Source organism: Meles meles, chromosome 16 (assembly GCF_922984935.1).
Source record: "Meles meles chromosome 16, mMelMel3.1 paternal haplotype, whole genome shotgun sequence".
Lineage (NCBI taxonomy): Eukaryota > Metazoa > Chordata > Mammalia > Carnivora > Mustelidae > Meles > Meles meles.
This window is the reverse complement of record NC_060081.1, coordinates 31,998,173-32,069,198: the sequence shown is the minus strand read 5'-3', so window position 1 is coordinate 32,069,198 and position 71,026 is coordinate 31,998,173. Positions and strand designations below refer to the sequence as shown.

The window sequence follows — 71,026 nt, the reverse complement described above, 5'->3', positions numbered from 1 at the left end:
AGAGGGGCAGGAAGAGAAAAGAAATGGATATTTGGGATGAAGGAGGCTCTTACCTTCCTGACATGAGACTCAAGCCATTTTTTTTCAAAACAGAAAAAGTCACCATCCATCAAGACCACTGATGTATGAGTGAAGAAACCGAACTCGAAAACAGATGCACTAACAACCTGGGGATGGGGATAGGGTCAGGGAGAGCCTCAGTTGGTGATCTGCCCAAGACTGAAGGATCCCATAATCTCTTAGAGGGTAATGACACTCCCACAATCTCAGGCCTGGTACCCATCCTCTTTCCACTGTGAGCAGGGCCAGAAGGTAGGTCTCTTAGGGGCTGTGCCCCTGGACCTGGGGAATGGCTATCAGATGGGATATGTCCTTCCATCCCCCAGGTCAAGGGGAGAGACACCTGTTCAACTGTATCCCACTAAGTCCCAGATGGGGCCCCCATCGCACCTGCATCAGGTCTCTCGGCATCCCCAGCTGCCCCCACATCTTGCCTCTGGGTCTCAGAGAGGGGTGTTTCTTGGGGTTCTCCACCTCCCCCAGCAACTCAAAGGAATTGTCTGGGTCTGGGGCAGATGCTGCACTGCACTACTCCAATGTCTTCCACGGAGCCTCAGGTGCTCCCCCTCTCACCTGGTAGCCCCCCTCCCCCAGCTGCTGCTGGTGACCTCACCCCTTGGACATTTTTCCAATAAACGTTCTTGGACAAACTGGAGATGACTGTATGGGACACTGTATAGTATGCTGAAGACACTTCCCCACTGTCTCTCCCCTGACCACAAGGGCCTCTCACACCACCACCAACTCCACAGGAACACTCTCATTGTTTTAAGGCATTTGTTTTGATTCTATAACCTGGAATGGGTGGGGAGAGGACAGAAATGGGTATAGAAAACTAGAGCCCTAATTCCTTTTGTTTTGTTCAGTGAGAAGGGCGGAGAAGGAAAAGAAGGGGCGGGGGGATATAAATTCTCCTGCATCCGTGGAAACGAAGGTTATACCACACGAGAGGGGCCAGTAACCTTTTCAAGTTCACTGCCCACATTGACACCCAAGCTTTTCACCATTTATTCCTCTGACTCCTCCATCAACCTCAGTTAATTTCCAGAAAAGGACTGAGTGGTGTTTGGGACAAATCAAAGAGCAGCTCCACTAATGGAACCTTCAGTCCACGTGCTCCTACCCTGTGCCTCCTGTACTTAGAGTCTTCCCCGCCCTCACTCTTCCTTTTGTTTCTGTCTGCCTCTGTCTCTGCTGATTCGGTCAAAGTCAATAATAACTGTAAAGTGTAAGTGAGTTTATATTCACTCTCTGCCACTATATATCCAGAGGAGGATTATGGAAATAAAACTGAGGGGTTGGAACTCCCCTGTCAAAAGACTTATACTTTGGGCTCTGGGGCTACTTCCTTCCTGTGAAAGTAGAGGCTTTCCTCTACTCTTTCCTAAATTCCAAGGGTGGGGAATGGTGCCAATGAGAGAAATACCTGTTGATGTTTGCAAGCACTATGGGGGAAAGGCTGCAGAACCCAGAATCTGGACATCATATGCCATACTCTCTAGAGAATCAGAGGTCTTCTCAACTTCGGATCTTTCCAGAGGAGGTGTATGAACTCTCCTTTCTGCATCTCAGTCTCTCTGGCATGTTACAAGAATTTAGGCCAGTAATTCTGAAAGGGACCCCAATCCAAATAGATCAAGAAGTCATTATCCTTTCTACTTAACCTAGCTCCAACCCCAGGTATCACAGACTTAACTTCATCCTATCAGATAAGCCAAGTTCTCATTTGCCCTCTGCCTTGAACCACAAAAGCATCCAGATCTGGGCAGCAGTCTTTGATCCACTGCTTCCCAGTTCTGAAGTAGTACCTCTCACTGGCCACTGGCACGGAAACACTCACATCTCTGGACTCTGGACACCTCATCTCTTGGGATGGAGGTGGCACGGGGTATAGAAGCATGGCATAGATATAGGGAGCTAGAAGTTCAGAATATAAAGGCTGTTTAAATGCATCAGCTCTGGGTTGAATCCCAGTTGCATCATTTACTGTTAGTTTGTTAAGTGACCCCTCTAATCCTGAGTCTCCTGGGATGTGAAATGGAACTAATAATGCCATCCCCTTCAAAAGGTGTCTTTGAGATTAAATGAGATAATGCATCTACAACCTTTCGCCCAGTACCTGGCAGAGGCATACTGAGTATTCAGTTAGCTATCATGATTAGCCTTGTGATACCCCGTGCAAATCATATAGCCTATTTCGGTTAAAACCGGCCCGCTGCAAAACGTGTGAAAGCAACCGCCCTGCCTTCCTCCAGGGTTGTAAGGATTAAAAGAAGTATTCGGCCACACTTTACTCACAATCACGGTGTGAGAAAGACCGCCATTACCTAGGTAGGACCTGGAGTATGTGGAGGGCTTGTGGGCGTGGCTTGAGCTTGAGTTTGCAAGCAAGGACAGGATTGGTTGAAGAGAGGACTCGAGTCCTCTCGGGGTCCCGCCCTAGACCTCACTGCGCCTGCGCACCTTCTGTTTGCTTCAAGGCGAAGCTAGGTGGGGACCTGGTGAAGAGTGTTCGGCTCTCTTAGCATCTGCGTCAGCGGCAGTCTCTGAGACTGCGTGGCGGGTTGTCCAGGTAACGACGGGAGTTGTCGCTGACTGGTGGCATCAGAGAGACAGGTGTTCTTCAGGCAGTTGAAGCATCTGAGGACCCTGCTGAGCCCTCAGGTGAGGAGTTGCATGCCTCCTCCTTCCCTCGCCAGCCTTAACGTTCCCAGAGAAGTGGGGCAACTGAAATCTCACCATGCTGAGCGCCTACTGTATGCGGAATCTCTGCTCGGTAGGCAGTGTGCGGTAGTCAAGACGGACCACTAACTTCGGTAGCTTTCATTCCTTTTCATTTGACCTCAGTTGTGTACGAGGCCCCGTGCTGGGCGCACGTGTAAACAACGAACCTAAGTCTGCGCCCGGATAAACAAGCGCTTTAGGTAAAAGCCCCAAAGACGGAGTGCGGAAGACCTCACGTGCGCTCTGTTGATGAAGATCTCAGATTCAGAAAAGGATGGGCACCGGGAGAGGAACCATGCTAAAGAAAGGCTGGGTTTTGGAGCTAGGAGACCAGCATTCAAGTCCTAGTGCCAGCTCCACTTTAAATAAATGGTCCAATCGCGCTGACTTCAAGCCCTCGGCACACAGTCTCTGAGGCCCACCCAACTACTCCATTTGGAAAATGGGAGTAACAATAATAGCAGCCTGAGGGGCTTTGGAGGAAGAGTTAAGGAAAGTCATGTGCCCATAGCCTTATCAAACTAAAAAACCCTGTAGAAACTGATAGACGAGAGAGAACATTCAAAATTCAAAGGATAGACTCATACAAAGCTAATGATAGTATCTGCCATCAGTGAATGTTTCCTATGTAGCAAGACAGCATAATTTAAGGAGTTAGGATTGTGGTTTGTGGAGTCAGACATACGTGGATTTAAATCTTGGTTCCATCCCGTTAGAAACTGTGTATGTCAATTTGAGCAAATTACTTAACTTTTCTGAACCTCAGTTTCCCCATCTGTAAAATAGGCATAATCATATCTGTCTCAGCATTATGAAGTAAAAGGACAATGCATATTGAGCATGGATCAAAATGTCTAGTCTATGGTAAGATCTTGTTAAAGGTTGGTTGTTATTATTCTACTCCCTGCCCCCATTTAATCCTCACCACAGTGCTGTGAGGCATGAGGAAGGCTTCACAGCGAATGTGGTATTAGGAGAATAGAGGGAAATTAGAACAAAAGAGAGAAGTGCTCATTGCTCAGGACACTGCCCCCGAAATTGTAATTTAAAAATTCCTTTACCCTAATGGAATAATTGGAAGTGAAAATCCCCTTCAATCTTTCAAAATAAGATGTCATGTTGCAGGGTAGGGCAAACGCCCAGGATTGGCAAAATGATGAGGGAAGATGATGAGCAAGGAAAATGAGGAACCTCAGCCTTTCGAACCTAATTCAATCAAGCGGTGGGGGAGGGTAAAGGTGGTGGTGTGGCTGTTTTCTGACTCTGAGGATTTTGATGGAGGGAAGAAAAAAATAGGCCTTTTAAACCTGGGACTTTGGAGGTAGGTGGGTTAGGAGTGAAAAGTAACAAAGTTTCAAACCAGAGCTCTGGAGCCCAAGTAATTAATCACACTATTGGAGCAGAAGCTGAATGTTTTATTTCAAGGAGGGAAGTCCTTAGTTCAGAACCGTTGAGGACCAGGTGGTGGACAGATGTGGAAGAGAATAATTGACTGGGAGATGATCACTTCAAAACTGGACTTCTGAGCAGTGCATAGTTTGGGGGGGGGGATTAAAAAAAAAAACTAAGCTGGTGGCTTTTCATCCTAAATCTCAACTCTGATTGTTTAACTCCCCATTCCAGAACTTTCCCTGTCTTTTTCCTACCAAATAAGCCCAAACTCCTTGGCCAAATTCCAAAGTTTTTTTTTTGTGCTGGCCTCACTGTTTTTCCTGTCTTCCTTCTTCTGTTCTATTTGTAAGATAGTTTAAGCTAAATTAAATTACTGTCTCTTAATGAGATTTGCCTTTGCTCCTATCATTCCTTCTACTTCAGATAACTTCCCCCATTTAACTACATCCAATTCTTCAAACCTTAAAGTTGGGTCATTTAAACATAAAACGATTTCAGACTTCTCCAAACTATCATGGCTTTGTACATGCCTTTCTAATGGGATTTTTTCTGTTTTGCACCATGTTATTAGCCTGGGGGCAGGGACTGTATTTTGCTCTTTGTCTTCCTCTGAGCCCCTGGCTACATGCCTTTCTCAGTAAGGTACTCAAAAAATATTGAATGAGGAGTGCCTGGGTGGCTAAATCATTAAGTGTCTTCAGCAAGGTCATAATCCAGGGTCGTGGGATTGAGCCCCACATTGGGCTCCCTGCTCACTGGGAAGCCTGCTTCTCCCTCTCCCACTCCCCCTGCTTGTGTTCCCTCTCTCGCTGTGTCTCTGTCAAATAAATAAAACCTTTAAAAAATAATATTGAATGAAAAAAAAATGTGTATATTGAATGAATGGCCAAAGACCAGAACCTATTAAAAAAGAAAAACTTATCAGACCAAATGAATTTATTTCAGTTAAGCTATGAAGGAGCAAGACCATTGCAGGGGCACATTGGTACAGTTGATACTGTGTGTCACCTCAAAGTGTATTTGCATTATGGGTTTCTAAAGCTCCTTGTTCTCCTGGGCCAGGGGTTTTATAGCCTTGGAGACCAAGATGCATCTTTTGTTTTAAGAACTATGATTTGGAGAATTGACCAAAGTCACACTAGAGCTAAAGGAACTAGAAATGCTTTTGTCACTCTGGATGAACACCTGGGCTTATTTTTGCCCCCTCTGCCTCTGCAAGATGGAGCTGCAAAGGTGACCTGCATGGCTTGCTCCCAGAACAATGCCAAGTTTGCCGTCTGCACAGTGGACCGAGTGGTGTTGCTATACGATGAACATGGGGAGTGGAGAGAGAAATTCTCCACCAAACCAGCTGAAATGAAGGTGAAGAGAGTACTCTGTGTGTCCTTAACCTGTTCATGGGGTCTTATGAATCTGGAAAACTTCCTAACTTCCCCAGCCATCTGCATAGGAAATGGCCTGCCCCATCTTTTCTCAGGATAAATCCCTCACGCTCCATACAGTCACACAAACACCTTTTCTTCTCTTTTCTCTACCATGGGTACTCATGACTTTTTTTTTCCTTTTCCTTTTTTAACTCTTAATATGGCAGGAAGAGCTATATGGTGAAGGGCATGGCTTTTTCTCCTGATTCCACTAAAATTGCCATAGGACAGACCGACAACATCATCTATGTGTACAAAATTGGAGAAGATTGGTGAGGATAGAGACTGGGAGGTGGGGGTGACCTGGAAAAGAAGGGGAAGGCAGGAAGAAATGTCTCATTGGGGAAAGGGGAGTAGAGAAGATGATGGTCCAGGCTGGGACGTGGAGAGCAAAGGCCTTCCCGAGTCTGTTGCTGCTTCCCTATCTGTGCCTGCCTCATGTGTTGTGAGATCCCATCCCTGGTGGGATCAGCCTAAGGACAGCATGAGGACCTGTGATGGGAGCCCTTGGTGACACAGCATCTTTGTTATTGTTCTAACACTGCTCGGGTTTCATTGTATGCCTCCTTTCAAGGCTCCTATGGAACGGTAGGAAACATTAGGGGGAGCAGGGAACGTACCTGGTCTTTCCTCCCTTCCCCCAGCATCACGTGTGGCACTTTATTTATGAAAGTGTTTTTAATGTGTTTTCCCTCCTTTTATGTGGCAGGGGTGACAAGAAAGTCATCTGTAAGAAATTCATCCAGACGGTAAAGTTCAGACCTGTCTCTGGGAGATTTGGATGAACAAACATATATCAATATATCTACTTGTAAATGTAACCAGAAGTTGCATTTTTAAAACTTGTCAGTCTGACTTTTCCAACTGAGAGGATGGAGGATGGCGCTGCGTGGCTGCCCATCCTCCTTGCTTTCCTCCTTGAGCCCTGCTGTGTCCTCTTCTCTGCTGTAGGCGACTGGGGTGGTGGCACGTGTGGGGGGTTCAGTTTGTTATAAATGCGCTGGGCTACATGGACAGGGTTATCCTTTTCATGATTTCCTCCTTACAGAGTGCTGGCACTTGTCTGCAGTGGCCGGCAGAGCACATCATTGTTTTTGGACTGGCTGAAGGGAAGGTAAAGAAGGAAGAGAAACACAAGAGAGGTTGTGGGTGGGGATAATGGTTCTGGAGAGAGAAATACGGTTAAATGTTTCCTTAGGGTCAAGTTATATATTGGGGGGAAAACAGAAGGACCAGTTTTTTGTTATTTCTTTTTCTTTCCTTAGGATCTGGGTGGGATTGAAAGGAACCTAACCAGACTTGTATCCATTTTCCCATTTTCAGGTTCGTTTAGCAAACACTAAAACTAATAAATCATCTACCATCTATGGGACAGATTCTTACGTGGTATCACTGACAACAGAATGAGTACGGAAGAGCAGTATCCCAAGCTTGGAGACATAGGAAGAAGCGATGGGGATGTCGGGACTGGGAGACTATAATATGGAAGATGGGGAGGAGTGGTAGCAGGGAGCCCAGGTAGGGTAATGTTTGACACAGAAGCGGGATTTCTTGGTGAGACAGAGTAATCTCTTTCTTCCTCTTCCTCTTCCTTTTAATTCACTCACTTTTTTAGTTCCTCTGGGAAAGGAATTCCCTGGTCATGCAGATGGCACCATTGTTAGGTATTTCTTCGATGATGAAGGCCTGGAGAGTCACAGGTATGACTAAAGGATGCTGTGAGATGGGGGTAAAGAAACCCAAGATCCCTCCTAGGGGAGGTTGAACATTAAGATTGAGGTGGTTGGTGGGGGGCACATTTAGATGCAGCCACAGAGAGAATTTTTATTCAGGAGGCCACAGCTTAATATTTGTGGGCAAAGAGGAATCGAGTGGAAAGGATTCTGAGAGTAAGGGAAAGTGAAAATTATTCTTATCTATGTAAAAAGTGTATTTATATGTATAAACTCATAGGAAAAGTCATTCTCAAGAGAGAAAAGGGAAAGGGTGGGGGATAAAATGAATGTTTATGTTTTACTTTATGTAATTCTCTATTGTCCAACTAACTTACCTTATGACTTACTTGTAGAGGGGTGCCTGGCTGGCTCAGTTGGTGGATCATGTGACTCTTGATCTCAGGGTTGTGAGTTTGAGTGCCACATTAGGTGTAGAGATTACTTAAATAACTAAAACTTTAAAAAAATAGTAATCCCTTTCTGCCTGGGTGACTTTCTCCAAACCAGGAAAAATCCGGCCTTAGCCTAAAGCAGTCTCCCCTGAAACTAGAGAATCTCTTCTTCCCTTTGGACCCCAACCTAAAAATATGACATTAAAGGCAGGAAAGAGAAATTCCTACTTTATTGGAAGCCAAAAGAGATTTAAAAAAAGAATTACTCAGGTAATAATGAAATTTATTTCTTCTGTAAAGAAAGAGCTGTATGCTCCGTGTGGACCTAGCCAGTGTTAGTTAATGTGTAGGATATGTCCCTTTGGGGGCCTTATAGGTATTTACTAAAGAACTCAACATACAAGCCTTTTGAGGTTTCCTCTTGAGGACAATGTCAGACATGTGTGTGCATGTCATACATATGTGTGTAAGAGTATAAAACACAAAGACGGTTTGTGAAGTTCTCCAGATTAGGATGTGTTGGGGTGGGAAAATGTTGGGAGGAAGATTGATACAGGGTATAAATTTTTCCTAGAAAGGAAAAATCCCTGGCTGAGGCTGTCAGAGTCAGAGTGATTGGAACCCTTTACTTCTGTCTTAGGGGAAGTTGGTGAACCACCCCTGCCCACCCTTGGCTTGGGCAACCAATAGCATCGTGGCTGCAGGCTGTGATCAGAGAATTGTAGCCTATGGAAAGGAAGGCCATGTGCTACAAACTTTTGATTACAGCCGTGACTCTCAGGAGCGGGAGTTCACCACCGCTGCTGCAAGCCCTGGGGGCCAGTCTGTTGTGTTGGGAAGTTATGACAGATGGGTCCCTTTCCATGTGCATCTACTGCCTACTTTCCCTGTGTACACCTTGCTCTAGCCCAGTTATTTTCAACCAGAGTGGGAGAATGGTTCTAAATCCATGTAGGTTGAAAGAGATCCTCAGGTTTTAATTCACTCACTTCCCTTTTCCTGCTCCCACCATCGGTTGGGACTCTGGCAGTTCCACAATACACCAGGATTTTGTGTGTCTGTGCCTCTGCATGGGACTCCATAGTGGAATTCATCTCCACTGTCTTTGTATTACCATTGCCTCTGTTCAGACCACTGGCTCGGTGTTTGTCCCATGATATTACACTTTGGTGTTTATAGTTATCTGGCTAAACGGAAACGCCCTTGAGAAGAGGGCCTATTCATTGTTTTTAAATATCCAGTGGCCAAATTAGAATCCAGTACATAATATATGCTTAAAGGTTTTGTGAAGGAAGGAAGGAAGGACGGGATGGATGGATGATGGAAGGGTAAATAAAATAAAATAAATAAAGGGCCCCAGTCCCTTCACATCAGCTTTACTAGCCCTGTCCTTTTATCCCCTTCGATGTCATGTGGGTCTCTTCCTTCCTTTTTCTCTGTTTCTTTTTCCTTATTTCTTTTTTTTTTTTTCTCATTTTATTTATTTTTTCAGCGTAACAGTATTCATTCTTTTTGCACAACACCCAGTGCTCCATGCAAAACGTGCCCTCCCCATTACCCACCACCTGTTCCCCCAACCTCCCACCCCTGACCCTTCAAAACCCTCAGGTTGCCCCAACCTCCCACCCCTGACCCTTCAAAACCCTCAGGTTGTTTTTCAGAGTCCATAGTCTCTTATGGTTCGCTTCCCCTCCCCAATGTCCATAGCCCGCTCCCCCTCCCCCAATCCCACCTCCCCGCAGCAACCCCCAGTTTGTTTTGTGAGATTAAGAGTCATTTATGGCTTTCGGTGAGTCAAGATGGCGGAGAAGTAGCAGCCTGAGACTACATCAGGTAGCAGGAGATCAGCTCGATAGCTTATCTAAACATAGCAAACACCTACAAATCCAACGGGAGAGCGAAGAGAAGAAGAACAGCAACTCTAGAAACAGAAAATCAACCACTTTCTGAAAGGTAGGACTGGCGGAGAAGTGAATCTAAAACGACGGGAAGATAGACCGCAGGGGGAGGGGCCGGCTCCCGGCAAGCGGCGGAGGAACGGAGCACAAAATCAGGACTTTTAAAAGTCTGTTCCACTGAGGGACATTGCTCCAGGGGCTAAACCGGGGTGAAGCCCACGCGGGGCCAGCGTGGCCCCAGGCCCCGCAAGGTCACAGAAGGATCGGGGGTGTCGGAGTGTCGGAGAGCTCGCAGGTATTAGAACGGAGAAACCGGCTGCAAAGACATAGCCGAGGACTGAACTCTCAGCTCGGGGTTACCTTGAACTGGTCGCGGGCTGGGTGAGCTCGGAGCGCGGCTAGAGGCTGGGGATACGGGAGTGATTGGGTGCTGTCCTCTGGGGGCGCACTGAGGAGTGGGGCCCCAGGCTCTCGGCTCCTCCGGGCCGGAGACTGGGAGGCCGCCATTTTCATTCCCGTCCTCCGGAACTCTACGGAAAGCGTTCAGGGAACAGAAGCTCCCAAAAGCGAACCCGAGCCGATTACTTAGTCCGGCCGCCGGTAAGGGCGGTGCAATCCCGCCTCGGGCAAAGACACTTGAGAGTCACTACAACAGGCCCCTCCCCCAGAAGATCAACAAAATATCCAGCCAGGACGAAGTTCATCTATCAAGGAGAAAGCAGATTCAATTCCTAAGACAGCAGAGCAATTCCAGAGGAGGAGAAAGCAAAGCACGGAACTCATGGCTTTCTCCCCATGATTCTTTAGTCTTGCGGCTACTTCAATTTTTTTTTCTTTTTTCAATTTTTTATTTTTTTTTCTTTTTTCAATTTTTTTTTTCTTTTTTCTTTTTTCTTCTTCTGCTAAATTTTTTTAAAAACTTTTACCCTTTTCTTTTTTAACGTTTTTTGACTAGTTCATCTAAATATATATATTTTTTCTTTCTTTTTTATATTTTTTTATTTGTTTTATTTTTTTTAATTTTTTTCTTTTTTTTTTTTTCTTTTTTTTTCAGAACCTGTTTTTTAACCCCTTCCCCCCCCCACAATTTGGGGTCTCTTCTGATTTGGTTACAGCGCATTTTTCCGGGGTCTTTGCCACCCTATTAGTAGTTTATTTGCTCCTTCATATCCTCTTATCTGGACAAAATGACAAGGCGGAAAAAATCACCACAAACAAAAGAACAAGAGACAGTACCGAAGGCTAGGGACCTAATCAACACAGACATTGGTACTATGTCAGATCAAGAGTTCAGAATGACGATTCTGAACATTCTAGCCGGGCTCAAAAAAGGCATGGAAGATATTAGAGAAACCCTCTCTGGAGATATTAAAGCCCTTTCTGGAGAAATTAAAGAACTAAAGTCTAACCAAGTTGAAATCAAAAAAGCTATTAATGAGGTGCAATCAAAAATGGAGGCTCTCACTGCTAGGATCAATGAGGCAGAAGAAAGAATTAGTGATATAGAAGACCAAATGACAGAGAATAAGGAAGCCGAGCAAAAGAGGGACAAACAGCTACTGGACCATGAGGGGAGAATTCGAGAGATAAGTGACACCATAAGACGAAACAACATTAGAATAATTGGGATTCCAGAAGAAGAAGAAACAGAGAGGGGAGCAGAGGGTCTATTGGAGAGAATCATTGGAGAGAATTTCCCTAATATGGCAAAGGGAACAAGCATTAAAATCCAGGAGATGCAGAGAACCCCCCTCAAAGTCAACAAGAATAGGTCCACACCCCGTCACCTAATAGTAAAATTTACAAGTCTTAGTGACAAAGAGAAAATCCTGAAAGCAGCCCGAGAAAAGAAATCAGTAACATACAATGGTAAAAATATTAGATTGGCGGCAGACTTATCCACAGAGACCTGGCAGGCCAGAAAGAGCTGGCATGATATATTCAGAGCACTCAACGAGAAAAACATGCAGCCAAGAATACTCTATCCAGCTAGGCTATCATTGAAAATAGAAGGAGAGATAAAAAGCTTCCAGGACAAACAAAAACTGAAAGAATTTGCAAACACCAAACCAGCTCTACAGGAAATATTGAAAGGGGTCCTCTAAGCAAAGAGAGAGCCTAAAAGTAGTAGATCAGAAAGGTACAGAGACAATATACAGTAACAGTCACCTTACAGGCTACTAATGGCACTAAATTCATATCTCTCAATAGTTACCCTGAATGTTAATGGGCTAAATGCCCCAATCAAAAGACACAGGGTATCAGAATGGATAAAAAAACAAAACCCATCAGTATGTTGCCTACAAGAAACTCATTTTAGACGCGAAGACACCTCCAGATTGAAAGTGAGGGGGTGGAAAACAATTTACCATGCTAATGGGCATCAGAAGAAAGCTGGAGTGGCAATCCTTATATCAGATCAATTAGATTTTAAGCCAAAGACTATAATAAGAGATGAGGAAGGACACTATATCCTACTCAAAGGGTCTGTCCAACAAGAAGATCTAACCATTTTAAATATCTATGCCCCTAACGTGGGAGCAGCCAACTATATCAACCAATTAATAACAAAATCAAAGAAACACATCAATAATAATACAATAATAGTAGGGGACTTGAACACTCCCCTCACTGAAATGGACAGATCATCCAAGCAAAAGATCAACAAGGAAATAAAGGCCTTAAATGACACACTGGACCAGATGGACATCACAGATATATTCAGAACATTTCATCCCAAAGCAACAGAATACACATTCTTCTCTAGTGCACATGGAACCTTCTCCAGAATAGATCACATCCTGGGTCACAAATCAGGTCTCAACCGGTATCAAAAGATTAGGATTATTCCCTGCATATTTTCAGACCACAATGCTCTGAAGCTAGAACTCAATCACAAGAGGAAAGCTGGAAAGAACCCAAATACATGGAGACTAAACAGCATCCTTCTAAAGAATGAATGGGTCAACCAGGAAATTAAAGAAGAATTGAAAAAATTCATGGAAACAAATGATAATGAAAACACAACAGTTCAAAATCTGTGGGACACAGCAAAGGCAGTCCTGAGAGGAAAATATATAGCGGTACAAGCCTTTCTCAAGAAACAAGAAAGGTCTCAAGTACACAACCTAACCCTACACGTAAAGGAGCTGGAGAAAGAACAAGAAAGAAACCCTAAACCCAGCAGGAGAAGAGAAATCATAAAGATCAGAGCAGAAATCAATGAAATAGAAACCAAAAAAACAATAGAAAAATCAATGAAACTAGGAGCTGGTTCTTTGAAAGAATCAATAGGATTGATAAACCCCTGGCCAGACTCATCAAAAAGAAAAGAGAAAGGACCCAAATCAATAAAATCATGAATGAAAGAGGAGAGATCACAACTAACACCAAAGAAATACAGACAATTATAAGAACATACTATGAGCAACTCTACGCCAACAAATTGGCCAATCTGGAAGAAATGGATGCATTCCTAGAGACATATAAACTACCACAACTGAACCAGGAAGAAATAGAAAACCTGAACAGGCCCATAACCAGTAAGGAGATTGAAACAGTCATCAAAAATCTCCAAACAAACAAAAGCCCAGGGCCAGACGGCTTCCCAGGGGAATTCTACCAAACATTTAAAGAAGAACTCATTCCTATGCTCCTGAAACTGTTCCAAAAAATAGAAAGGGAAGGAAAACTTCCAAACTCATTCTATGAGGCCAGCATCACCTTGATCCCAAAACTAGACAAGGATCCCACCAAAAAAGAGAACTACAGACCAATATCCTTGATGAACACAGACGCAAAAATTCTCGCCAAAATACTAGCCAATAGGATTCAACAGTACATTAAAAGGATTATTCACCACGATCAAGTGGGATTTATTCCAGGGCTGCAGGGTTGGTTCAACATCCGCAAATCAATCAATGTGATAGAACACATTAATAAGAGAAAGAACAAGAACCATATGATACTCTCAATAGATGCTGAAAAAGCATTTGACAAAGTACAGCATCCCTTCCTGATCAAAACTCTTCAAAGTGTAGGGATAGAGGGCACATACCTCAATATTATCAAAGCCATCTATGAAAAACCCACCGCAAATATCATTCTCAATGGAGAAAAACTGAAAGCTTTTCCACTAAGGTCAGGAACACGGCAGGGATGTCCATTATCACCACTGCTATTCAACATAGTATTAGAAGTCCTAGCCTCAGCAATCAGACAACAAAAAGAAATTAAAGGCATCCAAATTGGTAAAGAAGAAGTCAAACTATCACTCTTCGCAGATGATGTGATACTATATGTGGAAAACCCAAAAGACTCCACTCCAAAACTGCTAGAACTTGTACAGGAATTCAGTAAAGTGTCAGGATATAAAATCAATGCACAGAAATCAGTTGCATTTCTGTACACCAACAACAAGACAGAAGAAAGAGAAATTAAGGAGTCAATCCCATTCACAATTGTACCCAAAACTATAAGATACCTAGGAATAAACCTAAGCAAAGAGACTAAGAATCTATACACAGAAAATTATAAAGTACTCATGAAAGAAATTGAGGAAGACACAAAAAAATGGAAAAATGTTCCATGCTCCTGGATTGGAAGAATAAATATTGTGAAAATGTCTATGCTACCTAAAGCAATCTACACATTTAATGCAATCCCTATCAAAATACCATCCACTTTTTCAAAGAAATGGAACAAATAATCCTAAAATTTATATGGAACCAGAAAAGACCTCGAATAGCCAAAGGAATATTGAAGAACAAAGCCAAAGTTGGTGGCATCCCAATTCCGGACTTCAAGCTCTATTACAAAGCTGTCATCATCAAGACAGCATGGTACTGGCACAAAAACAGACACATAGACCAGTGGAACAGAATAGAGAGCCCAGAAATCGACCCTCAACTCTATGGTCAACTAATCTTCGACAAAGCAGGAAAGAATGTCCAATGGAAAAAAGACAGCCTCTTCAATAAATGGTGCTGGGAAAATTGGACAGCCACATGCAGAAAAATGAAATTGGACCACTTCCTTACACCACACACGAAAATAGACTCCAAATGGATGAAGGACCTCAATGTGAGAAAGGAATCCATCAAAATCCTTGAGGAGAACGCAGGCAGCAACCTCTTCGACCTCAGCCGCAGCAACATCTTCCTAGGAACAACGACAAAGGCAAGGGAAGCAAGGGCGAAAATGAACTATTGGGATTTCATCAAGATCAAAAGCTTTTGCACAGCAAAGGAAACAGTTAACAAAACCAAAAGACAGCTGACAGAATGGGAGAAGATATTTGCAAACGACATATCAGATAAAGGGCTAGTATCCAAAATCTATAAGGAACTTAGCAAACTCAACACCCAAAGAACAAACAATCCAATCAAGAAATGGGCAGAGGACATGAACAGACATTTCTGCAAAGAAGACATCCAGATGGCCAACAGACACATGAAAAAGTGCTCCACGTCACTCGGCATCAGGGAAATACAAATCAAAACCACAATGAGATATCACCTCACACCAGTCAGAATGGCTAAAATGAACAAGTCAGGAAATGACAGATGCTGGAGAGGATGTGGAGAAAGGGGAACCCTCCTCCACTGTTGGTGGGAATGCAAGCTGGTCCAACCACTCTGGAAAACAGCATGGAGGTTCCTCAAAATGTTGAAAATAGAACTACCCTATGACCCAGCAATTGCACTACTGGGTATTTACCCTAAAGATACAAACATAGTGATCCGAAGGGGCACGTGTACCCGAATGTTTATAGCAGCAATGTCTACAATAGCCAGACTATGGAAAGAACCTAGATGTCCATCAACAGATGAATGGATCAAGAAGATGTGGTATATATACACAATGGAATACTATGCAGCCATCAAAAGAAATGAAATCTTGCCATTTGTGACGACGTGGATGGAACTAGAGCGTATCATGCTTAGTGAAATAAGTCAATCGGAGAAAGACAACTATCATATGATCTCCCTGATATGAGGACATGGAGAAGCAACATGGGGGGGTAGGGGGATAGGAGAAGAATAAATGAAACAAGATGGGATTGGGAGGGAGACAAACCATAAATGACTCTTAATCTCACAAAACAAACTGGGGGTTGCTGGGGGGAGGTGGGATTGGGGGAGGGGGAGCGGGCTATGGACATTGGGGAGGGGAGGCGAACCATAAGAGACTATGGACTCTGAAAAACAACCTGAGGGTTTTGAAGGGTCAGGGGTGGGAGGATGGGGGAACAGGTGGTGGGTGATGGGGAGGGCACGTTTTGCATGGAGCACTGGGTGTTGTGCAAAAAGAATGAATACTGTTACGCTGAAAAAATAAATAAAAAGGGAAAAAAAAATTTAAAAAAAAAAAAAAGGGTCATTTATGGTTTGTCTCCCTCCCAATCCCATCTTGTTTCATTTATTCTTCTCCTATCTCCTACCCCCCCCATGTTGCTTCTCCATGTCCTCATATCAGGGAGATCATATGATAGTTGTCTTTCTCCGATTGACTTATTTCACTAAGCATGATACGCTCGAGTTCCATCCACGTCATCGCAAATGGCAAGATTTCATTTCTTTTGATGGCTGCATAGTATTCCATTGTGTATATATACCACATCTTCTTTATCCATTCATCTGTTGATGGACATCTAGGTTCTTTCCATAGTCTGGCTATTGTAGACATTGCTGCTATAAACATTCAGGTACACGTGCCCCTTCCGATCACTATGTTTGTATCTTTAGGGTAAATACCCAGTAGTGCAATTGCTGGGTCATAGGGTAGTTCTATTTTCAACATTTTGAGGAACCTCCATGCTGTTTTCCAGAGTGGTTGCACCAGCTTGCATTCCCACCAACAGTGGAGGAGGGTTCCCCTTTCTCCACATCCTCGCCAGCATCTGTCATTTCCTGACTTGTTCATTTTAGCCATTCTGACTGGTGTGAGGTGATATCTCATTGTGGTTTTGATTTGTATTTCCCTGATGCCGAGTGACGTGGAGCACTTTTTCATGTGTCTGTTGGCCATCTGGATGTCTTCTTTGCAGAAATGTCTGTTCATGTCCTCTGCCCATTTCTTGATTGGATTGTTTGTTCTTTGGGTGTTGAGTTTGCTAAGTTCCTTATAGATTTTGGATACTAGCCCTTTATCTGATATGTCGTTTGCAAATATCTTCTCCCATTCTGTCAGCTGTCTTTTGGTTTTGTTAACTGTTTCCTTTGCTGTGCAAAAGCTTTTGATCTTGATGAAATCCCAATAGTTCATTTTTGCCCTTGCTTCCCTTGCCTTTGCCGTTGTTCCTAGGAAGATGTTGCTGCGGCTGAGGTCGAAGAGGTTGCTGCCTGCATTCTCCTCAAGGATTTTGATGGATTCCTTTCTCACATTGAGGTCCTTCATCCATTTGGAGTCTATTTTTGTGTGTGGTGTAAGGAAGTGGTCCAATTTCATTTTTCTGCATGTGGCTGTCCAATTTTCCCAGCACCATTTATTGAAGAGGCTGTTCTTTTCCATTGGACATTCTTTCCTGCTTTGTCGAAGATTAGTTGACCATAGAGTTGAGGGTCGATTTCTGGGCTCTCTATTCTGTTCCACTGGTCTATGTGTCTGTTTTTGTGCCAGTACCATGCTGTCTTGATGATGACAGCTTTGTAATAGAGCTTGAAGTCCGGAATTGGGATGCCACCAACTTTGGCTTTGTTCTTCAATATTCCTTTGGCTATTCGAGGTCTTTTCTGGTTCCATATAAATTTTAGGATTATTTGTTCCATTTCTTTGAAAAAGTGGATGGTATTTTGATAGGGATTGCATTAAATGTGTAGATTGCTTTAGGTAGCATAGACATTTTCACAATATTTATTCTTCCAATCCAGGAGCATGGAACATTTTTCCATTTTTTTGTGTCTTCCTCAATTTCTTTCATGAGTACTTTATAATTTTCTGTGTATAGATTCTTAGTCTCTTTGGTTAGGTTTATTCCTAGGTATCTTATAGTTTTGGGTACAATTGTAAATGGGATTGACTCCTTAATTTCTCTTTCTTCAGTCTTGTTGTTGGTGTACAGAAATGCAACTGATTTCTGTGCATTGATTTTATATCCTGACACTTTACTGAATTCCTGTACAAGTTCTAGCAGTTTTGGAGTGGAGTCTTTTGGGTTTTCCACATATAGTATCACATCATCTGCGAAGAGTGATAGTTTGACTTCTTCTTTACCAATTTGGATGCCTTTAATTTCTTTTTGTTGTCTGATTGCTGAGGCTAGGACTTCTAGTACTATGTTGAGTAGCAGTGGTGATAATGGACATCCCTGCCGTGTTCCTGACCTTAGTGGAAAAGCTTTCAGTTTTTCTCCATTGAGAATGATATTTGCGGTGGGTTTTTCATAGATGGCTTTGATAATATTGAGGTATGTGCCCTCTATCCCCACACTTTGAAGAGTTTTGATCAGGAAGGGATGCTGTACTTTGTCAAATGCTTTTTCAGCATCTATTGAGAGTATCATATGATTCTTGTTCTTTCTTTTATTAATGTGTTCTATCACATTGATTGATTTGCGGATGTTGAACCAACCCTGCAGCCCTGGAATAAATCCCACTTGATCGTGGTGAATAATCCTTTTAATGTACTGTTGAATCCTATTGGCTAGTATTTTGGCGAGAATTTTTGCGTCTGTGTTCATCAAGGATATTGGTCTGTAGTTCTCTTTTTTGGTGGGATCCTTGTCTGGTTTTGGGATCAAGGTGATGCTGGCCTCATAAAATGAGTTTGGAAGTTTTCCTTCCCTTTCTATTTTTTGGAACAGTTTCAGGAGAATAGGAATGAGTTCTTCTTTAAATGTTTGGTAGAATTCCCCTGGGAAGCCGTCTGGCCCTGGGCTTTTGTTTGTTTGGAGATTTTTGATGACTGTTTCAATCTCCTTACTGGTTATGGGCCTGTTCAGGTTTTCTATTTCTTCCTGGTTCAGTTGTGGTAGTTTATATGTCTCTAGGAATGCATCCATTTCTTCCAGATTGGCCAATTTGTTGGCGTAGAGTTGCTCATAGTATGTTCTTATAATTGTCTGTATTTCTTTGGTGTTAGTTGTGATCTCTCCTCTTTCATTCATGATTTTATTGATTTGGGTCCTTTCTCTTTTCTTTTTGATGAGTCTGGCCAGGGGTTTATCAATCCTATTGATTCTTTCAAAGAACCAGCTCCTAGTTTCATTGATTTTTTCTATTGTTTTTTTGGTTTCTATTTCATTGATTTCTGCTCTGATCTTTATGATTTCTCTTCTCCTGCTGGGTTTAGGGTTTCTTTCTTGTTCTTTCTCCAGCTCCTTTACGTGTAGGGTTAGGTTGTGTACTTGAGACCTTTCTTGTTTCTTGAGAAAGGCTTGTACCGCTATATATTTTCCTCTCAGGACTGCCTTTGCTGTGTCCCACAGATTTTGAACTGTTGTGTTTTCATTATCATTTGTTTCCATGAATTTTTTCAATTCTTCTTTAATTTTCTGGTTAACCCATTCATTCTTTAGAAGGATGCTGTTTAGTCTCCATGTATTAGGGTTCTTTCCAGCTTTCCTCTTGTGATTGAGTTCTAGCTTCAGAGCATTGTGGTCTGAAAATATGCAGGGAATGATCTTAATCTTTTGATACCGGTTGAGACCTGATTTGTGACCCAGGATGTGATCTATTCTGGAGAAGGTTCCATGTGCACTAGAGAAGAATGTGTATTCTGTTGCTTTGGGATGAAATGTTCTGAATATATCTGTGATGTCCATCTGGTCCAGTGTGTCATTTAAGGCCTTTATTTCCTTGTTGATCTTTTGCTTGGATGATCTGTCCATTTCAGTGAGGGGAGTGTTCAAGTCCCCTACTATTATTGTATTATTATTGATGTGTTTCTTTGATTTTGTTATTAATTGGTTGATATAGTTGGCTGCTCCCACGTTAGGGGCATAGATATTTAAAATGGTTAGATCTTCTTGTTGGACAGACCCTTTGAGTAGGATATAGTGTCCTTCCTCATCTCTTATTATAGTCTTTGGCTTAAAATCTAATTGATCTGATATAAGGATTGCCACTCCAGCTTTCTTCTGATGCCCATTAGCATGGTAAATTGTTTTCCACCCCCTCACTTTCAATCTGGAGGTGTCTTCGCGTCTAAAATGAGTTTCTTGTAGGCAACATACTGATGGGTTTTGTTTTTTTATCCATTCTGATACCCTGTGTCTTTTGATTGGGGCATTTAGCCCATTAACATTCAGGGTAACTATTGAGAGATATGAATTTAGTGCCATTAGTAGCCTGTAAGGTGACTGTTACTGTATATTGTCTCTGTACCTTTCTGATCTACTACTTTTAGGCTCTCTCTTTGCTTAGAGGACCCCTTTCAATATTTCCTGTAGAGCTGGTTTGGTGTTTGCAAATTCTTTCAGTTTTTGTTTGTCCTGGAAGCTTTTTATCTCTCCTTCTATTTTCAATGATAGCCTAGCTGGATAGAGTATTCTTGGCTGCATGTTTTTCTCATTGAGTGCTCTGAATATATCATGCCAGCTCTTTCTGGCCTGCCAGGTCTCTGTGGATAAGTCTGCCGCCAATCTAATATTTTTACCATTGTATGTTACAGACTTCTTTTCTCGGGCTGCTTTCAGGATTTTCTCTTTGTCACTAAGACTTGTCAATTTTACTATTAGGTGACGGGGTGTGGATCTATTCTTGTTGACTTTGAGGGGGGTTCTCTGCATCTCCTGGATTTTGATGCTTGTTCCCTTTGCCATATTAGGGAAATTCTCTCCAATGATTCTCTCCAATAGACCTTCTGCTCCCCTCTCTGTTTCTTCTTCTTCTGGAATCCCAATTATTCTAATGTTGTTTCGTCTTATGGTGTCACTTATCTCTCGAATTCTCCCCTCATGGTCCAGTAGCTGTTTGTCCCTCTTTTGCTCGGCTTCCTTATTCTCTGTCATTTGGTCTTCTATATCACTAATTCTTTCTTCTGCCTCATTTATCCTAGCAGTGAGAGCCTCCATTTTTGATTGCACCTCATTAATAGCTTTTTTGATTTCAACTTGGTTAGATTTTAGTTCTTTAATTTCTCCAGAAAGGGCTTTAATATCTCCAGAGAGGGTTTCTCTAATATCTTCCATGCCTTTTTCGAGCCCGGCTAGAACGTTCAGAATCGTCATTCTGAACTCTTGATCTGACATATTACCCATGTCTGTGTTGATTAGGTCCCTAGCCTTCGGTACTGTCTCTTGTTCTTTTGTTTGTGGTGATTTTTTCCGCCTTGTCATTTTGTCCAGATAAGAGGATATGAAGGAGCAAATAAACTACTAAAAGGGTGGCAAAGACCCCGGAAAAATGCGCTGTAACCAAATGAGAAGAGACCCCAAATTGTGGGGGGGAGAAAGGGGATAAAACAGCTTCTGAAAAAAAAAGAAAAAAAAAAAAAGAAAGAAAAAATTTAAAAAATAAAACAAATTAAAAAATACAAAAAAGAAAGAAAAAATATATATATTTAGATGAACTAGTCAAAAAATGTTAAAAAAGAAAAGGGTAAAAGTTTTAAAAAATTTAGCAGAGGAAGAAAAAAGAAAAAAGAAAAAAAAATTGAAAAAAGAAAAAAAAATTGAAAAAAGAAAAAAAAATTGAAGTAGCCCCAAGACTAAAGAATCATGGGGAGAAAGCCATGAGTTCCGTGCTTTGCTTTCTCCTCCTCTGGAATTGCTCTGCTGTCTTAGGAATTGAATCTGCTTTCTCCTTGATAGATGAAATTCGTTCTGGCTGGATATTTTGTTGATCTTCTGGGGGAGGGGCCTGTTGTAGTGACTCTCAAGTGTCTTTGCCCGAGGCGGGATTGCACCGCCCTTACCGGTGGCCGGACTAAGTAATTGGCTCGGGTTCGCTTTTGGGAGCTTCTGTTCCCTGAACGCTTTCCGTAGAGTTCCGGGTGACGGGAATGAAAATGGTGGCCTCCCAGTCTCCGGCCCGGAGGAGCCGAGAGCCTGGGGCCCCACTCCTCAGTGCGCCCCCAGAGGACAGCACCCAATCACTCCCGTATCCCCAGCCTCTAGCCGCGCTCGGAGCTCACCCAGCCCGCGACCTGTTCAAGGTAACCCCGAGCTGAGAGTTCAGTCCTCGGCTCTGTCTTGGCAGCCGGCTTCTCCGTTCTAATAGCTGCGAGCTCTCCGACACTCCGACACCCCCGATCCTTCTGTGACCCTGCGGGGCCTGGGGCCACGCTGGCCCCGCGTGGGCTTCACCCCGGTTTAGCCCCTGGAGCAATGTCCCTCAGTGGAACAGACTTTTAAAAGTCCTGATTTTGTGCTCCGTTCCTCCGCCGCTTGCCGGGAGCCGGCCCCTCCCCCTGCGGTCTATCTTCCCGTCGTTTTAGATTCACTTCTCCGCCAGTCCTACCTTTCAGAAAGCGGTTGATTTTCTGTTTCTAGAGTTGCTGTTCTTCTTCTCTTCGCTCTCCCGTTGAATTTGTAGGTGTTTGCAATGTTTAGATAAGCTATCGAGCTGATCTCCTGCTACCTGATGTAGTCTCAGGCTGCTACTTCTCCGCCATCTTGACTCCTGGATCTTCCTTATTTCTGCCTTGCTAACAGCTCATTTTTCTCTCCAGCCATGATCTCCTTTTGTTTTCTCCACTCCTATCGCTCTCACCCCATTTTACTTTTCTCTTGATTGTCCCAACTTCCTTCCTTGGAACCTTTTAGTCCTCTCCTATGAGATTCCCTAGCATGTGTGTTCTCTTTCACTTCCTTTCTTCGCTGATACAGCAAGACTCATTGCCTTCAGTTACCCACCCATTTCCACCCTTTTGCTCAGTCTCCATCTCTTCTGAAATCCACCTTCTTAATTTCAGACTTCGGCTACTCAACTAAAGCCCTTGAAGAAGTATCTGGGAAGTGGCAAAGCCCAAGGAGATTGCCAACTTAAATACGGTCACTGCCTTGGTCTGGAAACGGGATGGCTCACGACTCTGTGCGGTATGTTTTAAGAGTAATCCCTTTCTGCCTGGGTGGAAAATCCAGACTTAGCCTAAAGCACTCTCCCTGAAACTAGAGAATCTCCTCTTCCCTTTTGACTCCAACCTAAAAAGATGACATTAAAGGCAGGAAAGAGAAATTCACACTTTATGGGAAGCCAAAAGAGACAAAGAATTCTGTAGGCAGGGCTGATTTCTCTCCTTCATCCCATCACTGTCCTTGAGTGCTGTGAGTGCCACCTCTTTCCATTTGGTACTTCCCCAAACTGCCAGCCCTTTTACTGCCAACTCTTTCCTAGATTCTAGAACTTGGGTTTCAAAGGTGTCTCTAGATATCCTTCTGATGCCTGTGACCTTTTATGTTGTCGCTTTCCCTTCTAGGGCACACTCTGTGGTGGAGTGGAACAGTTTGACTGCTGCCTCCGGAGAAGCATTTACAGGAATCCATTTGAGTTGACATATGTGGGACCTAGCCAGGTGAGCAGCTGATAGCCAGTGCACCAAAATCTCCTTCTGGACACTGCCACAGTGTCAAATATAACCCCTGGCAGAGCTGTTCTGGAGAACAGAGTGTATCAGGCAACTCTTTGGCAACTTTCCTGCTGTAGCCCTTCCAGCTTACTGTAAGAAAAGATTTAAACACCAAATTTAAGGGGTACAGAGATCGCCACTTCCATCTTCCTGGTTTAAAACTTTACTACCTGGGGCTCCTGGATGGCTCAGTCTTAAGTGTGGGACTCTTGATTTCAGCTCAGGTCATGACCTCAGGCTTGTGAGATCAAGCACCACATGGGGGCTCCACACTGGGCATGGAGTCTGTTTAAGATTCTCTCTTTCCCTCTCCCTCGGCCCCACCCATGTCTCCATCCCTCTCTAAAACAAAACAAAACAGAAAAAGCTTTATTACCTATATGTTGTTAACTAGGGAGTTTAGGATTATGCAGGTGCATAACATTGCTTTAGGGCCTCTGAACTCACCGTGTGTGACATTGCAAGGTAATTTCTTTGTTCTTGAGCCCACTTTTCTGTTTTCCCTACCTCTGTCCCCTTTTCCTTCCATTTATTATTCATTGGTTCCTTCATTCTTTTTCTCTTTTTTTAAAAATTTTGTTCACTTATTTGACAGAGTGTCCACACAGGAGCCAGGGGAAGGCCAGAGGGAGAGGGAGCACTTGGACGTGGGGCTGAATGTGGGGCCTGATCCCAGGATCATGACCTGAACTGAAGGCAGATGCTTAATCAGCTGAGCTACCCAGGTTCCCCCTCTTTTTTTTTAAGATTTTATTTTTAAATAACTCTACACCCAACTTGGGGCTCAAACCCACAACTGAGATCAAGAGTTTCATGCTCCTCTGACTGAGCCAGCCAGGCACCCTTGTTCTTTCATTTTCTGTCCATTCTCTATACATGAGCACTGTTAGGACAGAGAATACAAAGATAATTGTCTGTATTATATTGTTCCTTAATCAGGATCATTTTAGCAAAGAAGTATATGAAATGACAGTATGATCAGTATACACCATGATTAAAGTAATCACAAAGATTTTCACAAGAGGTAGAGGATTGTAAGGAGAGTGATTAGTTTGACCCCGTATGTATTATGTATTAGCATTGAAGGAGATAATCTCTGAAAACATTTTGTAAATAGTAAAGCACTGTGTGAATATGAGGTGTCATTTTTACCAACAATAGCCTAGGCTAGGTGAGGAAACAAGATACTAGCTTTGTTGAACACTGTGGAGGTGGGCACGGCAGGTTAACCCCTCTTTGGGGTTGAGGGAAGCCTCAGGGGGCTCAGACTTGTACCTTACCAAGGTGATTGTGAAGAACCTGTCATCGGGGACCCAAGTGGTACTCCAGTCACACTATGGCTATGGGATAGAAGAGGTGAAAATCCTCGGAAAGGAACATTAGTTACCTGGTGGCCCACACGTCAGACATGCTGCTGCTGGGGACCTGAACACTAATCGCTTTAGTGAGGTAGGACCCCCAGGCGGAGGGGCAGGGAATGGAGCATCGTGAGCTGCTACTTCCAGGGAGCCCAGGTCCCTAAGGGGGAAGATCTCTAAGTAAAAGCTCTAAGATGCTGGCGTTGGGGACCTGGTGGACCTGGGAGTGAGACCCTGGAGATTTGGAATCCTGGAATGGGAATTCCCACTGTTGGACAGTGTTTACAGGATCACTCAGAAGCCTAGAAGTCTAGGGCAGAATGTGACACAGCACCCCACTTGTGGAACATCAGGGCCTTCCTAAACTCCTTCTCTCTGCCTCCTACCCCGTCCTTGTCTCAGCGTTGTCTTGGATACTTACCCACATTGTTCTTATGTCCTCTCTCTCTTTGACACGTGGCTTGGCAGGGATCTGGTGGCAATGAGAAGTATTTCTTTGAAATTGAGAATGTGAGTAGAGCTTGATTAACCAACCCTCACCATCTCAGTAAACCTCCTAGCTAAGAGCAGATAAAGAAAGGAGGGCGAGATAGGCAGAGGAACAGAATACAGAGAAAAGTGGGAGTCACTTTGCACTGACAAGACATCTCCCTCTACTACTGTTGACCATGCAGACTTCTTCATGCAAACTTCCTGCCACGTGACAGTTCCCTTCATCCCCAGGTGTGCATGATCTTCAATGCTGGAGAGCTAACCCTGGTGGAATATGGGAGTAATGATACCCTGGGTTCTGTACGTACTGAATTCATGAACCCCCACCTCATCAGGTAACCCCACAAGGTTCTCTAAATTTTTGAAACCCCAAAGAAGTCCCTTTTAACCTCTCACTCCTGTATCCTCAAGATTCATCTAAAAACGTCATCCCATATGGTACTTTGGGGCCCTTGCTAAACATCCCGATGACCCAAGTCCATTCTGCCTTACCTCACCCTTCGTGTTTCAGTGTCCGTATTAATGAGCGGCGTCAACGAGGGATGGGAGACTATAAGAAATTGGCTTCTCTTGTTGATGTTAAGACTATTGCTATAGGTAAGACTCTCCCATAATTCTGATAACAAAACAGATGTTTCTAGTATGCTTCCATATCACAGGGGTGTGTAGAGTGGAGAATGCAGGAATCTGAGAGGCACCAGGTTAATGTATGGCCCTGCTCTCACAGAGGATGTGGGAAGTGTTCTAATCCACGTGTGTGAGTCTGCATCTAGCTGTATAGATACACATAAACTGTTACGCATATCAGCTTGTCCCTATAATTGTTCATGTTCTTTAGGCATGTATCTTTGGGCTAGGAATTGTGAACTGTAGAGCGGAACCTTTAGTCAATTTATGAATTTTCCTGTTTAGACTTAGGACATAGGATAATGGACTGTTCGAACTGGAAGGGGACTTATTTTCTGTAGAGTTTGACATTGGTAGCCAGTGTTGACAAAATTTATTTGAATTTCACAAGTGTTCACATAAATAAATACATCTTATTTTACATATTAATAATTAACTCTGGGGACACCTGGGTGGCTCAGGCAGTTAAGAGCCTGCCTTCGGCTCAGGTCATGATCCCAGAGTCCTGGGATCAAGTCCCACATAAGGCTTCCTGCTCAGCAGGGAGCCTGCTTGTCCCTCTGACTTCTGCTCTCCCTGCTTGTGCACTCACCCTCTCTGACAAATAAATAAATAAAATCTTTAAAAAAATTAACTGTATCATGAAATGTTTCAAGCATGGAAAAATGTATTTAGAACAGCACAGTATTCCCTATGATGTATAGAGAATAACATACCCATATAGCCTCATTAAGAACAAGGTCTAGAGTCAAACCTCCCCACTTCTGCAATTATACCTGGGTGATCTTAGGTCAAATTTCTTAACCTTTCTGTATCTCAGTTTCCTCATCCACAAAATGGGGATAAAAATTGTACCTACCTTATATGAAAAGCACTTAGACTAATGTCTGGCACATAATAAGCACTTAATAAATGTTAGCTATTAATAATATTATTACTTGTGTACCCATACCTAGTTCTTTTTTTTTTTAAGAATTTATTCATTTATTTGACAGAGATCACAGGCAGAAAGGCAGGCAGAGAGAGGAGGAAGCAGGCTCCCTACTGAGCAGAGAGCCTGATGCGGGACTCGATCCCAGGACCCTGAGGTCATGACCTGAGCCGAAGGCAGAGGTTTTAACCCACTGAGCCACCCAGGCGCCCCTTTTTTTAAGATTTCATTTATTTATTTGACACAGAAAGAGAGAGAGAGATCACAAGTAGGCACAGCGGCAAGCAGAGAAAGAGTGGAAAGCAGGCTCCCTGCCAAGCAGAGAGCCTGGTGCTGGGCTTGATTCCAGGACCCTGAGATCAGGACCTGAGCTGATTTCTGAGGTCTCGTTTAAGAAGTTTCCCTGGGGCACCTGACTGCCTGAGCCAGAGGAGCATGTGACTCTTTTTTTTTTTTTTTTGAAGATTTTATTTATTTATTTGACAGACAGAGATCACAAGTAGGCAGAGAGGTAGGTGGAGGGGGGGGGCGGGGTGGGTAAGCAGGCTCCCTGCTGAGCAGAGAGTCCAATGCAGGGCTCAATCCCAGGACCCTGGGATCATGACCTGAGCTGAAGGCAAAGGCTTAATAAACCACTGAGCCACCCAGGTGCCCCAGCATGTGACTTTTGATCTCAGGATCGTGAGTTTGAGCCCCAAGCTGGGTGTAGAGTTAAATAAATAAATAAATAAATAAATAAATAAATAAATAAATAAAATTTTTTAAAAAAGAAGGTTCCTACTCCCTCCTACATTTTAATATTTTTAGCTTTTGCTTGTCATCTGGAATTAATTTTTGTGTGTAACGTGGGTCTGGCTCATAATTTACTTTTTCCATGTTTAACCATTTATTGGAAATCCATTCACTGATTCGTAATGTCACCTCTTATAAATCAAGTTTCCAAATACATATGCGGCTGTTCTTAAGATACCTTTACAGTTCATGAGTTTTATGTTTCACATCAGATTGTTGAGTTGTAATGGAAATGATGTAATATGGCGGCCCATGTTCCAGTGGCAGTAATGAGCTGTGAGACTTTGGACAAGTCATCCCACTACAAAGGGCTTGTCTTCAATAGTGTATAAAATGACCTTCTCTTAACCTTTTTTCATTCGTGACCCCTTTGAGTATCTAATTAAAATCATAGATCCTGGGATGCCTGGGTGGCTCAGTTGGTTAGGCGACTGCCTTCAGCTCAGGTTGTGATCCTCGAGTCCCATTTTAGGCTCCCTGCCTGGCAGGGAGTCTTCTTCTCCCTCTGACCCTCCCACCTCTCATGCTCTGTCTCTCTCTCTCCCTCTCAAATAAATAAACAAAATCTTTTTTTTTTTTAAATCATAGATCCTTTCCCAGAAGAATATCATAAACATATAATTTTGTATATAATTTCAGGGTGTTCACAGAGATGGGGTCCCACAGCTCTAGTATTCTGTGATTCTACTTAAAAATTGAGACATTGAAACATGGCTTTATGAAGTTGGCTTTTAATTAAAGGAAATTTCATTTTTAGGTTGGTCTTCCCAGTTGTAGACATTAGCTGGCATTTGGTCTTGAGCTTGAGCACGGATCAAGGCAGGACATTGCGCATTGGTAACGTATACAAATAAGAGCTGTGAAGGCGCCGTGTTCAGGAGACTCCCTGAAAGCATCCTAGCCAGTCCGTAAGTGTGATCTTATCTTACATTGTCTGCAAAATTCACACCAAACTAAAATACTTATCCTCAGCACTTTCAGCCTGACTTTAATCAGAGGTTCCTTCTGTTTTGTCTGTGTGCCTTCTCCACTGTTTGCCCCTCGGGGCTCTTACATCATTGACACTCAAAGTGCAAGGAACTCCTTGTAGCACATATGTTCATCGAGGTCGTTTCATCCATCAGCTTTCTCTTCATGGTTGTGCTGGAACTGGGGCTCTTCCTTAATGTGCTCAGTGCTGCCTTCCAGAGGATTTCTTGAGTAAAGGATGCCCGTTGCTCTGATCTGTTCTGATCTGCTATGAGACAACTCCAAGATCCCAGAGAGGAATCTCATTTCTTGATGGATCTGGACCTTTTGAGCTAGCTACAGAGTTAAACAAAATCTCTATAATTTTAGTATAAATCTAGTATTGTAAGCATCTTAGCAAATTTATGTCATATTCCTCATACTCTACTCTGATGGAACATTCTTAAAGCCCAACATAATAATTAAAGGCAAGACTTTTGCAGGCTGCCTTGTGTCTGTATATGATTATGTGGAATCTGTCTTCTTAACCCTCTCTCTTTTACTTTGTAGTGGATCTGACTGGTGGCTACAACATTGGCACCATCAGCCATGAGAGCCGTGTGGATTGGCTGGAACTTAATGAAACGGGCACAAGCTTCTCTTCAGGGACTGGAAACTTCGTGTAAGAAGGGTTACTAAGGCCTTAGCCATTGAGTAGTCCATAGAGGATGTGATACTACCTGCTGCCAGGGATTGCGGGGGGCAGGATGGGCTTAATTTCTTGGTGCACTATGCCATCAACATAGCAAAAGGCACAGAAGAATCAACATGGTGTCTGTTATCACAGCCCATCTGTTAACATAGCCCATACCTTAAGAAGATGGTATTGTGATGGCACCAAAGTCAAGAGGGAAATTTGGGAGCTGGTTTCTCTTTTACTGTTCACAAGTCTGTGCCCTCGGGAGACTGCCTCACCCCTGAATGCCTGGCTGAACTTTACCCACACCTGTTGCAGCATTCCTCAGCTACACGTACCCCACAGTGTTAAGGCTGGCTTGACAGTCTCCCCCAAACTCCTTATTGACTCTGATCTCAATATGCTATCACCAAAGAGCTCAATCTTGAGGGCAAAGAGACTCTCTGGTAATTTTTCATTTCATGTTCATTGTGATGGGAAAGCCACATCGCCAATTTCCAGACCATTGAATGTGCATGGTGGCCTTACTTTTGTGATCCAGTCTGGCAACTCTGGCCCAGAGTTAAACTCTAAGAATGAAAGTCTGACCTTCAGCTAACTTAAATTTCTGGTGTAGCTCTGGGCTCACTTGGTCATCTCTTATGGGCCAGAGTCAGGATGTACCAAGTCAGCATACACGTCGAGCATTGCAGGCTAGTAAGCTTTGAAATCCAGCATCTGCCTGAGGGGTGGGTCAGCTCACCACATTTCGTTAGAGAAATGGTCAATATCAGAAGCCACCCCATAACCCCTTCTGATTGCGCTGTCCACCTCTTCCTTCCGCAGTTGCATCTGTACGATACTGAAAGCTGCTCTAAGATGATGATCCTCCACTTCTGCTCCTACGTGCACTGGGTCCCAGGAAGTGACGGGCTGGTGGCTCAGAACCGAAACAGCCTGTGTGTGTGGTACAACATTGAGGCACCCGAGAGGGTCACCACATCCTCTATTAGGGTATGTTGGTGCCAGGGGACCTCAGACATAGTGTCCCACTGATCATTTAGGGCCCGGAGGAAACTCCAAAGGTTATTTGGTTTTCTCTGGCCCACCACCCATCATCTCTGTGATAGAGTCAGCAAGTAAAGCCTAGATCCTTCCCCACAGTGCGCTAGGCTCCAGAACCGTCCTTGTTCAGATTCCTGACATTGTATCCTGTCCTCTCTATTCCAGTGGCCCTGGGAATTCACCAGGTCATAATGAGTTCTCTTAGACTGGAAGAGCCCCCTTAGCGGGGGCAGTTCTGTCAGTTCCTGGGTGAGGATTCTCTGTTGTAAGCTGTTCAGAGCTTCTTTTTTTATCAGACTGAAGATCGGTCACTCTCCTGTCCTGCCAGCATCATGTATATTCCAGTGACCTTCCAGAATCTGGGAGGGAAAACAAGAGAGGCCCTGTGCTAGGTGAGGATGATTGGTGTGGATACAGAGGGAGCATGTGATAGTTCTTTTTGTCTTTTTTCTACATCTCTTCTTTCCTGCTTTTCTTTCCTCATTTTAGACTAATTACGTTTGGCGCTTGGGGGCTGTTTTGTCCTGTTTTAAACACATTTTTCACATTTTTGCTTTGGAGGTCATACATTTGACTCCTATAGTGGTTACCCTTGGAAGTTTACCATACCCTTAAATTATTCTGAATAGTTTCAGCTTATTTAGCATCTGACCCCTGGCAAATGATACAAGGACCTGAACTTTGATTACCTCCCCTTTGCCATTATTGCCCAGTATTTTTTTATCCCCAAAGTGAGACGTTATTCTTTTCCACAGCTGGAATTTGGTTACATTTACCATCATGGTGCCAGTTTCTCTGCTCACTCTTTTTGCATTGCTGACCTTTGCTCTGGAGTTACCTCCTTGAGAGAAAGTGTTTCGAAGATGAATCCTCAGTTTCTGAAAAGTACCAAAATGGAATTATCTGAAAATGTTTTTATTTGGCGTTTTCTTGAAAGAACAGTTTGACAGTTTTTCTTAGTCTTTTGCAAATAATATCATCCCATCGACTGACCCCCTTAGTTCTGAGAAGTTTATTAACAGCTCCTTGTGTTGTCTTGTTGCTTTTTAAAAAAGATTTTATTTATTTATTTGAGAGAGCAAGGGGAGGGGCAGAAGGAGAAGCAGACTCCCCACTGAGCAGGGAGGGATGGGGGGGGGGGCACTTAATCCCATAACTCCAGGATTGTGACCAGAGCCTAAGGCAGAGGCTTACCTGACTGAGCCACCCAGGCGTCCCTGTCTTGTTGGTTTTAAAGTCTTCTTTTTTCCAGCATTCTGAAGCTTCAGTACATTATGTCTGCATATAAATGTCCTCTTACTTAACCGTGCTTGGTGTGTATGTGCACGCGTGCACGCGCGCGTGTGTGTGTGTGTGTCCCATCTGCGAGGACACCTTGTTCCTCAGCCATGAGCTCTTTAAATGTTGCTGCTTCTCTGGAACTCTCTTTCTCACCTTCAGAACTCTAATTAGGTATGTGTTCCATTTCTTGTCCTGTCTTTGTGCCTCTAGAACCTCTTATTCTTCCTTCCTCCTTCTCGCTCCATGCACATCCTGGATAATTCCTTAAGAAACATCTTGGCAAGGGGTGCCTGGGTGGCTTGGCCCTTAAGTGTCTGCCTTTGGCTCAGGTCATGATCCTGGGGTCCTGGGATTGAGCCCCTGCATGGTGCTCCCTGCTCAGCAGGAAGCCTGCTTCTCCCTCTCGTACTCTCCCACTCCCCTTGCTTGTTTCCCTCTCTCTCTGTCAAATAAATAAATAAATACAATTTTTTAAAAATTATTTTAAAAAAAAGGAAACATCTTGCAAGTCAGAGGTTTACTTTCACCACTGTCTTATCTGCTATTGAAATCACCCACTGAGTTTTCTTACTTTGAATATTGAATTTTTCATACGGTTTCATTTGGTTCTTTCTCTAGTCTGCCTGGTCATTTTTTCTAGTATATTTGCTACTGAAGCGAGCACAACCTGGCCATTTTTTATAGTTTCTTGTCTCTTGCTTAATTTTTCATTCCATCCCTTAGGTCTTTAAATATTTCACAATTCTTTCATATTCCATAACTGGTTTCTTCCATAATTGTTATTTTTAATATTGGAAATCCTTGGAGGTCCAAAAGTGCTGTAGTTATTGTTATTGTTTACTCCTTTATGGTAGTTAACTTCTATTTTGGTAGCTTTATTTTATTGGGGGGCTCACGTTACACTGAATATAATTTTTAGAATCTCAAGGGCCTAACATGGGCATGTTTTCCTCTAGATATGATCAGTGTTTGCTTTTGCAGGAATCAGGCATACTAATGACTTTTGTTCCCTTTCCTGAAGAGAGGATCCCAGATTTCATGACTAACAGAACCTCAGAATCGCCCCCTCATCCTGCTGGAGGACCCCTGGTTTATTCATCCGCTGCTGTGTTTGCCATCAGGGCGACTGTACCCTTTCCACTTGCTCCCCTGTTTTTTCCTGCTCAGGTTTTAGCTTACTGGCTTTTTCCTTTTTTTTTCTTTCCTTTCCTTTTCTGTTTTTCTCTTTTTCTTTCTCTTTTTCCCTTCCTTCCTTTTCTTCCCTTCCTTCCCTCCCTACATTTCCTTTTTTTTCCTCCCTCCCTCCTTCCCTTCCTTCCTCCCCATGGGAGACTAGGAAGCATGCCTAGTGATTTCTTCAGGTGACCTAAGCAACAAATGTATTCAAAAGTAGGGCCCAGGTTAAAGTTGTATTTTAACAGGACTCAAGCTGGAAGCAGAAGTGATTGGACGCTTTGTCAGTTTACATCCAGGCATTAGTGCGGGCACAGCTCTGAGTGTACAGGAACCTGAGGGCATTAGTGTAGATAAGGGATTCTTACCTGCTTGAAGGAAACTAAACGCTGGGCAAACAAGGGCCACTGTCATTCCCTCAGTGTGTAAGCGCTAGGGTGGGGTAAGGCGGGGTCTGTTCTGCAGTGGAGTCGTGGAGACACTAAACTGGAATTCGGGTGGGGTGGGGGGATTGAAATTTTACAGGGTGATGTGGTAGGTCTGGAGCAGGGCGGGGGGAAGACCGAGGTGATGGTGACCGAAGGTGTGACAACTGTTGCCTGCATGCTGGATGAGGGCCTGATCGAGTTTGGAACAGCCATCGATGACGGCAGCTACACCCGGTGAGGGGCTGGGCTGATATCCCCGGGAGGTGGTGGGAGAGGCTGGGTTCTGAGGCTGGAAGACCTGACTGTTGCCTTCCTTCCTTCTCTCTTCAGGGCCACAGCCTTCTTGGAGACTCTGGAAATGACCCCAGAAACAGAGGCAATGTGGAAAACCTTGAGCAAACTGGCACTCGAGGCAAGGCAGCTCCACGTCGCTGAGAGCTGAGGCAGACCAGAAGTGAGGTGCGGGCAGCTAGGAAGGATGGCCAGAGGCCATTTTCCATGGGGCGGGAGTGTGAGACGCTCCTCCTGTGCTAAGGCACCAGTCCCCTGCCATTACAACCAGTAACACCTTTCAGGTAGTTATTCCAAACATTCTTCCATCCCAGTTTATAAGATTTTTATTGCTTTTGCTTCCCCTATGTAGGTACCCCTTCAGAGTTTTAGCACCCATGCCCTCCAGTCCAGGTGTTGATGTGTATTTCCAAATGTGGCATAGGAGTGTAGTTAGTAGGACAGACTTGGGATTTTAGACTCTTTCAAGTTACCTGGCTCCATTTAACAGCTTGTATAACCGTGGGTTAAGTGAACCTTTCCAAACCTTGGTTTCTCAATTTCCTCTCTGTAAATGGGAGTAATGATAGCATTTACCTCCTAGGGTGGTAAAGAAGAATCATAGGGGCGGTGAAGAAAGTAGGAGAATTCTCAGTGCTCAGTAAATGTCAACTGCTGCTGTTTTGCCAGGAGTCCTCTTGGATCCTTCCTTCCCGTGGCCCCACAGCTAGACAACCAGCTTGTCCTAGGGCCCTGACCCAGCGTCTTCAGGCTGTTGTTGTAGTCATGTGGTATGTGTCAACAGGCAGGTGATCTCTTTGAGAAGATTCGAAACCCAGAGCTGGCCCTGGAGTGCTACTGTAAAGGCAGCGCATTCATGAAAGGTACTGCCCCCTACAGCCCCGCCTTCCCTGTTAGAGTCTTGCCCAAATCATCCCCCTGCACCAATTTTGTGCATCTGTTCTGGTGGATCGACTCAGTTCTCCATCCCTCCACTTCTCACCTATTTTCTACACCCCATTTCCCTGAGTCCCATCCCTGGAAGTCTTAGCTGAGTGCCCTCTCTGTCCCTGGCAGCGGTGGAGCTGGCTCGGTTGGCATTCCCAGTGGAAGTGGTGAGCCTGGAAGAGACCTGGGGGATCATTTGGTGCAGCAGAAGCAGCTCGATGCAGCCATTAATCACTATATTGAAGCCAGGTAGAGGGGTGCAACTGAGACTGGGTGTGAGGTCCAAGGTGATGGGTCAAGTAAGGGCACCAAGGCTCCAACAGAGATGACACCATGTAGGTTGGAGTAGGCTTGAGGTGTCTCCCTACCTCTACCTGTCTTCCTCTTGCCTCATACACACAGATGCCTTTCCCAACTCTGCCAGGTGCTCCATTAAGGCAATGGAAGCTGCCCTGGGCTCCCGCCAGTGGAAGAAGGCCATTTATATATTAGATCTACAGGACCAGAACACTGCGTCCAAATACTATCCCCGCGTGGCCCAACACTATGCGTCTCTGCAGGAGTATGAGGTGAGGAAAGTCCCTTGCTGGAGCTGGAGGCAATGCAGTACAGAATGAGAAGAGAACTCAGAACCGGAAGTGGGGGCCACCTCACCAAATCCTTCTTTCTGGGTCCCAGCAGCACCAGCCACCCTGAGCGAGAAGAAAGCAGTTTTCTTCCCTTATTTCATTCCAACATAACACAAACCCCTCTCCCAGATCTATAAAGTGAGTCTCCAGCTCTCTTCTATGGAACTCCATGGGAGTTCCAATGTGGAATTGCCCTGTGTTGCAGAAGTACGAGATCCTTTTAGGTCCTTTTAAACTGCGTGTTGTATTGTCCCCATTCTGGTCTTGGCTGTTTTTTTGTTTTTGTTTTTGTTTTTGTTTTCAAAACAGTAGAGGGTGTGAGACAAGATAGCCCTCTTTTCTTCCATGTTGGGGACTAAGGGTCCTATCCTCTCCCCACCATCCCAGCTAAGGTTTGCTCTCCCCCTGCAGAGGCTCTAACGCTCTTTCTCTAATGCTCTTGCCCTCGGCCTTTTGTGTCTGCTGTCTCGAGCACAGATTGTGGAGGAGCTCTACATTAAGGGAGACCGAACAAAAGATGCAATAGACATGTACACTCGGGCCAGCCGCTGGGAGCAAGCCCACAAGGTAGAGAGCGGGGCGCAGTTCGTCCGAGGGCTCCACCTCCCTGGGGCTGTCCCTACTTTCCTTGGGCTCTGATGTCCCCTCTTCACTGGCCTCCTTGAAAGCTGAGAAAGAGCACCAAAATAGAAAAGTCTGGAGCGCTTGGATACCTAGCCACAGGGAAAGGCAAGGATGAAGAGGCCCTTGTTCCCAACCTGTAATTCCGAAGCGAGCAGAAGAGTTTGGGAGCTGGGGAGCCCCAATTGCCCCTCCCCAAGCTGTCGTCACAGCGGCAACTTCATTCCCTGCCTGCAGCCAGAACCCGGTGGGTACCGCGGGAGCTCGGGAGTGGGAACACGCGCCCCACCACAGGGCATCTCTGGCCTTTCTGCGTGAGCAGAATATAGTTCTGACTTTGCTCCTTATGGTCTTGGAATTCCCTGGACTGACCAGGAAAGCATCCGTACACAAACCCTTGTGGTTGTTGGGAAGGTTCAGAGTTGCTGGGAACACAGGTCACCCCCAAATCATGCTTCCCTGGCCACTCCGCAGCCCCCCTGCTTCCCTCGGAAGCGCGCCGGAGGCTACTGGGTCTCTGTGTGTCTGCAAAGCTGGCAGTGAAGTGCATGAGGCTGGAAGACGTGTCGGTGCTGTACATCACCCAGGCCCTGGAGATGGAGAAGCAAGGCAAGTACCGGAGGCGGAAGGGTGAGCCACAGCCCTAGAGGAGTCATGCAGGGAGAAGGATGCGCGCTGTCTGCCTAGAAGGCAGTGATGCAGGAATCTAGGTCGAGGAGCCCTGGGGTGTCTCTCCCCTCCCCAGGCACTACATGACAGTGGAAGAGCCTGGTCTTGCCATCCCCATGTTCAAAAAGCACAAGCTGTGTGATGATATGATCCGCCTGGTAGGGAAGCACCGCCCAGATCTCAGTGACACACACCTGCACCTGGGCAAGGTGAGTCCTTCTCAAGCCTCGGCCATCTCTTCCCCGAACAGGCTCCACATCCCCCTCGCCCCATCCTGACCCTCCTTTCCCCAGGAGCTGGAGGCTGAAGGCTGACTGCAGGAGGCCGAGTATCACTACCTCGAGGCTTAGGAGTGGAAGGCAACAGTGAACATGTACCGGTCCAATGGGCTCTGGGAGGAAGCCTACCGGGTAAGGAGTCCAAGTCACTCTGGGGATGCGCCTGTCCCTCTTCCCCACTCTCAAGTGATGCATTCTGAACTGGTTGTGGGTCTCTCTGAAAAATGTTCATACTGACAGGCAAAATTTCACATGCGGTAGGAGGGGGTCTGTGAACTACCTGAAGTCCATCCTTGGACCCTGAGCAGGCTAACAGACCCCAAAACTGAGCCCTCTCCCTGTTCTAGTAGAAAGACCGGACCCTTGTCAAAGCTGAAGTCCGATCAGAGGGGAGTAGGGAGCAGCCATGTGGCCCTGTGTGGGAGGATTGCCAAATGGCTTTGCTTCACAGGTAGCCAAGGCTCACGGAGGAGCTAATGCCCACAAGCACATGGCCTATCTGTGGGCAAAGAGCCTGGGAGGAGAGTCCGCAGTGAGACTGCTTAATAAGCTCAGACTCCTGGAAGCTGCCGTTGACCATGCCGCTGACAAATGGTGAGGCCCTAAGACTTCTCTCCACTGGCCCCTTTTGAGAAAGAGCCTCTACGTAGACAAGGAAGATTGCTGTATAGCTGAGAAGTGTTTCTGAAAACGGAGGCAGGAGTGAAGAAATCCTTGGAAGAACGTGATGGAGAGGCAAGGAATGAATCAATCGCTCTGCCCTTGCTCCCCAGGGACTCAGAACAGTGTTTAGCTGTTCTAAGAAGATGGAACGTGATCAGCTTTTTTTCCTTCTTTTTCAAAAAGACCTTTTTAAGTAATTACTATACCCAGTGTGGGGCTTGAACTCAACCCGAGATCAAGGGTCACTCATTCTACAGACTGAGCCAGGCAGGTGCCCCAGAGAGAAGAGCTTTTAAAGCTAAGGTGCACTAAGCCAGTAATTGACTTCTGAGTGATGGAAGTGTGCTTCTGTTAAATGCAAAAAGAACTTTTCTTAAGCAAATGTTACAAAGACCAGTAATAATCCTGCATTGAGTCAGATGGCTGAGGGTAGTCTTAATGTTTTAGAGAGACAGTTTTTCTGCTAGTATAGATGTGACTCAGGAGGAAGTGGTGAAGAACCCAGAGCCCTTGCTCCTGAGGAAGAGTAGTTCTGTGAGGCTAACTGCGGTCCCCTGCCTCACGCCCATCCCATTCCTTTATGACCACTAGTCGCAGGAAGCACAGGCTTTTCCAAGTGTCCCCGGACCCACGTCCTCTTTACATGTGTGTGTGCTTCTGTATCACTTCATATGGACTGTCTTCTCAATCTGTCTTTCCCTCCCCCGGCCCTGTCTCTGCCCTTTCTGTTTTCTCCTGCCCTGTTCCTCCTCTTATAAAATGAAAGTACTACTCTGAAAGACAACCTGAGGGTTTTGAAGGGGCGGAGGGCGGGAGGTTGGGAACCAGGTAGAGGGTAATAGAGAGGGCATGTATTGCATGGAGCACTGGGTGTGGTGCTAAAACAATGAGTACTGTTATGCTGAAAATAAATAAAAAAAAAAGAAATGGGAAAAAAAATGAAAGTACTAAGTAGGCAGACCTTACCTACACCTTCCATTTCAGCTCATGGGAATTTGCTTTTGAACTCTCTCGGCTGGACCTCAAGCATAAAACCCCTGAGATTCATGTCCGATATGCTATGTACCTGGAGGATGAGGTATGGATGTGCTCCTTCTCCCTTGCTTTTGACCTTGAACTCCTCCTCTCACGGCTGCCATGATGGCAATCTGCTTCTGATCATGTGTGGCTGCACTTCTGTCCCTACAGGGTAAATCTGAAAAGGCTGAAGCTGAATTCATCAGTGCTGGTAATCCCAAGGAAGCAGCCCTCATGTGAGTTACCCATCAATTCCTTACTCCCGTCCTCCCAACCACAGCCCCAGGACCTGGCATTGCCACCTTCACCTGATCCTGGTACCAATAAATCTTCTACCCCCTGTGACATGGGTGTTTGTCTCCCACTACTGAGGCCTCAGTCCGGTACTGAGCCTCCCCTGTGTCCTCTTCTGGGAGCAGGTTCGTCCATAACCAGGATTGGGAGGCAGCTCAGTGTGTGGCCGAGGCTCACGATCCTGACAGTGTCGCCGAGGTGCTTGTGGGGCAGGTCCGGGGGGCCTTGGAGGAGGACTTTCCAAAAGCAGAAGTGCTGCTGCTTCAGGCCCAGGGACCAGGCCTGGCCCTCAATTATTATAAGGTAGGGCACCGGATTCAGGGCCATGAGGGGGAGGGGGAGAGAGTGTAAGAACCCACAGAGCACTACACTAACCAATACTACTGGGAAAGATCCAGAGAGTTAGCAATGGAGAGGGGGAAGGAGACAAGAAGGAGGAGAGAGGTCCAAGGACCTAGGGATCCGTGGCCCATAGTGTACAGCACCTGTGTGGCAGTGGGAAGGTGTCATGCCGGCCTCTGCCTTCCTGATACCTGGAAATCTGAGCAGGAGGCTGGATTATGGAGTGATGCCCTGTGGATCTGCAAGGACTATGTGCCGGGCCAGCTGGAGGCTCTGCAGGAAGAGTAGGAGCGGGAGGCTACCAAGAAAGGGGCCAGATATGACGCCGGGAGGCAGCAAGTGTCAGCAGGGCTGGAGGGTGGGTCACAAGGTATGCACCGGATAGGCCACGCTGCCCAGCCTGTTCTGGTCACGTGTACTCTCATCTTAGGGGCATGGAGGGGCTCGTGGACCAAGCTCGCCAGTGGGAGCAGGCTGGGGAATATAGCCGTGCTGTCAACTGCTACCTCAAGGTGTGGGACTCAGGCAGCAGCAGCCTGGTGGAAAAGTGCTGGATGAAGGTGAGGCGGGCCACACCCTTTTTGGCCATCTACTTCCCAGACTGCTCTCACAGCCAGCATTCCTCCTCAGACATTGCTTTTTCCTCCTGGGCCTCTCATTTTCGCTCAGGCAGCACGTTCCTGCTGAGTGCTTGCTAGATGCTAGAGCCAGAACTTTGAAAACTGTAAAAAGGGATCTAAGGCAGAACCCCTAACAGCCTAAAGTTGGGGGAAGTTGGACCACTGTGGCTCAACTAATTGAGAAGCTCGGTGAAAACTAAAGGATGTGACTTGAAGTGGAGTTCAGAGGAGGGTGAAGTCTCGACTGAGAGGGAGGGAGGCTTAGTGAGGGAGGGGGTAGACCTGGGACCAGAGCTGGAAGGGCAAATCCAGAGGCCAGAACTGGGGCCAGATGGAAGCCAGGAAGAAAGCAGAGGCTCCTCCTCTACATAGAAGCTCCTGAAAAGAAGAATCTAACCAGTGAAGCCAAGTCAGTAGGTTTCATCAATTCCTAAGCATATATATAATCACATATTATTTTCTTAGAAATTGGGTTGCATGTGAAGTTCTTTTTAAAGATTTTATTTATTTATTTGACACACAGAGAGAGATAACAAGTAGGCAGAGAGGCAGGCAGAGAGAGAGGTGGAAGCAGGCTCCCTGCTGAGAAGAGAGCCCGATGCGGGGCTCGATCCCAGGACCCTGAGATCATGACCCAAACCGAAGGCAGAGGGTTAACGCAGTGAGCCACCCAGGAGCCCCTGAATGTGAAGTTTTAAATGATGTATCTGGGGTACGTGGGTGACTTGGTGGGTAAAGCATCTGACTGAATTTTCGGCTCAGCACATGATCTCAGGGTTGTGAGATCAAGTTCTGCATTGGGCTCTGCACTGGTTGCAGAATCTGCCTTAGATTCGCTCTTCTTCTCCCGCTGCCCCTCCCCACTCATGCTGTCTGAAACAAAAAATAACAAAAAATAAGTAAATGATGCATCTTTGATTCCAAGAAATATGGTATTAGGAGTTTGAGGGGGATATGGAGTCGGCGCCGCCGATCCCAGGTCTGAAGGTCTACTTCCACCTGGCAGCTTCCAAGGGGGCTGTGGCCAGAGTGAGTCACGTGACATGACTCCCTCCTCTGAGACCCCACCCCAGGAAGCTGTAGGTGGGGTTTGGAGCCCCAAACCTGGCTTCAGGGCCCCTTCCTCGCATTCCATCCCTTTGCAGGACACCAAATATCCCTTCACCCTCCGTTCCCCACCTCCAGCACACGAGTGGTCTTTCTAGGTGGAGATCAATTATTGCCCCTTTATTTAGAGAAATTACAGACCCATTCCCACCCTCCCTCCCTCCAGGTAGGGAGGCCTTGAAGCTCTTTGACTGCTGAGGGTGCAGGTATCGGAGGCAGTGGCTGAGCAGGAAAGAAGCCAGAAAAGGGGCAGGTCAGTGAAATCTTGAACCAGACAGTAAATAATGGGGATGAATCTCTTCTCATCTTTCAGCTTCAGGCCTCTAAACTTGGCCTGTTTGGGAGTATTTTGTGTGTGGTCCCTAGGAGACATGTTTTTTTTTGGGGGGGGTCATTTTAATATTTACAAGAAATAATCAGCAGAACAAGATTATATCAGATAGGCTGTGTAGAGTAGCTGCGGCTTATAAAACATACCAGTAATTTGTACCTGGTGAGTATAAAGAAAACCAAGGCAGGATTCAGATGTCTTTACAACCAAGGGAGTACACAGGGCATCAACAAATTAGAGGACAAAAAAATTCACATTTTCTACATTAAAAAAAAAAAATTTACAGATCTCACAAATGTCTTTGAAGACAAAGAAAAAGCCAAAAGACAAAGAAAAAGTCCTCTGAAGGGTGGGAAAGAAGAAGAAATCTGAAACGGAATTCTAAATGTAAAAAGAGTTTTACTTCACAAGACCAATTTTCTTGGCTTCTGTTTCATATATCAACAATCTCCACATTTTGACTATAAAAACTTCTGCTTCTTCATCAAGTACCATGGCAACATTCTAGGAGATGTGTTTTGAGTAGCCCTTGCAATCTTTAGACAGACCTTGTCTGAGCCTCTCCCTAGGGGAGCTGTGTTTGAGTCTCTTCTTAACGGGACTGTGATGGGTTCTCGCAGAGGGACTGAGATGGGTTTTGCCACGCCAACTGTACTGGTCCCTTTCAAAGTGGCTCTGTTGGCTCTGCTCAGAAGGACTGTGTCTGTTCCTCTCAGAGAGATTGCGTCCACTTCTTTCAGAGGGACTACAGTGAGTTCTCTCTGAGAAACTGCGACCTCTCCTCTCAGAGGTCCTGTGCTGTCTTCTCTCAAAAGGACTGTGTCCTCTCACCTCTAAGGGACTGTGATGAGTTCTCTGAAAGAGATTGCGACTGCTCCTCTCAAGGGGAATATGACATCTCCTCTCAGAGGGACTGCGACATCTCCTCTCAGAGGGACTCTGATGGCTCCTCTCAGAGGGACTCTGATGGCTCCTCTCTGAGGGACTGTGATGGCTCCTTTCAGAGGGACTTCGATGGCTCCTCTGAGAAGGACTTTGATGGCTCCTCTCAGAGGGACTGTAATGTCTCTTCCAAGGAAGACTCTGATGGCTCCTCTTGGAGGGACTGAGATAACTCTTTAGGGAAGGATTTTGATGGCTCCTCTCAGAGGGACTGTGATGGCTCTTTAGAGAAGGACTTCGAAGGCTCCTCTCAGAGAGACCGTGATGGCTCTTTAGGGACGGACTTAGGTGGCTCCTCTCAGAGGGACTGTGATATCTCTTCCGAGGAAGACTTTGGTGGCTCCTCTCAGAGGGACTGTAATGGCTCTTCCAAGGAAGACTCTGATGGCTCCTCTCGGAGGGACTGTGATAGCTCCTTAGGGAAGGACTTTGATGGCTCCTCTCAGAGGGACTGTGATGTCTCTTTAGAGAAGGACTTTGAAGGCTCCTCTCAGAGAGACCGTGATGGCTCTTTACGGAAAGACTTCGGTAGCTCCTCTCAGAGGGACTGTGATGTCTCTTCCGAGGAAGACGTCGGTGGCTCCTCTCAGAGGGACTGTAATGGCTCTTCTGAAGAAGGCTTCGGTGGCTCCTCTCAGAGGGACCGTGATGGCTCTTTACGGAAGGACTTCGGTGGCTCCTCTCAGAGGGACCATGATGGCTCTTCCGAGGAAGACTTCGGTGGCTCCTCTTAGAGGGACTGTGATGGCTCATCTGAAGGCGGCTTTGGTGGATCCTCTCAGAGGGACCATGATGTCTCTTTAGAGAAGGACTTCGAAGGCTCCTCTCAGAGAGACCGTGATGGCTCTTTACGGAAAGACTTCGGTAGCTCCTCTCAGAGGGACTGTGATGTCTCTTTAGAGAAGAACTTTGATGGCTCCTCTCAGAGGGTCTGTGATGGCTCCTTTCAGAGGAATTACATGGGGTTCTCTCCCTTAAGAAGCTATGGTGGTTTTGCTTCTTGGGTGTGAGTTTCTCTTTAAGGTGACTGTGTGAGGTTCTCTTAAGTGAACCATGTAGATTTCTCCCTCTGACTTGAACTTTGGTTCCTATTTTGGAGCTCTTGGACTCCTGGCTAGAGATTTCACATCTGTAGGAGTTTTTCTTACCTTTGCTGCTATTGTCGTTTTGAAGAATAACCACAGTCTGTCCGACTGAAGTGGTTTTGAAAATAGCACTTCTTTGGGAAACCATGGGCTTGGGTAGTTGGGTATGTTTAAGTTGGAAAGAGCTACCTCTTTTTGGTTGATGAGTTGATCTGAATTGCTGTATTTCTTCCCATAACATCTTCTCCTTCTTAGTGGTGATGTCTGTTGGCTTTAGCTTAGCAACTGACATCCTCTCTCTTTTGATATCTCTCGATGAGGAATAATCTCTGGCTTTTTGTTTTGGATCGTGGTTTTTGCTTGAACACAAATGGTCTGGCCTTGACCTGTCCTCAGGCTTCTGTCCAGCAAAACCCATAATTCTGTGTGCCGTCTGGAATGCTTTCTTTAGACCTTGAAAAAGCAGTGGAATGAATTTGGGTTGGGAGGGTTTCTTAGATTGTCTTTTTGAAGAGGCAGTAGTTGTCTGAGATGCTCCATTCCTCTTCCTTCTTAACTGGGCTGGTAAATCCCGAGGACGACTCCGTATTGTGGTTCTACCATTTGTATAGAACTCTGTGTTTTGTGTCCTGCCTCCCATAGTGATTCTTTTCTTTGGGTATTTTGAACTACGGGTCTTTTTGGTTCTCCTTTTAGACCATTTTTCATCCTGATGGCTTTCAGAGTCACTCTCTGGTAGAGAGTGAACTTGAGTAAACTCATAGCGCCCTGGCCCTCCAACTGTCATCTTTCCTGCTAGGGCAGGGATCCTATACTGTCTTTGCCTGATGTGGACTTGTACAGGAGCAGGAGATGGGGAAGATACAGGCTGGAAATCCATTGTAGAAGTAGGACTCTTGGAAGCTCGAGTGTAGACTTTAGCTTTCCTTAGTGATGGTGATATAGAACTCCTTGATGTGATGGATCTGTCTCTTCTGTGATGCTTTGGGACTTGGGATCTTTTCCTAGTTCGCATCCTAAAGCCAAGATGCAACCTAATCTCTCCGTGGTCTTTGGGAGTGCTTACAAGGTGGAGCTGTGGGTAGATAAGAAGGTAAGGCCGCAACGTGCCCTGTAATTTATGACAGCAATTAAGTCCTACACATCGGCCACACTGTAGGCGCATAGGGTATTTTAAAACCAGACCTGAAGTTAGAGGTGGAGGTACATGGGGGAGTATTTGACTCCTTAACAGTTTTGCTGCTACTTTTAGCTTCAGATCTTGTAGCAACTGGAACTGTTCTGACAAGTCAGTCTTGGCCTGGGGAAGATAACTTGGCTCGAGACAGTGTTGGGACTCAAAAATCCTTGTCTGTGAACTCTGTGAGTTCTCACTCTCTTCCATTGGAACAGAATCTTTCCTAGTGAAAAGTGTATGGAAGGAAGACTCTAAATTTACTGGGACAGGAGGCTGGCCCTCTGTACACGAAACAGGCACGTGCTGAATGACTTCCTGGGATATATCACTAAGCTTCGAACTTTTCTTTATTTTTGCGCTAGCCCCAGAGTATTGCTGTATTATGGAGGACATGGAGCTACGTGTCCACATCCTTAAGGCTATTCTTTGTTCGTGACCATGATATGAAGTGTGTCTCTGAATGTAGTTTCTGGACACTGAAGTCCGAGAAATAATACTTCGACTCTTCTCTAGCAGACTCTTGGAAAGTTGCATCAGTTCCGCAGGAACCCCAAATAAATTCTGAATAGATTGACAGATATCTGCAGTGGCTCTTCCCGTTAAAGGTGTTTGAGAACAAAGGTTCCTTTCCATAGTGGTGCCCAAGACATTCCCTAACACTAGCATATTGGAGAGATATCTTCTGGGTAGTCGCTGTCTCCAGGAGTGATTCTCCCAGACATTCTGTTGTCTGCTCAAGACAGACCAGTTAAGGCCTCTTTGAGTTCCTGATCCTGACTGGAAGGTCCTAGATGGTGATCTCCAGCTTTGCAGTGGATGTTGGGATAGGCGCTGGAGTGAATTCTCTAGCTTCCCCACCGGCTTCTTATCAGTCCTCTTAGATATGACACCCACTCCTGGGATCTCAAAATGTGGGGTTTCTACAATGTTAGCTGTCTTATCAGAGGGTTGATTGTGAAGAGACAAGGGAAGGGTTGAAGTTTGTATCATAGCAGAGTCTAGAAAGTATTCTTCAGACTGCAAAATATCTGTCCCAAAGTTTTTTATATCCAAGGCCCCTGACACTTCTGGCATCTCCAAATCACAAAGGCTTCCTAATTCAGATGCTTCGGCAGAGCTTGAGATGAGCGAGTTTGAGGAGTTCTGTAGAAATCTAGAGAAATAATTCCCTATTTGTAACTCCTCTGTTGAAATAAAATCCTCAGATGCCCTCTTCTGATATACCTGTACTAGATTCAAATCCTCACATTGCATGATTTGAGGAGGCCCTATATTTATCCCCATTACTTTCCCAGCCTGAAGCCCTTGTTCATGAGTGAACACTGTAGATTCCTGCAAAGTAAATGCTAGCTGTGAGAGTGATTCTGAAGATTTCTCTTCAGTATTTGGCCTCAGAGTTAGTTCTACAGGTTCTTCCATTTCTTGAAGGTGTGGCCTTGGGAAGAAATCCAAACAATCTATTACTTCAGTAGCTGATCCTAAGGAGACTCCTAGTGGTTCTACAATCTGAGGAATTGGTAGTGGTGCTAATTCCTCAGAATTTACAGTTTGAAGTGGTGGCCCTGGGATTAACACAGTCTTTACAATTTGAAACCCTGTGGACTTCGTTATATCCAAAATTTGGTGGCTTGGCTCTGTGGTTAATTCCTTTGATTTTACACTTTGCAACCATAGCCCTGAGGTAGACTCGGAAGGTCTCACATCTTGTACTTTTGGAGTCAGTTTAACGTAGTCTACCATTTGAGAGGTTCCCCCTGGTGTTAATGCTACAGAAGTTACAACCTGAAGTGGTGGCCCAGGAGTCACTTTCCCATATTCAACAAACTTGGGGGGGCTTACTGAGGTTATTCCTATTGGTTGAGCAGCTTGAAGCTGTGTCTTTGTAGATCCTGTGACTTGATCTAGCGGCTTTGGACTAATCCTCATAAACTCTGTAATTTGACCCTGTAGTCCTGGAGCTATCTGTGAATATTTCATACTTTGATTCTGTGACTGTGTCAGCCCCATTGGTCCATCCCCTTGCTGCCATGTCTCAGATGTGAGCTCTACAGATTCTGCATGTCCTGTAACTTGACCTCTTTGCCTTGGGGACAAATCTAAAGAGTCCCCCCTTTGAAGCCATTGCTTAGAGGTTGAAGCCACAGATTCCGGAACTCGATATCTTAGCCTTGGTGTCATCTCTGAAGATTCTGGGACGTGATGTAATGACTTTGTAGTCAGTGCTTCTGATTCTTCCCTTCGCAGTCTTTTCTTGGAGATCACCTCCACAAAGGGAGGATTGGGCCTTGGAGCGCTCTCTGTATATCCAGTGGTTTTACTTATTGGCTTTGGGGTCATGCCAAAGGGAGGATTGGGCCTTGGAGCGCTCTCTGTATATCCAGTGGTTTTACTTATTGGCTTTGGGGTCATGCCAAGGAGTTCCTTCTCTGTTGGCCTTGCCTTGGAGGTCAACCCCATAGTTTCTGTAGTGTGATGCTTGGGCTTTGGTGCCATCTCTTCAGATCCTGTAACTTCCTGCACTGACCTTGTATGTGATTCCCCCAAGTCCTTAACTTGAGGCCATGACTGAGAGAGCAACTCTAGTGTTTCTGGGATTTTCTTTAAGGTTAATTCCAAGGATTCAGAGCCTTGATTCCTTAGCACGTGAGTCAGATCATCAGATTCTGGTACTTGAAGATCTAGCCTTAGAGGCATTCCTGGAGATTCCATGGTTTTACTTGTTGACTTTGGGGTCAACCCCATAGAGTTTTCTACAGTTTCATTGCCTTGATGTGCCAACCTTTCTGTGGTATGATAAACTGGTACTGAAATCAAATTTACAGACTTGGAGACTTGATGCTTTGGTGTTGGGATCACCAAATTCACAGATTTAGGGACTTGAGGCTTTGGTGTTGGGATCATCTCTGCACCTTCTACAAATTGATGCCCTGGCCTAGGGATTATCTCAGAGGAGTCTGTGATTTGATAGCTCCTCTTTGGAGTTAGTTCCTCAGATTTTGTTCTTTGAAGCAGTGACCCCGATAGTAACTCTACAGATTTTATATCTTGTTGCAGAGATGCTGAAGACAATTTCACATGTTTTATACTTTGCAACTTTGCTTCTGGAGGAAACTCCAAAGGTTTCTCACCCTGTCGTTGTGATTCTGGAGACAAATTTGAAAATTTAACACTACTCAACATGGGTCCTGGTATGAACTTCTTAGTTGGCTCTGGTGCCAACACTATTGATTTCATACCGTGCCATCCTGAAGTCAGCTCTTGGCAATTCATACCTTGCTGTTGGGACCCTGGTGTCAACTCTACAGATTTCCCATCTTGAAAACATAGTTCCGGTGCAAAGACCTCAGAATTAACACTTGGGGACCTTAGGCATGATGGAAACCCTGAAGAATTAGCACCTTGAGGCTGTAGCTGTAGGTTTGACTTCAAAGATGTCACATCTTGAGAACATGACTCTGATTCAAACACCACAGATTTCTGCCCGAGGCAAGAAATCAAATCCTTCGAATTCACATCTTGAGGTTGTGGCCCTGGTTTCAACTCCAGAGATTTCACATCTTGAAAACACAACTTTGGTGCAAACACCACAGATCTCTCACTATGCTGCCTGAGGTGTGAGGGCAGCTCCCCAGAATTCATACCTTGAGGATGTGGCCCTGGATTTAACTCCACAGATTTCACTTTTGTAAAACATGGCTCTAGTGCAAACATCTCACACTTCAAGTCCTGCAGCTTAGAGCCTGAAGCCAGTTTCACAGAATTTCCACCACAAGACACTGGCTCTTTGTTCATCTTCACAGACCTTACATCTTCAAGCAGTGGCTTTGGTAAAAATAACACAGATTTCCTGCCATGCAGTGAAGAGCCTAAAGTGAACACTGGGTGCATAACTTGTTGCTGTGACCCACAGTGGTTCTCCAAAAACTGTATTTCTGGAAACTTTGTCCCTGGAATTAACTCAGAAGATTTCACACCTTGCAAATGTGGTCCAGCGTTGAACAGAATAGATTTTGTACCTTGATATTCTGACGTAGGATTCAATTCAGAGGGTTTCATGCCTTGCATCTGTGGGTCTGGATTAAACTTTATAGCATTTATGCATTGAAGTTCTGACCCAAAATTCAAATCAGAAGAATTCACGCCTTGCAGCTGTGGGCCACAGTTTAATTCTTGTGATGTTATACCTTGAAACTTTGTCCCTGGACTAAATTCATGTTTCACATTTTGTAAATGTTGCACAGGGTTGAACATAAGAGATTTCATACCTAGAACTTCTGACCCCAGATTCAAATCAAAAGATCCCATACCTTGACATTTAACCCCTGAAGTCAACTCAAAAGATTGTATACCTTGCAAAGGTGGCCCGAGTTCAGACCCCATAGAATTAGCACATTGTAACTTTGGCTCTGGATCCAACTCAAAAGAATTTACACACTTCATCTGTGGCCCAGGGTTGCGTTCCATGGGTGCTACAGCAAGAAACTTTGACCCTGGAATCAATTCGGATTTTAACTCTTGTACATGTGGTTCAGCGCTGAACACCATAGATGTCTCACTTGGATTCTTGGATCCCGGATTCACCTGAGATCCTGTACCTTGACATTTTGTCCCTGGAATCAATTCAAAGTACTGTACGCCTTGCAAAGGTGGCCCAGGTTTGCACCCCATAGAATTTGCACATTGTAATTTTGGCTCTGGATTCAACTTAGAAGAATTTATACACTTCATCTGTGGCTCAGGGTCGCATTCCATAGGTGCTATAGCAAGAAACTTTGACCCTGGAATCAATTCAGATTTCAAATCTTGCGAAGGTGGATCAAGGTTGAACACCATAGTCGTCTCCCTTGGGATCTCTGAACTCAACTCAGAAGACTTTGTACCTTGACGTTTTGAAACTGAAGTTAATTCAGAAGGGTTTATACCTTGCAAGGGTGGCTCAGATTTGCATCCAACAGAATTTACACACTGAAGTTTTGGTTTTGAAATAAATGCAGAAGAATTCACATCTTGCAAAGGTGGCCCAGGGCAGAACACCTGGGATTTTATACCTCGAGACTCTGATCCAGAATTCAACTCAGATTTTACCCTGTTCAGTTGTGGTCCAGTACTGAATGGCCTAACATTTATACACTGAAGCTGTGGGGCTAGATTAAATTCAGAGGATTTCCCACCTTGTAATTTAGGCTGATGCTTCGTTTCCAGAAATTGCTCATATGGAAGCTTCCTGTCTGTGCACAACTCGGGTTTTATCTCTTGTAACTGTGGCCCAGGATTGAACTTGAAAGATGACATACCTTGAGGCCTTGATCCCTGGCATAACTCAGAAGATTTAACATCTTGCCACTGTTGCTCAGGATTGGATTCCTTAGATTTCACATCTTGGGGCTTTGTCTCTTTGCACAATTCTGAAGATTTTATATGTTGCAAATGTAGTCCAGGGTTGTATACCACAAATTTCACACTTTGAAGCTCTGGCCATGGTTTCAACTTAAAAGACTTCTCTTCTTGCCGCGGCTTCCCAGCATTGAACTCGGAAGATATCACATTGCAAATCTTTGATTCCAAAGCTAACTCAGAGGGTTTTGTGACCTGGAGTTCTAGGTCATGGTTGACCTTTGTGGTGTTCATTATTTGAAGCTTTACAGACTCAGGAGATTTTGCACCTTGCAACTTCGCCCCAGGGCTGAATTTCAGAGATTTCAGGGCTTGAATGTGTGATCCTGGTGTCGACATAGGCAATTTCCTATTTTGTAACTGTGGGACTGACTCAAACCCCAAAGATTTCACATCTTGGGTCTTTGCACCTAGAGTCAATTCAAGAGGTTTCATGTCTTGCCACGTGGGTCTGGTAAGGAGCTCCACGTGTTCTCCATTTTGAAGCTTTGTTTTTGGCGTTAACTCAGAAGATGGTACACCTTGTAACTGCAGAACAGGTTTTAACTCAACAGATTTCAAATCTTGGAGTCTGCACTCTAGCATCAAGTCAGATTTCTCACCTTGTCTCTGAGGTCCAGGGTTGAACTCCACAGATTTCACACCTTGAAGCTTCCTCATCTGAATTAAATCAGATTTCCCACCTTGTAGCTTTGGACCGTGGTTGAACTCAGAGGGTTTCCCTTCTTGAAGTTTTGACCCTGGGATCACTTCAGAAGATCTCATACCTTGCAAGTGTGATCTAGAACCAAACCCTGCTGATTTTTTATCTTGAAGCTTTATACCCATGATCAACTCAGAACATTTCACATCTTGTAACTGTGGGCCTGCTTTCACACCTGAAAACTTCCTCTCCAGGATCAAATCAGAAGATTTCTCACCTTGTAACTTTGGATTAGCTTTCAGTTCTGCAGATTTCACACCTGGAAGCTTTTCCCTTGGGATCAGTTGTGAAGCTATCACATCCTTCAAGTGTGGTCCAGACTTAAAATTCAGAGATTTTACATCTTGAAGCTTTATACCCATGACCAATCTAGAAGATGCCCCATCTTCCAACTGTGGGCCTGACTTGAAATCCACAGACTTCACTTTTTGAAGCTTTGTCCCCTGTATCAATTCAGAAGATTTCACACGTCTCAGCTGTGGCCCAGGTTTGACATTCACAGACTCCATATCTTGAATCTTTGTTTCTGAAATTGATTTAGAACTTTTCACTCCTTGAAACTGTGGGTCAGGGTTGAACACCAATTGCACATTTTGAAGCTTTGATCCAAGGGTCAGGTCAGAAGATTTCACAACTTGCACCTGGGGACTGGGGCAGCTTTCTTTATGTTTTACATTTTGAAGCTTTGTCTTTGAGGTCCTTTCAGAAGAATTCACATGTTGTAACAATGGCCCAAGGTTGAAATCTGTACATTTGGTACCTTGAATCTTTGTCCCTGTGATCAATGTAGAAAATGTTATACCTTTCAACTGTGAACTTGGATTTAACTCAGTAAATGTCTTATCTTGGGACTTTACCTCAGGTGACAACTTAGAAGGTTTTAGATCATGCCACTGTGACCCAGAGTTGAAATTCTCAGATTTCACACCTTGAAGCTTTGTCTGAAGAGTCAATTCAGATGACTTCATGCTTGTCAAGTGTAGTGGGGAGTTCAATTCTATAGTTGTATTGCTTTGTAATTGTGACCTTTGGCTTAATACGCCAGATTTCACACCAGGAAGCTGTGAATCTTCCATAAGCACCAGAGACTTCACACGTTGAAGCTGTGCTCCTGGGGATGAATGTAAGGGTTTCGCTTCTTGAAGCTTTGATTTTGCAGTCAATTTAGATTTCCCATCATGCATGCAAAGCCTAGATTTCAGTGGCATAAATTTTATATCACAGAGCTTTGACCCTGAAGTCAGCTCACATGATTTCACACTTCTAACCTGTAGACAAGGTGTCAAATCACAGTCCTGAAGCTTATGTTCCTGGAGTGATGCTGAAGATTGCGTATCTTGGAGCTTTGGCCTTGGAGTTAACGCAGATGACTTTCTATCTCTTAACTGTATCAAAGGTTTCAACCCTAGAGACTTGACACCTTGAGACTGTAACCCTATAGACTTCACACCTTGGAAATCAGGTCCTGGTATCCACTGGATACACCTCATTCTTTCCAGCTGTGGCTCTTTTTTGAGCTCAGTAGTTTTTACATCTCGAAGCTGTGGCTCTGAGGTTGATGCCAAAAGCTTCCCTTTGTGCAGCTGTGTTCCTGGGAGCACCCCAGGGATTTTCATGTTCTGCAACTGTGGCCCAAGGTTGAACTCTGTATATGTCGCACCTTGAGTTTTTGACCCTAGAGTCAATTCAGATGACTTCACATCTCTTAACTGTGTCAAAGATCTCAACCCTAGGGATTTAACACCTTGAGACTGTGACCTGAGATTTAACTCTACAGATTTCACAGCTTGGAACTTAGGTCCTGGTATCCACTGAATGCATCTCATACTTTCAAGCAGTGGCTCTTGTTTTAACTCAACGGTTTTTACACAAAGCTGTGGCTCTGAAGCAAACTCTGAGACTTCAATTTGGTGCAATGGTGACCCTGGGGTCAACTTAGGAGACTTTATGCTTTGCAACTGTGGTTCAAGTGGATCAGGCTTGAATTCTTTAGGTTTTAAACCTTGAATATTTGATTCTGGAGTCAAGTCTGATTTCATACTTTTAAACTGTAACTCAGAATTGAGGTCTACTAGTTTTTTACCTTTAAATTTTAGCTCTGGAAGTAACTCCAAAGACAGCTTATCGTCCGACATAGCCCCTCTCTTCACCTGCTCTGAATTCACACATTGCTGCTTTGGTGAGATTACAGATATCGTGCCATCCTGTTCTGGCCCAGAAGTTAAATTCATGAGTGCTGTCTCTTGAAACTGTTGCCTTGGGGCAAAATCCATAGTTTTTACTCCTTGAGACTTTGATCTTCTGGTCACTTTCACAGATTTTACTTCCTGCTTGTTTAGCCTTGGGGTCCACTTTACAGATTGTACACATTGCGGCTCTGAATCTGGAGTTTCCTCTACAGATTTTAAACTTTGATGCTTGAAACACGGGGTACTGTCGACAAATTTACTCTCTTGGATTTGTGGCTCTAAAGTCAGTTCCTTGGGTTTCACACCTTGCAGTTCAGACCCTTGGAGTAATGGCCCTGGTGCAAAAGGCACAGATTTCTCACTTTCAATTTTCAATTCCACAGTTTGCACATCTTGCATTTGTGTTCTTTGGACCAACTCCACAGCTTTGGAGTCTTGAATTCTTGCATGCAGAATCAAGTCAGAAGTTGTACCTTGAAGCTTGGTATCTTTGGTACTTTTCACAGGTTTGACATAGTCTATCCATGGCACTGCAGTTATCTCCATAGATTTCTCACCTTCCAGCTGTGGACTAGGGGTTGGCAAAGTAGATTTCGTACCTTTTGGACCCTGTCCTGTAGTTAAGACCACAGATTTCACATCTTTCAGCTCCGAGGTCAACAACTCAGATTTTACACCTTGAAGTTTTGAGTCTGGGGTCAGCTCCATTGGTTTCATACCCCCCACACCTGGCCCTCGGATCAATTCAGAAGATTTTATACCTTGTAACTTTGTTCTTCTAGCCAACTCAGAATAGTTTACACTTGGCAACTGTAACTCAGGAGTCAACCCCATAGATATTGCATCTGGTTTCTCTGGCTGAGAGACAATTCGATAAGAAATGTTACCTTCCAAGTTGGACATTTGGTCCCTCCCTAAATTTTTTACACCTTGAAACTGTGTCTCTGGTACTAGCATATCAGGCTTGACCACTTGCTTTTGAGGTCCTGGGGACAACCCCACAGATCTTACTCCTTGCATCTTTGGGTTTGGGGTCAACTCAAAAAATTTCACATGTTGTAGTTGTGGCCCTGAGTTTAACTCTGAAGTTTTCACACCTTGAGGTTGCGTTCCTGATGTCCGATCACAAAATTTGACATCTTGTAACCATGGCCCTGGGGTAAGCCCCACCTGTTTTATATCTTGAAGCCTTGGAGATGTCTTTGCTAATTTAGAATCTTGAAATGCTAATTCTGGAGTCATCTCCACAGAATTTACACCATTAAACACTGATCCTGGGGTTTGCTCCCCAAATTTGACAGCTTGAAGTTTTGGCCCTGAAGTCAATTCAGAAAATTTGACATCTTGCTGCCTTGGCCCTAGGTGCAGTTCCTGAGACTGCACACCTTGAAACTGTAGTTCTGAGGTCAACTTCATAGACTGCGTGCTGTGAAACTGTGATCCTTCAATAGACGGAAGAGTTTTCATATTTTCACTCAAGAGCCCTTGGCTTAATGGCAAAGGTGATTCTGTTACAAATCCCAAGGATTGTATATCTTGAACCTGTGTTCCCGGTATACATTGCACATGTTTCAAACCTTGATGCTTTGGTTCTAAGGTCAGATCAGAAAATCTGACATCTTGCAAGCGTGGTCCTGAGTTTTGTTCCACAGATTTCATACCTTGAGTTTCTGGTTCTGGAGACAATTGTACGGACATAACACTTTGATGCTTTAGCCCTGGGGTAAAGTCTGACAATTTGATTTTTTGCACTGGGGAACCTGGGGTCAGTGCATCAGATTTCACACTATGATGTGGGGACTCTGAGATGAAATCTACAGGCTTTTCTCCTTGAAAAGGTGGTCCTGGAGGTAAATTTGAAAATCTGACACTTTGCAAATGTGGCCCTGGGATCAATTTCACATCCTGAAGCTGTGCCGCCTTAGTCAATTCCTCTGATATTATATGTTGTAGTATTGGTTCTTGTACCAGCTTCTCAGATTCTACCATTCCAGTAGTAGCTGGCTGTTGGATTAAATTAACATATTCCACGTCTTGTAATTGTGGCTCTGGATGCAGCTGCATAGACTTTACTCCCTGGAACTGTGGCTCTGGGGTCAACTCCGGAACATGTCGTTTTGGTCCTGTGATAAATTGCTTAGATCCCACCACTACTGGGGATGACACAGGGGTTAACTTCACAGATTTCAAATTTTGCATTAGTGGCTCTGATTTCTCATATTGCATTTGTGGTCCCAAAGTCAATTCCAGGGATCCTTTTACTGAATATGGTGGTACTGGCATTGTCTCCTGGATATTTTCAACTTGAGACAATGCCAACCCATAAGGTTCTGTGTTTTCGTATTCTGACCTTAGGGGTACCTCTGAAGGCTCAGTAACTTGAAGGTGTGGCTTTAGAGTCATTCCCGTAGATTCTATAACTTGACCTGTTGGTTTTGGTGTTAATGCCACTTGGCGCAAAGTCCCAGAAAACAGCTGTGCAGTTTCTGTGTCTTGATGGCCTGGCCCCAGAGTCATCTCTGAAAAATTCTGAAAACATGGCCTGGGCATCATCGCAGGAGTTCCTGTGACTTGCTGTGGGATTAACTTCACAGATTCCTCCTCTTGTGGCCGGGTCTCAGAAGCTAACTTTACAGAGGCTGTGTCTTGATGCCTTGGTCTAGAAGTTGGACCCAAAGATGTCTTTGCTAGTAAATGTGGTTCCACGCTTAGTTTCCTCGATTCAACATGTAAGCGTGTTTCAGGAATCAACCTCTTAGATACTTCCAGTGGTACAGTTAAATCCACAGCTGTATTGCCATGCATTAATGGACCTAGAGCTAACCCGTCAGGTTTTGTACTTTGGGGCTGTGGTTCTGGGGTCAGTGGCACAGATTTCATACCTTGAAATTCAGGTTCTGAGGTCAACTTCTTATAGTTCCTAAATTCTGAATATGGTCCTAGATTCAGGTGAACAAACGTCATACTTTGGGACTCTGGGTTCAACACTTCTGGATTTATTCCTTGCATCTCTGATCCTGGTACTAACGCTGGAGATTCTTGTATTATGTGTTGAGGCATTCGAGTCTCCAGGGCTTTTACGCCTTGGAGCATTGTCTCAAGAGCATCTTGGAACGGCACTGAGTTTGCCTGCATACATTCTGAAGTCTGGTTCAATGGCCCTGGAGTACTTCTTAAAGATGGTTGTGTCAACTCCATAGATTCTTTCCTGTGGTGACAAGGGTTGGAAGTCAACTCTACTTCTGCTCCTTGATATCCTGGCTCTGTGATCATTCCTGAAGATTCCAAAGCTTGGTGCCATGGGGTTAATCCTTCAGGTTCTGTGGCTTGATGATTTGGCTTGAGGTTCAGCTCTACAGAGTTTACTGCTTGAATGTGTGCCCCTGAGCTTGGCTCCTCATATTTCATACTTTCCACCTGTGTTTCAGGAATCACATTTCTACATTCTGCCATTTGAGGAAATTTCACATCTTTAAGCAATAGTACTGGGGCTGTCTCCTTAGATCTTTCATCTGGTAACCATGGCTTTGAGGCAAACTCCATAGATTTCTTATCTTCCTGTGGTGGTCTTAGGATCAACTCCACAGCTTTTGTATCTGAAAACTTCGGTGGGAGGGCCAAATGAACATATTCCAGACCTTGCAACTGTGAATTGTGGGTCAAATCTAGCGATTTCCTATTTTGCAAGTGTGGTGTCTGGGCTAACTCAGCAGATTTTCCACTTTGTTGTTGTGTTCCTAGGTTCAAATGAATAGATTTCACACCTTGAAGCTGAGACCCTGGGGCTAACTGCACAGAATTCCCACTTTCCAGCTGTGAAATAGGTGCCAACTCATTAGATTTTACAGTCTGCAGTTGAAGTTCTGGGGCCAGTTCTATAGGGCTCACAGTTGGGATCGGCTGTCCATATTTTACGATCTGTGGGACCGAACCTGGAGTTACGTCTATAGATTTTACATTCTGCAATCCTGGGGATAACTTCATAGAATCCACAGTCTTAACTTGTGGCATTGGCTTCACCCCCAGATATTCTGCACCTGGAAGTAGAGATGTAGTGGTCATTACTGCAGATTCTGTGACTTGATGCAGTGGCTCTTGGCTCATTTCCTTAGATGGTGCTCTTTGACCCAGTGATCTTGGGACTGTCCCTAAATGTTCCATTATTTGATGATGTGACTGTTTTGGCTCAGCCAGATTTCTGATTATGGGGTCAGAAGCCAACCCCATAGTTTCCATAATTTGATGGCTTTGCCTTGGACACATCTCTGAAGATTCTAAGATTTGATGCCTTGGGGTCAAACGTGGAGATTCCATGACCTGATGAGGTAGCCCTGGGGTTAATGCTGTAGTTTTTGTGCCTTGAACATATGGTTGTGGAGTCATCTCCACAGAGTCTTGCACTTGAATCCGTGACCCAGGAGTCAACTCCAGAGGTTTCCTGACTTGAGATACTGGCCTTGAGGTCAAATCCTGAGTTTCTACAACTTGTGATTGTGGTGTTATGATCATTCCCATGGGTGACCCCAGTGCTGCTGGGGTTACCTTTAAAGAGTGTATGGATTGATGTGATGGCATTGGAATCATCCCTACTGATTCTGTGATTTTAAGTGGTGGCTTTGGAGGTAAACCCACAGATCCTACAACTCCAGGTGGACCAATAGTAGGAGGACAGCTAGAAGATGTCAAACCGACTGGTTGAGTTGCTCCTGGGGCCAAAGTTGCAATTTCAGACTGTGAATCTCCAGATTCTATAACATGTGGCGGTGCTGGTGGAATTATTCCCATGAAATCCATAGCTTGTAATTGTGCCACTGGAGTAACTTTCGTGTAATCAGTAACTTGATGCGATGGACTGGAGATCATTTCCAGTGATCTTGTATTTTGACATATTGGCCCTGGAGGAATCTTCAATGGTCCTGTGATTTGACTTTCTGGATTTAAGGTTATATTCACTGATTCAGTAACTTTAGGATGTGGCCCAAAAGTCATTTCCACAGTTTCCACAACTGTATATTTTGCCTTTGGATGCATCTTTCCTGATGGTATAACTTTATGGTCCAATGATGTGGCTATTTCCCCTGATTTCATGGCTTGGGATGGTGTTCTTGGGGTTTTTCCCACTGGTTTTATGATATGTGGATGTGATTCATTAATCATCCCCATAGAATCTGTGACTTGAAGCAATGCTGCAGGAGTTACCGTCACATTATCTGTGACTTGATTCACTGGTCTGGAGGTCATCTTTGATTCCATAACTCGATGCTGAGCACTTGGTGTTACCTCCACTGGTTCAGTGACTTGATATGATGGTTTAGTGCTTACACTCACTTTTTTTGTGGTTTCCATTGGTTTCCCAACTTTGGCTGGTGGCTGTGGGAACAAACCTACAGATTCTATCACTTCTGAATGTGATTCTGGGATCATCCCCATCGAATCCATGACTTGAAGTAATGCTAAAGGAGTTACCTTTATACTATCTGTAACTTGACATGGTAGACTTGGGGTCAGTTCCACATTAGTCATGTGGGACTTATGCTGCTGAATCCTTTTTTCCAGACGACCTATGACCCTCTGTTCTATATTAAGTTCTAGGACATGTTTTGGCTCCTTCTGCAGTCCAGTGGTTTTCTCTGGAATTATGTCAGCTCCTAAATTTTTGGGAAGTGGAGTGCCCAATGATGTAACTAAGGGCCTGGATGTAAGGATTTGGGGGCCATCCCCAAGTTGTGACTGCTTACCTGGGATAAGTGACTGTGAAATTTTTGTTTCTGTTCTATTTAATCCAGATTCCACTCCAATATTCACATGGAGCTGAAATGATGGACAGTTTGGGAATTTATTGTAGAGACTTTGTTCAGTGCTTTGATGAATGGGCACAGATACCTGGATTTGAGGTTTCTCTGGTTCAGGAACTCCTCCTTGTGCCTCAATTAAATAATTCAGCATTCCCCATGATTCCCTCACAGGCAGAGGCACTGCTTGTTCCCTCAAAGTATAAACCTTCCAAGCCATATGTCCCTCTAACTCCCACCTAGCTAAAGGAGAAAGCCGGATTGGAGCCCACCCCGAGAATCGTGGTCTTGCCTTGGTGAAAATAAAATCTGGCCCATGATCCAATGTCAAATGACTCTTGCTCTCTCCCCCATTCTTTGTTTTTTCTTGTTGGCGGAGATCTGGGGATTCAAACATAGAGTTGATAAAAGAGTTTTGGGATCTTAAGGGTGAAAGAGCTGCCAAATTCTGTAAAAGTTTTGATTTCCCAAACTCTGAGAGCTGAAAAGGAGGCAGGGGTGTGCCTTTGTTCCTGAACATGGAAGACTGGGTTTTGGGTAAAATAGGTAAACTATGGCTCCGGAGTTGCCAGGTTGTTCCTTCAGAAAAGACGGGAAGGTGGGACAGGCAGGAGTTGTTGCATAATGATCCAAAGGAGCTGCTGTCCTTAGTAGAATGTTTTGCCTTCTTACAGCCACAACAGGGTAAAACAGGCTTCTGAGCCACAAGCACAGAGGAGGTGGAGGAAGAAATCACATCCTGTGATTCAGGCAAACATAATTTCTTAAGACTTGATCTAAGAAATAAAGAAAAGTTTCCATTTGCTTTGAGGCTGGAAAAAGTAGGAAAAGGGAAAGGTAACGGCTATTTCAAATGTGAAATATTTTGGCCCGAGGGAGAACAATAACAACAAAAGAGATTGTTTTCCCCAATATCAATTACTTGTGTGAAGAATTCCTCTACCAGGAGGAGAGGACGGTATGGGTCTCCATTCCAATCAGAAATGATCCATGGACTAAAACCTTTGGACCCAGAATTTATCCCCACTGCCAAAACTAAGTAAATAAGCCACCACCTAACAATCTCTCTTTTCCCTCTCTTTTCCCCTCCCTCTTTCCCTCTCTACTACCTCCCTTCTTTGGTCTCTTCCTCCCTCCCTCTTAAAAGTTCTACCACCTTTGGGGCACCTGGCTAGCTCAGCTGGTAGAGCATGCAATTCTTGGTCTCAAGAATTCAACCCCCACATTGTGGGTAGAGTTTACCTAAGACAAAAACAAAAACTTCCACCACCCAACCTCCCCCCAGAAATGACCTTCCCTGACCTTGCACATTCCAGATGTTGGAAGATCTGATGAAGACTTCTGTCCATGGACCAGAGTACATACTCCTGGGCCCATCCTATAGGGAGACCTGAAAAGCTGGACACAAGAGTAGGTCAATGTCACTGAAGTGATATTAAAGTACTAGTAAGGAAACCAATAAGAATAGTGACTTAACTTAGAAAAGGAACAGCTATCATTGTGAGGGAAGTAAAACAGTACTAGGTACCTTTCTCCTAACTCATACAGAGTTTATCAGTAGAGTAAGCTGAAGAGAGGAGGAATAGATAGTGAAGGTCAACTCTACTCACTGTGTCCAAGTAGCTTCCGAGCAGCTCATCCTAAGTTTTTCTTCCCACTGGGAAGCTGGGAACAGAGGTAAAGAAGCTTTTAGCACCCTAATTGTTGATACCACCTCTACCTTGTTCCACCCCGGTGTTTTACAGATAAGACAACAAAGGTGAAATCATGCCTAGGATCATTAAGTTAATTAGTGGTAGAGCTCAGACTTAACCCAAGTCTCAAGTTTTTATATTTTGAACTCTACTCTGCTGCCTTCACCATGTAGTAGATTAAGCTGTTGGAAAGCGCAGGAACAGTCATGCGAGTAGGGAGTTGGAGTAGGGGAATCAAAGTTCATAACACATGTTTTTCCCCCCAACAGAGTCTACCCAGTGCCTATGACAGGGGAAAAAGTTATCGGAACTTCCTGCACCAAACATTAATCTCACCAAATTTCTTTCCTGATGCTTTGAGTTCTACACGAAAGGAAAATTAGGAAAGAGAGCATGGGGAAAAGAAGCATAGGAAGAATTATCAATCTGTTTACATCTCTTTGGAAGTTGCTAAAAAGAATCTAGCATCTTTGGAGATGCTAGAAAGAATAAGCACATTTCTTTCGTTTACATAATCTGTCTCAAATTCCCTCCCTCAAACTGTTATTAAAGTCTGGAGTTTTAAAGCAGACCCACAGTTGATTTGTCATTAGCCTTGAGCTGAAGAATAAAGGATAGGATCTTTCTGACCTGTGAGTTTCTGGATCTTTTTCAATTTACGCTGCTTTGAAGTCTAGAGAGGCACAAAGAGAAAAAAATAAAATCAGAAAATGTTCTAGGTTAGAGAATCAAGAGCACATTTCCTCTCACAGACACAAATATTGATACAGTTGGTGTCCATAACCACAGCACAACTGGCACCCCATTCATGTATTCATAGATCATTTAATGAGTGCTTACTAAGTTCTAGGCATTAGGTTGGGTGCTAGGACTACAAAGATAAATATGACCCCTGTATTCTGGGAATTCACATTAATGGCAAAACAGATGTCTAAACAGCTAAATTATAATACAGTGTGGCAAATATATAACACATAAATAGTATATAAATAAATAGATAACAAAACATAAATATATTAAATTTATTAAAATTTATAGATATATTAATAAATAAATATATAACAGAAATATAAGTGTTACAGAATAAAAGGACAGTGATTAACTGCCTGGGAAAGATGGGGAAAATTACTCAAGAAGTGGCCATTTGTACTGGAGTCTGAAGAATCAACAGAAAGTTTTTGGTGAAAAAAAGAGCCTGCCAGGCAAGTCAAAAGCACCATCACCAAGAAGATTATAAAGTCATGAGTGTCAGGTGCACATTGGCTAAGACAAAAGCTGAAAATATAAGCGGAAGCCAGATTTTGCCAAATGATGGAATTTTTATTTGATCCTTTAGGTCAGGATTTCCCAATCAGTAACGTAATCTCCTAAGTTTTTTGCAAGCTTGTTCCAGGTCACTTTAAAGGCAGAAATTACATTTGTTACCATTTCAAATAAAACAATTTTTATTTCTCCCTTTTGAATCATGACATCAGTCTCAGAGAGTGTATTATAAGAGTCTACATAATATTATTCATAGTATTGCCAAATGTTTTAGCTAAACAGTGTTGAATAAAAGCGTTAAATGCAAAAATTCTCCCAGGAATGGTGGTTCAACATAAGAAAGTAAATCAATGTGATACACCACATTAATAACACAAAGGGGAAAAAAGATGGACAATTATCTCAACTGGTGGAGAAAAAGGATTGCCAAAATCCAACACCTATTCATGATTTAATAAAAAAAAATAAAGACACTCAACAAACTAGGGATAGAAGGGAATTTCCTCAATATAGTAAGGGGTATTAATGAAAAACCCATAGCTAATATCATTCTCAATAGCGAAAGCCTGAGAGCTTTCCTTTTAAGGTAGTGAACAGACAAGGATGCTCAATTTCACTACTTTTCTTTAACATTGTGCTAGAAACTCCGACCAGAGCAATTAGGTAAGAAAAATAAAAGCCATCTTTTCCTTTGGAAAGGAAAAGTTAAACAATCTCTATCTCTGTTCATAGATGACATAATCTTATTTACAGAAGATCGTAAATAATACACACACATACACACACACACACACACACACACACACACACAAAACCCAATTAGAACTAATAAATGAATTTAGCAAAGTTACAGAATGCAGTATCAACACACAAAAATCAGTTGTTTTTTTTTTTTTTAGGTTGGTTCCATACTGGGCCCAATGGAGAGCTTGACCTCATGACCCTAAGATCAAGATAAAGATCAATATCAAGACCTAAGCTGAGATCAAGTCTTGGATGCTTAGGGGTACCTAGGTGGTTCAGTTGTCAAGAGTCTGCCTTCTGCTCAGATCATGTTCCCAGAGTCCTGGGATCAAGCCCTGCATCTGGCTCCCTGCTCAGCTGGAAGCCTGCTTCTCCCTCTCCCACTCCCCCTGCTTGTGTTCCCTCTCTCGCTGTATCTCTCTCCGTGTCAAATAAATAAATAAAATATTTTTAAATATAAATAATTTAATTTAATTTTTAAAAAACTGATTGAAAATAGAAACCCTGGCCTCTGCCTTCAGCTCAGGTCATGATCTCAGGATCCTGGGATGGAGGCTGGTATCAGGCTCTCTGCTCGGTGGGGAGCCTGCTTCTCCTCTTTCTCTCCCTCTGCCTGCCTCTCTGCCTACTTGTGATCTGTGTGTCAAATAAATGAATAAAAAAAAATCTTTATAGATTTTATTTTTAAATTTAAAATTAAAATTAAAACGAAATTTAAATTTTAAAAATTTTAGATAAATCCCCTGATATGAGGAAGTGGAGATGCAACATGGGGGGTTAGGGGGATAGGAGAAGAGTAAATGAAACAAGATGGCATTGGGAGGGAAACAGACCATAAGTGACTCTTAATCTCACAAAACAAACTGAGGGCTGCTGGGGGGAGGGGAGGTTGGGAGAGGGGGAGTGGGGTTATGGACATTGGGAAGGGTATGTGCTATGATGAGTGCTGTGAAGTGTGTAAGCCTGGCGATTCACAGACCTGTACCCCTGGGGATAAAAATACATTATATGTTTATAAAAAATAAGAAATAAATAAAAAAATTCTAAAAAATAAAAAAATTAAATAAATCTTTAAAGATTTATTTTATTTATTTGTTTATATTTATTTGAGATAGAGACCATGAGAGAGAGCATGAGAGTGGAGAAGATCAGAGGGAGAAGCAGACTCCCTGTGCAGCTGGGAGCCTGATGCAGGACTTGATCCCAGAACTCCAGGATCATGACCTGAGCCAAAGGCAGTTGCTTCACCAATTGAGCCACCCAGGCACCCTATTTTGAAGTACTGATATAATTCCGAAAATGGCATTTTTTTAAGATTTTATTTTTAAATAATCTCTACACCCAGTGTGGGCCTCAAACTTACTATCCCAAGATCAAGAGTCACATGCTCTACTGACTGAGCCAGGCAGGTGCCCCTAGAAAATGGCATTTAAAATACCAGACGTTGGGGCACCTGGGTGGCTCAGTGGGTTAAAGCCTCTGCCTTTGGCTCAGGTCATGATCCCATGGTCCTGGGATCCAGCCCCACATTAGGCTCTCTGCTCAGTGGGGAGCCTGCTTGCCCCTCTCTCTCTGTCTGCCTCTCTGCCTACTTGTGATCTCTGTCTGCCAAATAAATAAATAAAATCTTTTAAAAAATAAAAATAAAATAAAATACCAGACATTGTGTCCCTCCTAATAATCATCATGACCTTTGAAATTGTCTCCCCTCCCTCCAAAGAAGTAATTCTGATAAGTCTTAGACCCAACTTTCCCATTTAAAGAAATAGAGAAGAAAAATGGAACATATTAAATAACAACATGGGTATTTAATCAGTAGAATCTTGCCTGCAAAACTCTAGAGGACAAATGATCCATTTCTTTAACATATAAATGGAAAGAATAAAAGAAAGATATGGAGGTAGGGAATCTACAAATTATAAGGAAATTAAACACACCAACCAATCTCAATATGTGAACCTTATTTAGATCTTGAGTCAAGCAGACTGTAAAAAATAATTTATATCATTTATGATACATTTGGTATTTGCCCAAACCAAATTCAGTGTTTATTTTCCTATTTTGGTAGTTTTTTTTTTTTTTTTTACTCTTTATAAAATATTTTTATTTTAATTTTAATAATTTTTTTATTTTTTAATTTATTTATTTTTTCAGCGTAACAGTATTCATTGTTTTTGCACAACACCCAGTGCTCCATGCAAAACGTGCCCTCCCTATTACCCACCACCTGTTCCCCCAACCTCCCACCCCTACATTTGGTATTTGAATACTGATGGATATTTGATGGTACTCAAAGATTATTGTTAAATTTTTAGGCATAGTAATGATACTGTGATTAAGTATTTTCTCTTAAAAGAGTCTTTACCTTTTAGACACACATATTTAATTATGAATGAAATTATGTTACCCGACATTTGCTTCAGAACAATGCAGAGTTGAAGCTGGGTTATGGAATCATGAAGATTCATTATGCACTTTTTAAAAAAAGATTTATTTATTTATTTATTTATTTGACAGACAGAGATCACAAGTAGGCAGAGAGGGAGGAAGGGAAGAAGGCTCCCCGCTGAGCAGAGAGCCCAACTCAGGGCTCTGCTCCATCCCAGGACCCCCTTGGATCATGACCTGAGCAAAGGCAGAGGCTTTAACGCACTGAGCCACCCAGGTGCCCCTTATTATGCACTTCTATGTGCTTTTGATTTGTTTAAAAATTTCCTTAAAATGACAAAAAAAAATTATTTACTATAGCTCCAGAAATCCCTCTTTATGGAAAGCTAAATATTATTAAAAGAAATTAAAAAGGCCTAAATAAATGGAAAGACAAACACATTCAAAGATCAGAACACTCATTATTTTTACTACATTAATTATCCTTAAACTGACCTATAAATTCAGTTTCATTCCCATAAAAATCCTGCATATTTTTGTGTGACAATTAACAGGATAATTAAAAAATACAGAAATGCCAATGACCTGGGATGCCTGGGTGGCTGTCAGTTGAGTGTGCAACTCTTGGTTTTGGCTTGGGTTGTGATCCTGCATTGGGCATTGCACTTAGTAGGAAGTCGCTTGAGATTCTCTCTCTCCCTCTCCCTCTGCCCCTCCCCCAGCTCACACGTGGGCACTTGCTCTCTCTCTAAAATAAATAAAATAAATCTTTAAAAAAAATGAAAGAAATGCCAATGAACTAGAATAACTAGACAATTTTGAAGAAGATCAAAGTTGTAAGACACGACCAAACTTCAGGACTTACTACAAAGTCTCATTAATAAAGACAGTGAAGTATAAGGACAGACAGACCAAAGTAACAAAATAAAGAGCCCTGAAATTGACCCACACATGTGAACATTTATATGATTTATGACAGGGTCATCAATGCAATTGAAAGAGAAAAAGTGATGGTCTTTTCAGTAAATGGTGCTGGGAGAAACGACTGGAGTTTAGAGTGTGATGGTGAGGTAGTCATGTAAGGGTAGTGTCAGATTTAAAATTTTGGTATTTTGTTCATCATAAATTTTCCACATTAATTTTTATTTTTAAATAATATTGTATTAAATATTACCTTGTTTACTAGGCTTTTTGATGCCCCTTAAATTTTGTGCCCAAGGTGAATGACTCTCTCATTTCACCCAGTCCCTGCCTTCCTGGAGGGATTGGATAATTCTATGGGAGGAAAAAAGAACTTTGATCCCTACCTTATACCATACACAAAAAAGTAATTTGAGATGGATCATAGGCCTTAATGTAAATGAAAAAAAGGTGGGGGGGGGCTTCTAGAAGAAACATAGAAGACTATTATCATAGCCTGGGGGCAGGCAAAAATTTCTTACATTGGACATGACAAAAAAAAACCCTGAGCATAAAAGCAAAAACTGATACATTGGATTTCATTAAAATTAAGAACTTCTGTTCATTAGCACACCACTGTGAGTGAAAAGATAAGCCACAGTGGGAAGATTGATTTTGAATACCTACATCTGACAAACAATTCATGTCTATAATATGTAAAGAGTTCCTACAAATTAGTAAGTAAAAGATTGGCAATCCAACCGTTAAAAATGGGCCAAAAAAATTGAACAGGAAGGTCATAAAAGAGGATTTTCAAATGACCAATTAACATAAGAAGTTTCTCAGTATCATTAGTAAACATGGAAATGCACATTATAAACCACAATGCAATGCCAAACACACTACCTAGAGTGGCTAAAATTAAAAGATGGTCAATGTCAAGTGTTCACAAGAATGTGGAGAAACTAGAACTCTCATACTCTACTAATGGAAGTATAAATTGGTATAATTACTTTAGAGAACTGTTTGTTATCATCTACTAAAATTAAACATACATAGCACATGGCCAGGCATATTTCCAATGGAAATAGGGTTCCACATCAACAATGTATCATTTACAATTAACATCTTGAAACTTTATCTTACATTTTATATAGACACTTTATATACATTTTAACTATAAAAAATAACTGACTTTTTGAAATGCAATATGCAAGAAGGAAATTATTTTTTTTTACTTTTTAAATTTTAACTCCTGCATAGTTAACATACAGTGTTATGTTCAGTTTCAGGTATATAATACAGTGACTCAACAGTTCTATATACTACTTGGAGCTCATCAAGATACTCTTATGGTGCCTGGCTGGCTCAGTTGGTAGTGTGTGCCACTCTTGATCTTGGGATTGTAGGTTTGACCCCCCCCCCCCCGTTGGGTATAAGGATTACTTAAAAAAAATCTTAAAAAGAATAAAGATAGTATACTCTTAATCTCCTTCACCTATTTCATTCATCCTCCCACCCACCTTCCCGCTGGTAACCATCTGTTTGTTTTCTATAGCTAAGAGTCCGTATTTTGGTTTGTCTTTCTCATTTTTCTCTTTTGTTCATTTGTTTTGTTTCTTAAATGGCGCATATGAGTGAAATCATATGGAATTTGTCTTTCTCTGACTGGCTTATTTTGCTTAGCATTATACTCTCCTGATCCACCTGTGCTGTTGCAAATGGCAAGTTTTCAATCTTTTTTATGACCGAATAATATTCCATTGTATATGTATATCACATCGTCTTTTTCCAATCATCTCCCAATGGATGTATAATCCTATTTTTATAAGGTTCAAATGAGGCAAAAATAATCCATGACTCTAGACATCACAATAGAGATTGCCTCTGGGTGGGAGGAGAACAGACTGGCAAGGACCATGAAGGAACTCTCTAGGATTATGGCAGTATTATAAGCTTGATTGGGGGTGCTAGTTAATAGGTGTATAAATTTATCAAAACTCATCAAACTGTACACTTAAGATCTATGCATTTTGCTGTTTATAATTATGCCTGAATGAAAAGTGTATTTGACAAAAAAGCCTTTTTTTACATATATATGTACTAGGAAATTTTATTAATTATGTAGCAAGGTGACATTGAGGAATTTACACTATACATCCTTCTGAGAAAGGAACGAATGCTTGCCCTCCCCAAAGAGGGTAGCCAGGCCTTTGTTCTTAAGGGCTTAGTTTTCCTAATCCATGGCAAAGAGTTAAGTTTCTCCTGCTGAAAAAATTGCCAAGAACCTTAAAGACACCCCTCATATAAGACTAGACCTGTGGAGTATTTTAAGCTGAATTGTGCCGGAGGCTTAGTATTTGGTGTTTCCAGGGTTGAGAAGAACAGGAAGCTGGCTTCCTGATATGGAGACAATGCTGAAGCTGCAATTACACTGAAATAATGAGGCCCTGAGCCTGGTGGGATTCAGGTCCTCCTGGTCCTAGGATCTCAGAGATAGTAGACTGGGAGTCTTGACAAAGGTTTCTGTGACCAAGCTTGGCACACTGGAACTGAGCCACAGATTTTGCCTTCAGATGGCAAAGATGAAAAGCAACAGTTACTCCCATGGTTTGAGGACCTAACCCTCTGGGCACCTGGGTGGGTCAGTTGGTTGAGTGTCTCTTGATTTGGGCTCATGTCCTGATCAAGCCCCACATTGGGCTCCATGCTCAGTGGGAAACCGACTTGAGGTTTCTCTCTCTCTCCCCCCATCACTGCCCCTCCCCCCTGCTTACGCACACACTCTCTCTAAATAAATAAAAATAAAATCTTCGTTTTTAAAAAAAGTACCTGATCTTCTGCCGTTTGGGATAAACTGCAAAAGCTCCAGAATTCCCATACAATACAAACGTTGGGGGAGGAAAAACTGACCCTGGGCTTTTTAGCCAACCTAGGTGATAGGAGGCTTAAAGCAGATTATACCCGATGTAGACAAGGAACTTTATTTGCCCTTTCTTATACCTAAGTGTTCTGGAACAATTCACTCCTGTTAAAGTCCATTAACTTTCATGCCTCACCTGTTACATGGGGAAAAGTGGGCATTTGTCTTTTCTCTCCCTCTTCAAGATGTTAAAATGAACTTTGCAACTTTAAAAAACATGCTGCTTTAAAATGAAATGATTATATACCTAATGTCACTTATCATGTATTATGAAAAAGAGATAAAGTGATGTATAAATTCCCAAGGGGTTGACAAATTTTGACAATGAAAGTTTTGAGGGTCAAAAACAGGCTGGGAAAGGCCACTGCAGGTGGTGGGATGCTGAGAGATTTTGTTTGTTTTTTCAGCCAATTTTGGCAGAGTGATACAGTCAGCCATGGGAAGCTCTGTGTATGTGGTTTCTCTTCCATAAAGCCAGGGCTACGTTCTATGCTCTAGGCTTGAAAAAGTTTGTAGGAGTCCAGCTAGCATAGCATAAATAAATGAAGTCCTAGTTAAGACAGTAATACCCAAGTGGGATTGCTGTGTTTGAGAGATGTTTCTGAGAAAAAAATAATTGAAAGGAACTTTGTGGCCAAATATATTGATAACTAGATCTACCTCCAAGATCTAGAGTATAAGCTAATGCTGTCCAATAGAATTTTCTATGATGATGGAATTATCCAAGATCTGCTCTGTCCAACGTGATCGCCTCTAGACACATGTGATACTTGAAAAGTCCACAATGCGATTAAGGAATTGAATTTTAAATTTTATGTAATTTTGAGTAATTTAAATTTGAATGGCCCCACGTGGCCAGTGGATACCAGACTGGATAGCACAGGTCTAGACAATTTGAGCAGCAAGGTGAATATCTCCACATAAATTTTACAAGCACTTCAAATGTCATAGTTAATTTTCAGCCTCCTACCACACAACTTCTGTCTAATGTTTCCTATGTTGTTCAAAATGCCATCGTCTTGTCAGTCATCCAGGGTTAAAATTCCAAAGTCATTTATTCATTTCACAAACATCCAGGGAGCGCTTACTAAATGCCAGGCAGGATCCTAGGCATAGGGAATACAAAGATGAATATAGTCCTTGTAGGAAAACAGTGATAATATTTATAATTAACTCTTGTATTTGAGGTCTGATCAGGGAAAAAACCAGACTCAGTCCCTTCTCTTTCTGCTTTACTTTTCACATCCAAACTTTTGTCACAATAGCCCCCCGAGGGCAAAGATTTTTGTCCCTTCCATTTACCGCTGTATCCATAGAGCCTAAAGGAGTGCCTTGTACAGGGTGGTGGTGGTGGCTGGTCAACATTTGAGGAATGAATCCATGCCTCTCCTACCATCCTGCTTTAATTCCCTTTCCCTCCTTCCCACTACACCTCGTTCACAGTCTCCAACTGGTTTAGCTACCCAGACAACTGCCACAGACACTTACTGGAGATATTTTAAACCTTCACTTTCAAAGTGTGGTCCTGGGTCAGTAAGGTAACGGTATATAAAATCAATATATAGAAATTCATTGCATTTCTATTTACTTATAACGAAGCCATAGAAAGAGAAATCAAGAAAACGATTCCATTTACAACTTCATCAAAAATAATAAAAGATCTAGAAATAAACTTAACCTAGAAGTAAACAAGGAGGTAGAAGACCTGTACTCAGAAAACTAGAAAAGATTGATTGAAAAAAACCGGAGATGGCACAAGTGGAAAGATAATCCATGCTCCTGGCTTGGAACAACAAATATTGTTAAAATATCCATGCTACCCAAAGCAATCTACAGATTTAATGTGATCCCTTTAAAAAAAATCATCAGCATTTTTCACAGAACTAGAACATTCATAAAATTTGTACAGAACCACAAAAGATCCCAAACTGCCAAAACAATCTTGGGGGAGGTGGCAAACACATCTGGAGGTGTCACAATTCCAGATTTCAAGGTGAACTACTACAAAGCTATCACGATCAAAATAGTGTGGTACTGGCACAAAAACAGACACACAGATCAATGGAACAGAATAGAAAGTTCAGAAATAGACCCATGATTATATGGTCAATTAATCTTTGACAAAGGAGGAAAGAATATGTGATGGGAAAAAGTCTCTTCAACAAATGGTGTTGAGAAAACTGAGTAGCTACATGCAAAGAATGAGATTGGACCATTTTCTTACAACATACACAAAAATAAACTCAAAACGGGTAAAGGACCTGTATGTGAGACATGAAAACATAAAATTCCTGAAAGAGAGCACAGGGCATAAGATCTCTGACATTGGCCGCAGCAACATTTTTCTAGATATGTCTCCTGAGGCAAGGGAAAGAAAAGCAGAAATAAACTATTAGGACTACACCAAAACAAAAAACTTCTGCACAGCACAGGAAGCAATCAACAAAACTAAACAACAACTTACTGAATGGGAGAAGATATTTGCAAATGACATAACCGATAAAGGGTTAGTATCCAAAATACAGAGAGAAATTACACAATTCAACACCCCCACAACCAAATAACCCAGTTAAAAATGGGCAGAAGAGAGTTGCCTTTGTGGCTCAGTCAGCTAAGTGTCCAACTCTTTATTTCAGCTCAGGTCATGATCTCAGAGTCATGAGATCAAACCCCACGTTGGGCTCCACACTCAGAGCTGAGTCTGCTTGAGATTCTCTCCCTCTCCTTCTGCCCCTCCCCCACACTCATGTTCTCTCTCTCTCTCTAAAATAAATAAGTAAAATCTTTTTAAAATTTTAAAATAGAATTATATTACCCAGTAATTGCATTATTGGGTATTTACCCAGAAACTTTGAAAACACTAATTTAAAAGGATATATGTACCACTATGTATATAGCAGCATTATTTTTTTTAAAGATTTTATTTATTAATTTGAGAGAGAGAGCATGCATGTGTGAGGGGGAGGTACAGAGGGAGAGAGAAAAGCAGGCTCCCCCTGAACAGGGAGCCTGACATGGGGCTTGATCCAGGACCCTGGAATCATAACCTGAGCCAAAGGCAGACACTTAACCAACTAAGCCACCCAGCTCTCCCTGGAGTACCATTATTTACAATAGCCAAATTATGGAAGTACTCCAAGTGTCCATTGATAGATGAA

General features: G+C 43.5%; 3 protein-coding genes and 2 pseudogenes across 3 annotated transcripts; 2 read left to right on the top strand and 3 right to left on the bottom strand.

Moving 5' to 3' along the window:
- Positions 1 to 129, top strand: part of LOC123927160 — a 2,181-nt pseudogene extending 2,052 nt beyond the window's left edge.
- A 23,691-nt stretch (positions 130 to 23,820) lies between these two features.
- Positions 23,821 to 38,502, top strand: LOC123926578 (annotated as a pseudogene).
- A 2,676-nt stretch (positions 38,503 to 41,178) lies between these two features.
- Positions 41,179 to 43,463, bottom strand: LOC123926577 (uncharacterized protein C2orf16-like). The gene is made up of 2 exons (XM_045980534.1): positions 43,431 to 43,463; positions 41,179 to 42,462 (listed from the first exon to the last, which is right to left on the bottom strand). The coding sequence occupies exons 1-2, from the start codon at positions 43,461 to 43,463 to the stop codon at positions 41,179 to 41,181; spliced, it is 1,317 nt and encodes a 438-aa protein (XP_045836490.1).
- A 1,818-nt stretch (positions 43,464 to 45,281) lies between these two features.
- Positions 45,282 to 54,735, bottom strand: LOC123926576. The gene is made up of 2 exons (XM_045980533.1): positions 48,063 to 54,735; positions 45,282 to 45,313 (listed from the first exon to the last, which is right to left on the bottom strand). Exons 1-2 carry the CDS (start codon positions 54,715 to 54,717, stop codon positions 45,282 to 45,284), a joined length of 6,687 nt encoding a protein of 2,228 aa, XP_045836489.1. The 5' UTR covers positions 54,718 to 54,735.
- Positions 54,736 to 54,823: 88 nt separating this feature from the next.
- Positions 54,824 to 59,548, bottom strand: LOC123926575. Its single transcript, XM_045980532.1, has 3 exons — positions 59,259 to 59,548; positions 54,989 to 58,732; positions 54,824 to 54,851 (listed from the first exon to the last, which is right to left on the bottom strand). The coding sequence occupies exons 1-3, from the start codon at positions 59,303 to 59,305 to the stop codon at positions 54,824 to 54,826; spliced, it is 3,819 nt and encodes a 1,272-aa protein (XP_045836488.1). The 5' UTR covers positions 59,306 to 59,548.
- Positions 59,549 to 71,026: the final 11,478 nt, after the last annotated feature.

Coding starts and splice junctions, on each gene's coding strand:
- LOC123926575 (XM_045980532.1), bottom strand. CDS start 59,305: ATGGACAGAAGTCTTCATCAGATCTTCCAACATCTGGAATGTGCAAG. Junction 58,733..59,258: donor CAACATCTGGAATGTGCAAG/GTCAGGGAAGGT, acceptor TTTATTTCTTAG/ATCAAGTCTTAAGAAATTAT. Junction 54,852..54,988: donor CAAAGTACAAAACCTGACGG/GTTAGCTCTAGG, acceptor CACATTTACTAG/CAAAGACATCTTTGGGTCCA.
- LOC123926577 (XM_045980534.1), bottom strand. CDS start 43,463: ATGAGTTTACTCAAGTTCACTCTCTACCAGAGA. Junction 42,463..43,430: donor AGTTCACTCTCTACCAGAGA/GTGACTCTGAAA, acceptor CTTTCCGTAAAG/AGCCATCACGGTCTCTCTGA.
- LOC123926576 (XM_045980533.1), bottom strand. CDS start 54,717: ATGATGCCCAGGCCATGTTTTCAGAATTTTTCAGAGATGACTCTGGGG. Junction 45,314..48,062: donor TCCAGGGACAAAGTTTCAAG/GTATAACATCAC, acceptor TTTCTTCCCAAG/GCCACACCTTCAAGAAATGG.